The 60,948-nt window shown below is 36.2% G+C and overlaps 2 non-coding genes across 2 annotated transcripts; one reads left to right on the forward strand and one right to left on the reverse strand.

Moving 5' to 3' along the window:
• Positions 1 to 15,299: 15,299 nt before the first annotated feature.
• LOC121231200 (small nucleolar RNA R71) lies at positions 15,300 to 15,405 on the reverse strand. Its single transcript, XR_005929266.1, has one exon. It is a non-coding gene; the product is annotated as a small nucleolar RNA R71 (small nucleolar RNA).
• A 22,868-nt stretch (positions 15,406 to 38,273) lies between these two features.
• On the forward strand, positions 38,274 to 38,380 carry LOC121230994 (small nucleolar RNA R71). The gene has a single exon (XR_005929064.1). It is a non-coding gene; the product is annotated as a small nucleolar RNA R71 (small nucleolar RNA).
• The last annotated feature ends 22,568 nt before the right edge of the window (positions 38,381 to 60,948 follow it).

Below are 60,948 nucleotides of genomic sequence, written 5' to 3' on the forward strand. Positions count from 1 at the left end.
ATTTATTTAAAATATTAGATATCCTTAATTAAAAAACCAAAATCTGAATTTATTTGTTTAAAAATATTTACCTTAATTTCATCTTTCAATCAAATTAAAAGATAATTATAAATATTCATACAAATTTCCAAAACAACATGCATTTATTATATATGTATATAATCAATATATATATATATATGAATTAAGTTATGCCTATTTATTATTAATTTTTTTTAATCCATCGAAAAAAAATAAAAGAAAAGGAAAACCTTAAATTTTTTTATAAATTCAAAAAAAAAAAACTTTAATATAAGCCTTCAAAGATCAATATATATCCAAAATATAAAATCCATAAAATTTTATGCATCAATCGTTTAAAGAAGAAACTTTAATCAATTCCTAATAATTTAACATGATGAGGCTTTGATACCACTTGCTAGATTTGTAAAATAAATCTAAAATAAAACTTAATAAACCAGGATCTCTCATGTCAAATCATCAAGAATAAATCAAGAACAAATCAAGAACAAAACTAGATGCGGAAGCGTACCTGAATCCATGAATTAGAACACAATAACTTTACAGAATATCTGCTCTCTCTTTCTTAATGATGGGATATTAGAAAAGATATCTTGTGTGTAATTTGGGGACCATAATCCTAATATTTATAAACTTGGCATACTAGTTCTAATCAAATTCTAATTAGCCCGTCATTAATCAGAATTTGATTAGAATTCAATTACTAGAGTATCTACACATATTTGACCCATAATTTATTTAATAATTAAAACCCAATAAAAATTTAACCATATTAGATCACTTTTAATTTGGGCTAACCTATCATGATAGTAAATTAACATGTAATTATCCTTATTATATATGTGATGTACATATTTTCCAACAACTACTGAGTTTATACTCAACGTACGGTTTCATTTTTCTTGCACAGGTTAGGTACTTAAGTTGATCACCGATTCAACATCCATCAATGATCTCGAACTCAAAACGTGGTGATGTATATTTCTTTTTGTGTCGGCATGTACCTAGGGCATTTAAATGCTAACTATTTTGTGGATTGATTGTAAATATGATTATAAGTTAATTTTGGGTTGGTTATATATATATGCTTATGCTTGAGATCATAATATGACATGTTAAAATTGAAGTCCAAATAGATAGAATATAGGAAATTTAAGTTAAAATTGGCATGTTTACAAATTTGATTTGAATGAGGTCTTATTGATATGTTTTGATAATAAAATTGTGGTACCTATGAGGGTGCATTGGTTAGGCACCTAGGATGCCTATTTTGACATGTTTTGAACATGTTTAATTGTGTTTTGAATTGGTTGAATAAATAGTTTTTGAGATGCTTAGTGTTTAAGATTGCAGGGAATGGTAAACTTGTTGTTTAAGGTTCATTTTGAGTCCACATGGCCAGACACACGAGCGCGTGTCCTCTAATTATGTGAAAATTTTTGATATTTTCGAAAAAATTCTCTGAGTGCCCTATTTAGTCCTGATTTGTTTCTAACACTTATTTTGGATCTCGAGGGCTCATAAAAGGGGCAATATGATTAAATTATTACATGTATACTAAATGATATGAAATGTTCGTATTTGATCTAAAAAGTCCGGTAATACTCTATAGCCTTGTTTCGGCAACGGATAAGGATTAAGGGTGTTGCAAATGTTAAATAAGGTCTTTTAGTGTTTGCAAGATACATTAATGCCTCAATGATACTAAGATATGGTACTTTAATAACAAAAAGTTCTTCATCATTTTCATAAGGACTAAAGGAGTCTTTATTCACATTCATTGATCTTAAAATCATTGTAGTACTTTTGGTTTGAAAAACAGAAAGATAGTGTCTAGCATAATTTTAAAATTTTCTTTTAAAATAACTAGTTGTGATGTTTATAGTAATAAACCCTTTTACTTGAATTGTACTTGTGCTTTAGAGTAGGTGGACTAAATTGTTCTTGTCTTTCGACCACTCGACCTTCTCCGCTATCCTCGGTCTCAGTTTGCTAGAGTGTGGACTTTATTAGCAAATCAATGAAAATAAGTGTATTTGAAAATAAGTTTTCTATATTTTGACAGAATGTCGACAAAAAGAAGTGCATATTTTGACCTAGCTCTTAGACTCTATTATTAGAGAAAATAATAAAAGCCTCAGTAGAACAATAAGAAATCGAAGAATATTATTTTAATAGGAAAACAACTCTCATAGTGAGTGTATAAGGTGTGTAACACCCTATACCCAGTCTAGCCATTGGACCCGAGTTGTAAGGTGCTACAACTGTTAACGATCTTTGTAACACCCCAAACCGACCTAGACGTTATGGCCGAATCTGATGATGTCACATGGAATGGAATTTGAAATCGAATTTGTCAAATTAAAATTGTTTCCGTTTATTAGCTTTTATTTATGTTTCGTCAATTTCAAAACTATTTTCTTGTAAATTTGATTCGTTTAAAAAAATATTCTGTAGTAGAAGCTTTTAAAACAGTGATATTTAAAGAAAACCGTTCGCATTTAGGAAAAATATTACATTTAATAAAACCGAGTTTTCGTTGTGTTTTGTAGTTTAAAAGTCTATGTAAACAGTTAAAATCCAAAGTAACAACAACAGTCCAAAAGTCCAAATTACATAAAAAATACCCAAAAAATAATAGCCTTAAATGGAATTAAATCAGTTCAGTAGTCATGTTGTCACTGTTGAGTCCTCCACCGCACCGATCCATCTAGGTCTGGGGGTTACCTGTACAGATAAACAAAAAGGGGTGAGTTTATGTAATAGCCCGTTTTTGGGCCCAGTCGGAACAATAGCTTTGGAACCACTATTCTGAGGCCAGAGAAATTATTTTTAATGTTATTTTATGTGTTATAGCATGATTTTATGAGTGTATGAAAATTTTGGTGAAATAATTTTAGCGATTGCTTGTTGAATTTTGAAAAAGGACCAAATCGCACAAAGTGCAAAAATTTTGTTCTATTAGCTAAAGGTGTCAAATAGCCATAGAACATTAAATTAGGGGTCTTTATTGTGTAAATAGACCATAAATATGTTAGTGGCTGATCAAGGAGACAAAAATATTGTAGGGTCAAAGGTAGGTGAAATGTTGGTGACTAATTTGACTAGTAATATAATAAAATAAAGAAAAAAAAGATATCATCTTTCATCTTCCTTTGTCCCCACAGAAAACACTAGCAAAGGGGGGTTTTAAAAGCTCAAAAATATCAGCAACTTATATCCCTTACAAGTAAGTGATTTTGATGACCTTTCTTGATAATTTTTGTACTTTTGGGACCCTTGTAGCATAATCTAGCTAATGAAGGGACTATTTTGCAAAATGATTGAAAGTATAGGGTTTTTCCATGAGATTATTCGTGTTTTTTGCTGAATTTTTATGGAAGAAAATGAATCTTGGTTGTTAAATAAACAACTTTTGTGAAAGGATTTTCATGAAAACACCTAATATGAACCATTTTGTAAAGCTTGTTAAATGGATGGGAATTGTGTGAAATAATTGGAATTTTGAGTTGCTACAAGAGTTATAAAGGTTGGGCTAGGCTTGGCTAATGAGGAAATTTGATAAAGATCGTTTTACGAGCCTAGGGGCAAAATCATAATTTTTATGAAAGTCTAGGGGCAAAATGGTAATTTTGCCAAAGTATGAATTGTGGTCGCTTAATTTAATGTGATGATTAAATGAGTAAATTTTATTATTTTAGATCAAGAAAATTGAGATTCGGATTAAATCGAGAAAGTACGTGGTTTAGGACAAAAAGGGAATAATTAGCCGTTTTTGCATTCGAGGTAAGTTCTTGTGACTAAATAAGCATATTATCCATGTTATTGTTAATATACTTGAAATCTATCTTGCTATGATTGTATTGAATTATATGTTGATAATTGATAAACTGTAATTTATACATATTTTTACCCCATGTTTAACGCATTTTATGGATGATTTCTCATTAGAATTGGTAAATTTGATGCTCCTAATGCTTTAATTTCATGTTTTATACTTAAGAGAGCATAGGAGAGCAAAAGGAACGAGAAACGGGCCAAAAATGGAGAAAATTGGCCAAAGTATGAAATCAACACGGCCTGGACCTCCTCACATGGGCAGACTACACGGCCGTGTCAATTAGGCAGGGTCGAGCACGGCCTGAAGTAATCGCACAAGGGCGTGTCACACAGGCGTGTCCCTACTGAGCCCAAGTTGAGTCTAATTCAGAAAAGGCTAATTTTGAGGGCTCTTAGGCATTCCGAAGCCTATAAATACACCCTAGAGGAGGAAGATAGAGGACACATAGAATAGGGAGTAAGGAATTACTCCATGGAAGCCGTTTGATCTATCTTAGAAGCCGGATTAACCATCAAGACTGAAATCTCTCCTAAATTTACCCTTTAGGAGTTTTGGGTTTTCTTTATGTGACACCCCTAAAGTGACCCTAGTCAGAAAGCGGTCTCGGGACCGCTAGACCGAGTCACCAAATTATTTGAATGTGATAATTATTGCCTAAAATATGTGAATATAAATGTGTGAAAGTTTTAAGCTTCGATTTAGTTAATTGCATGTGAATTTAGTTGATAGGACTTATGTGAGAAAATTTAGAAATGTGCTAGGCAAATGCAAGTGGCCTAATAGTGCATGTAATCAAAGGGGTGGACTTGCATGTCAATTTCCCCCCATTTAAGTACTAGTGGCCGGCCATGACAAGGGATGATGGGCAAAACATGTCATGAAACATGTTGTGTTAATGGAAAAATAAAATAAGAAGCATGGGCAAAACATGTCATGAAACATGTTGTGTTAATGGAAGAATAAAATAAGAAGCATGGGCAATAAACTAATAAGAAATTGAAGGAAGAAAACAAAGAGAAAAAAATGTGTTCATCATTCTCATGCATGACCAAAAAAAAAGAAGAAGAGAAAAGCTCTCATGTTGTTCTTGGCCAAATAGGAGAAAGAAAAAGAAGGAAAAAGAGCTTTGAGGAAATCGGCTATGGTGGTTTGATAGACTAAGGTATGTTTGATGATGTTCCATGAGATGCATGCATGTTTTAGTAGTTAGCTTGAGTTCTAAATAGCCCATGGTTCAAATCTTTACTATGTCATGGAGATGATATTCGGCCAAGGTGGATTGGTGTTGATATCATTTGCATGCTAAAAGGTGGCCATATGACCTATCAAACTCCTTGTCATATTCGGCCATAAGCTAGCAAAATGAGACTTTAATGAGTTAAATTTGTTTGAATTAAGCTCAAGAGCAAAGGGGAACTAAATCCGATAAAGGGAAGGAAAAAGTGGTCGAATAGCCGCCGAAATCGTTTGACAACATCCGAGGTAAGTTTTAAGTGATTAAACGTTGAGTAAATTCAATCATAATAGGACATAATGAGTTGATTTAATAAGATATGATGTGGCCATGATATGTCTTAAACTCAAATGGTAAGTTCATATGTGTTTGGACTTGGAAAGTTAAGAGCAAATTGTAATAATTTGCTTTGGACAGCAGCAGTAACGTGATTTTAGAAAATCACTATAAATTGTTGGTGTGGAATTATAGGCTGAATAAAATATGTAATCAAGGCTTAATTAGTCTAGTTTCTTATAAAAGAGACCTTGTGAGCAAAAAAATTTCCTATAAAGAGATATTTAAAGTTGTGTGAGACGGTGTCAGAATGACTCCGAAATCCCCTGTTCTGTTTTTAGAAAATCATTATAAATTGTAAAAAAATGGTTATAAGATAAAATTTATATACTTAGACTCCTTAATGAGTCTAGTTTCAAATGAAATCAAATAAAACACATTTTGAATTCTTTAAAATGAGAAATTTGATTCGTAGTGAAGAGTGGTCAGATTAGTCAAACAGTGAAACAGAGGAAAATTTAAGAAAAATCTGGTATTGATTGGCCAAACCTAAAATTCTGAAAATTTTATGAATGGAAGATATACGAGTCTATATTCAGGGAAAATTAACGGCAAGTGATTTGGAGTTTTGTAGCTCCAGTTATAAATAATTTAGTGACTACTGCTCAGGAAAACAGCTCGTAGTGAATATTTGATTTTGTTGTAAACATGGATAAAACTTGTTTTAGTTACTCATAAGCTATTGATTAAACCCATACGTGAATTCTAAATCGTGATATTGTAAAATGATACATGAGTGTTAGATGGATCTTTGATATTAAAATTTGTGAAATTGTAAGTTTATGAGTATTCGAATATGAAATGATAGTATGGCGTGAAATTGAATTATTCATTGGGAAATGATTAATGTATATTCGGCCAAGACAAAGTGTATACGTGATAGTATATGTGATATGTGAAGTATATTTGGATAATTGTGATGTGAATGTATATATATGTGATAAGGCCTAATGGCCGATGTGATGAATGTGAAAGTGTATATATGTGATAAGGCCGAATGGCCAATGTGATGAATGTAAAAGTGTATATATATGTGATAAGGCCTAATAGCCGATGTGATGAATGTGAAATTGTATATATGTGATAAGGCCTAATAGCCGATGTGATGAATGTGAAAGTGTATATATGTGATGAGGCCTAATGGCCGATGTGATGAATGTGAAAGTGCATATATGTGACAAGGCTGAGTGGCCAACGTGATGGATGTGAAAGTGTATAAATGTGATAAGTCCCGAAGGGCAATTGTGTCAGTACTATATCCGGGTTAAAACCCCGCAGGCTTTATGAGAGAGTATTATCCTGATTAATGTCCGTAGGCTTCGTGCTCGTACTATATCCGAGCTTTAAAGACCCGACGGCTAAATGCTAGGATTCAAGTAAGACTTTGATATTGAGTATCTGCATTAAGTTACCATCAAATAAGTATTATGTATTCAAGATGTTCAGGTACGTATTACTTACTCATCGGTGGAGTGATTTCGAGGTGAATTATCAGTATCAAAGAGGTAGGTAAATGTGATTAATATTATAACTCCAAATGTGAGAATGTACTTTGGAAATATTTGACCATCTAGGTCATTATTATTTGAAAGTATATATGTGGCAGCCAAGTGTTGCGTTTAATGATATTATAGATCGAGATGAAGCTCTAGATTAACTTCATCGAACAGTTGAAATGAATGACCAATAATAGTGATTGAGAACACTTTGTCTTGCTTAAAACTTTCTAAGCATTAAATGCTTACTCCGTTCTTTGAATCTCTGTTTTATAGATTTTGGTTCGTCAACTATCGGACTCGGGATTATTGAAGTCGAAGTCGCCCACACTATCAAAGCCCTTTTGGTACACTTTTGGTTGAACTCTTAAAATGGCATGTATAGGACTACCCTTTTTGTAGTGGGTCATGGACCCTTTGGATTTGTATAATTTTGGATAGCCATGCGAAAATGGCTTATATATGTTTGAGCATAATGTTATAATCATTTGGTATGGATATGGTTATTGAGAGGTGTGGATATGCTTAACAAGGATTGGCCATGGGAATGGTTAATCACTATCATAATTTGTGCTATTTATGCTAAAAGGGCTAGTTGAATCATGGAAACTATGAAATAGGTAAAGTCTACCTTAAAGGCAGATGCTGACAGCAGCAGTGATGTAGATTTGGAAAATCACTAAAAATAGTAGGAATAGAATTAAATAGTGAATAAATTATCTAAATTAACCTTGATGAATCCACTTTCATATGGAAGAAACGAAACGGTCATATGAGTGGTATGTTAAGAGATAATTAGGTTTTCGTGAGACAGGGCCAGAACGGTTTCTGGATTCCCTGTTCCGACTTTGGAAATTAATTATAAATTAACCAGAGATAATTAGGAGTCATGCCATATATGTATAGATTCCTATCTGAGTCTAGTTTCTATAGAAATAAACAGAATCAGTATTGAAGCCCTGTACAGGGAGATATCCGAATTGTAATGCATGAAGGGCAGTGTAGTCGCACCCTGTAACAGGGGAGACTTTAACTAATAAAATGTACTAATTGGCCCGACCAAAAATTCTAGAAAAAAATATGTAGATGGAAATAGGAGTCTAGTTTCAGGGAAAAATCACGAAACTGATTTTCGAGTTGTGAAACTCAAGATATGATTTTTAAGGTGACAGCGACACAGTTAGCCAGCTGTCTGGAAAAATTTAAAATGGACTGCGATAGTAAGCGAATTTAGTCTGTGAACCCCTCGTGTCCGACTCTGGCAACAGTCTCGGGTACGGGGTGTTACAATTTTATTGGTATCAGAGCTACGATTTAGTCGATTCTAGGACTACCGTAATACGTTTGGGTCTAGCTATACATGCCATTATGTGATTATTTGATAGTGTGGCGATTTCTGACAATTGAAAATGTGTTTATTTATTGTAATGAATTCCGATCCCGATCGAGCTGTAGTAGATGGTATTGAGAGGACTGAGACATGCTTATGATGTGTCAATATTGAGAAGGGTATAACATAAGTAAGTTCTTGAGTAATAGAGCTTAAATTATGATTTGATTAGATCATGTTTTAAGCAAATCAAAATCATGCTCTTTGTGTGTGTCTATTGAGCCGAAATTGCAAGAATGATAAGTGTCTTGTGTTTGAGTTTTGCTAATGAAAATGAAATACGAATGTGTCATGATTTATTGTTAAATGTGCATGGTTATTCGAATGATGTCCGGGCTAAGTCCCGAAGAGCATTCATGCTAGTGATGTATCCGGGCTAAGTTCCGAAGAGCATTCATGCTAGTGATGTATCCGGGCTAAGTTCCGAAGAGCATTCATGCTAGTGATGTATCCGGGCTAAGTCCCGAAGAGCATTCATGCTAGTGATGTATCCGGGCTAAGTCCCGAATAGCATTCATGCTAGTGATGTATCCGAGCTAAGTTCCGAAGAGCATTCGTGCTAGTGATATATCCGTGCTAAACCCCGAAGAGCAATCATGCTGGTGATGTGTATTCGGGCCTTCGTGCCTAGTAGGCTTCGTGCCGGTAATTTGAGCAAAGTTTAAGTATTCATTACTATACGAATTCAAATTTAAATGAGATGATATGTTTAAAAGTGTACATACATGATGTTTATAGACTTGGTTAAGTCATTTCAATGTGTAATAACGAATGAATAAGAGCACTATGTGTGTGAATGATTAGAGGCACTGTGTGTGTGCGAATTCCTTTAATCGAGCACTATGAGTGCGAGATCGGTCAGTGGGTACTAAGTGTGTGAAGTGGAATTCATGTAAGACCTCGTCTGGGACGAAGGCATTGATTTGAGATAGTGTGTAAGACCATGTCTGGGACATGGCATCGGCTCAATATGTGAGCATATGTAAGACCATATCTAGGATATGGCATTGTAAGAGCTATATGTGCTTAATGAGTATCCGTAATGATTTCGAATGATTCAACGGGTATCGTTAACAGTGATTAAATGTGCTAAATGAATTCAATGTTCAGGTATGTGGAAGTTGATTTTCTTTTGGAAATGAGTTAAGTTGAATATTGAGATGTGATAAAGTTATAAAGGATATTTATTGGGATGTTTGAGTATATGTGTACTTTCGGTTAGGTTACAGCTTATACATGAATGAAAATGTGGGTTACAAATATGTGGGTTGATGATGTGAATTATACATGTTAATATGTGCTTAATATGTGTTTGAAATGCATTTGTGAATTAAATTAAGTGATTATTGCTTATGAAATCAAGAAAATGAGATATATGTGCATACTTGTAGAAATGTTTATGTATTTGTTTTAAGATAAGAAAATGATTTTATAGATCGATGAGAAATCAATAATGAATTACAATTGCTATCGATGAGCTAATGTTTATATAAATATAATTCAATAAGAGGGCGTTATCCTAAACTATGCATCGGTAGAAATTTTCGGGGACGAAAATCCCTAAAGGGGGGAAGAGTTGTGACACCCCTAAAGTGACCCTAGTCGGAAAGCGGTCTCGGGACCGCTAGACCGAGTCACCAAATTATTTGAATGTGATAATTATTGCCTAAAATATGTGAATATAAATGTGTGAAAGTTTTAAGCTTCGATTTAGTTAATTGCATGTGAATTTAGTTGATAGGACTTATGTGAGAAAATTTAGAAATGTGCTAGGCAAATGCAAGTGGCCTAATAGTGCATGTAATCAAAGGGGTGGACTTGCATGTCAATTTCCCCCCATTTAAGTACTAGTGGCCGGCCATGACAAAGGATGATGGGCAAAACATGTCATGAAACATGTTGTGTTAATGGAAAAATAAAATAAGAAGCATGGGCAAAACATGTCATGAAACATGTTGTGTTAATGGAAGAATAAAATAAGAAGCATGGGCAATAAACTAATAAGAAATTGAAGGAAGAAAACAAAGAGAAAAAAATGTGTTCATCATTCTCATGCATGACCAAAAAAAAACAAAAGAAGAGAAAAGCTCTCATGTTGTTCTTGGCCGAATAGGAGAAAGAAAAAGAAGGAAAAAGAGCTTTGAGGAAATCGACTATGGTGGTTTGATAGACTAAGGTATGTTTGATGATGTTCCATGAGATGCATGCATGTTTTAGTAGTTAGCTTGAGTTCTAAATAGCCCATGGTTCAAATCTTTACTATGTCATGGAGATGATATTCGGCCAAGGTGGATTGGTGTTGATATCATTTGCATGCTAAAAGGTGGCCATATGACCTATCAAACTCCTTGTCATATTCGGCCATAAGCTAGCAAAATGAGACTTTAATGAGTTAAATTTGTTTGAATTAAGCTCAAGAGCAAAGGGGAACTAAATCCGATAAAGGGAAGGAAAAAGTGGTCGAATAGCCGCCGAAATCGTTCGACAACATCCGAGGTAAATTTTAAGTGATTAAACGTTGAGTAAATTCAATCATAATAGGACATAATGAGTTGATTTAATAAGATATGATGTGGCCATGATATGTCTTAAACTCAAATGGTAAGTTCATATGTGTTTGGACTTGGAAAGTTAAGAGCAAATTGTAATAATTTGCTTTGGACAGCAGCAGTAACGTGATTTTAGAAAATCACTATAAATTGTTGGTGTGGAATTATAGGCTGAATAAAATATGTAATCAAGGCTTAATTAGTCTAGTTTCTTATAAAAGAGACCTTGTGAGCAAACAAATTTCCTATAAAGAGATATTTAAAGTTGTGTGAGACGGTGTCAGAATGACTCCGAAATCCCCTGTTCTGTTTTTAGAAAATCATTATAAATTGTAAAAAAATGTTTATAAGATAAAATTTATATGCTTAGACTCCTTAATGAGTCTAGTTTCAAATGAAATCAAATAAAACACATTTTGAATTCTTTAAAATGAGAAATTTGATTCGTAGTGAAGAGTGGTCAGATTAGTCAAACAGTGAAACAGGGGAAACTTTAAGAAAAATCTGGTATTGATTGGCCAAACCTAAAATTCTGAAAATTTTATGGATGGAAGATATACAAGTCTATATTCAGGGAAAATTAATGGCAAGTGATTTGGAGTTTTTTACCTCCAGTTATAAATAATTTAGTGACTACTGCTCAGGAAAACAACTCGTAGTGAATGTGATTTTGTTGTAAACATGGATAAAACTTGTTTTAGTTACTCATAAGCTATTGATTAAACCCATACGTGAATTCTAAATCGTGATATTGTAAAACGATACATGAGTGTTAGATGGATCTTTGATATTAAAATTTGTGAAATTGTAAGTTTATGAGTATTCGAATATGAAATGATAGTATGGCGTGAAATTGAATTATTCATTGGGAAATGATTAATGTAAATTCGGCCAAGACAAAGTGTATACATGATAGTATATGTGATATGTGAAGTATATTTGGATAATTGTGATGTGAATGTATATATATGTGATAAGGCCTAATGGCCGATGTGATGAATGTGAAAGTATATATATGTGATAAGGCCGAATGGCCAATGTGATGAATGTGAAAGTGTATATATATATGATAAGGCCTAATAGCCGATGTGATGAATGTGAAAGTGTATATATGTGATAAGGCCTAATAGCCGATGTGATGAATGTGAAAGTGTATATATGTGATGAGGCCTAATGGCCGATGTGATGAATGTGAAAGTGTATATATGTGACAGGGCCGAGTGGCCAACGTGATGGATGTGAAAGTGTATAAATGTGATAAGTCATGAATGTGAAAGTGTATATATGTGACAGGGCCGAGTGGCCAACGTGATGGATGTGAAAGTGTATAAATGTGATAAGTCCCGAAGGGCAATTGTGTCAGTACTATATCCGGGTTAAAACCCCGCAGGCTTTATGCGAGAGTATTATCCTGATTAATGTCCGTAGGCTTCGTGCTCATACTATATCCGAGCTTTAAAGACCCGACGGCTAAATGCTAGGATTCAAGTAAGACTTTGATATTGAGTATCTGCATTAAGTTACCATCAAATAAGTATTATGTATTCAAGATGTTCAGGTACGTATTACTTACTCATCGGTGGAGTGATTTCGAGGTGAATTATCAGTATCAAAGAGGTAGGTAAATGTGATTAATATTATAACTCCAAATGTGAGAATGTGCTTTGGAAATATTTGACCATCTAGGTCATTATTATTCGAAAGTATATATGTGGCAGCCAAGTGTTGCGTTTAATGATATTATAGATCGAGATGAAGCTCTAGATTAACTTCATCGAACAGTTGAAATGAATGACCAATAATAGTGATTGAGAACACTTTGTCTTGCTTAAAACTTACTAAGCATTAAATGCTTACTCCGTTCTTTGAATCTCTGTTTTATAGATTTTGGTTCGTCAACTATCGGACTCGAGATTATTGAAGTCGAAGTCGCCCACACTATCAAAGCCCTTTTGGTACACTTTTGGTTGAACTCTGAAAATGGCATGTATAGGACTACCCTTTTTGTAGTGGGTCATGGACCCTTTGGATTTGTATAATTTTGGATAGCCATGCGAAAATGGCTTATATATGTTTGAGCATAATGTTATAATCATTTGGTATGGATATGGTTATTGAGAGGTGTGGATATGCTTAACAAGGATTGGCCATGGGAATGGTTAATCACTATCATAATTTGTGCTATTTATGCTAAAAGGGCTAGTTGAATCATGGAAACTATGAAATAGGTAAAGTCTACCTTAAAGGCAGATGCTGACAGCAGAAGTGATGTAGATTTGGAAAATCACTAAAAATAGTAGGAATAGAATTAAATAGTGAATAAATTATCTAAATTAACCTTGAGGAATCCAATTTCATATGGAAGAAACGAAATGGTCATATGAGTGGTATGTTAAGAGATAATTAGGTTTTCGTGAGACAGGGCCAGAACGGTTTCTGGATTCCCTATTCCGACTTTGGAAATTCATTATAAATTAACCAGAGATAATTAGGAGTCATGCAATATATTTATAGATTCCTCTCTGAGTCTAGTTTCTATAGAAACAAACGGAATCAGTATTGAAGCCCTGTACAGGGAGATATCCGAATTGTAATGCATGAAGGTCAGTGTAGTCGCACCCTGTAACAGGGGATACTTTAACTAATAAACTGTACTAATTGGCCCGACTAAAAATTCTAGAAAAAAATATGTAGATGGAAATAGGAGTCTAGTTTCAGGGAAAAATCACGAAACTGATTTTCGAGTTGTGAAACTCAAGATATGATTTTTATGGTGACAGCGACACAGTTAGCCAGCTGTCTGGAAAAATTTAAAATGGACTGCGATAGTAAGCGAATTTAGTCTATGAACCCCTCGTGTCCGACTCCGGCAACGGTCTCGGGTACGGGGTGTTACACTTTATGTTTTGTATTCTTTATTATTCTGAGATGTTTTCTTATTTAGTTATGAACTAAATCCCCTAAATATCTAAGGGGAATGAAACCTAAGACGAATCTTCTTATTATTTTCTGAATTGTATGATAAATATTTAACTTGTTCTTAATTATGTGTTCTTAATTCTTGTTTTGGTATCCCAAGATACCGATTCAAGATAAGCTCTTATTCAGAGGAGGAATAGACCCTATCTAAGAGTACATTTTTCATAATCAAGCGGAGTTGTTTGCGCACCTAGACATAGGGTGACAAGATTTTGCCGGATTAGGGTGAAACCTAATAAGGGGATCCATAGATCGAGTTAATGCAACCGTAGAGTGTTAATTAGAGAAAGGTCTCAATTAGTCAATCTAGGTATTAGACATTATTAGTTTTGAATAGGGATAATAACATAACTTAGGGATCTTTACGGAACAAGTTAAATGAATAAATTGTCAGATTCGGAGCCAGAATAACAAGTACAGTCTAGGTGGATTTTTCCTTAGGTATTGCCTTAATTCAATCGATTTTCCCAAAAGCTATTCCCTAATTCTATTCTCTGTGAGTTCTTAGTTTAGATAATTAGTTAGTTAAAAACAAAACCTCTCTATTCCTAGGCTAGATAATAAAAAGACAGTCAATACTAGTACTTTTAGTTCCTTTGGGTTCGACAATTCGGTCTTGCTAAAACTTTACTACTGTTCGATAGGTACACTTGCCTATACCGCAATAATAGTTAGTTTCAAGAACGATTAATTATAAATATTTAAAACCTATCACGAAATCACACGATCAAGTTTTTGGCGCCGTTTCCGGGGAACTAAGAGATTAGGAATGCTCAATTTTTATTACTTTAGCCATTTATTTTTCTACAAATTAATTTTATTTTTTTTATTATTCACTAATTTTTTTTCTTTTTTCTGGCAGGTTTTTTTTTGTAGTTTATGGCTAGAAGAAACTTGTTAGGACCACTACTTTTTGACGAAGAAATCGATCGCACAGTTCGCAGAAACCAAAGAGAAATAAGGCGATGCCTAAGATACACAGAGAATGAGCAAGAAGACGATACTCAAACCCCAACCGAAGAGATGGCTGAAAACTAAGACAATCAGCTACCTCCTATAATTGCGACTAATCAAAATCCTGCTCCATGCACTATGTATGATTATGCTAAACCTTCTTTAATAGGAACTGAATCAAGCATAGTTAAACCTGCTGTAGCTGCAAATACTTTTGAACTGAAACCTAACACAATTCAAATGATACAACAGTTTGTTCAGTTTGATGGTTTGCAGGATAAAGATCCCAACACTCACTTAGCAAACTTTTTGGAACTATGCGATACATTTAAAATTAATGGCGTTTCTAACGATGCCATTCATTTTCGGTTATTCCCTTTCTCATTGAGGAACAAAGCTAAACAGTGGTTGAACTCGTTACCACGAGGGTCAATTACTACTTGGGAACAAATGACCGAAAATTTTTTACTAAAATATTTTCTGTCGGCTAAAACGACTAAATTACATAATGATATGTCTTCTTTTGTGCAGATGGATTTAGAAACACTCTACGATACATGAGAGAGATACAATGACCTTTTGAGAAGGTGCCCTCACCATGGGTTACCGCTTTGGGTTCAGGTTCAAACATTCCATAATGGCCTGAATCCTTCGACTCGGCAAATGGTTGACGTAGCTGCTGGTGGAACCATCAATGGTAAAACACCTGAAGATGCTTATAAGTTCATAGAGGAGATGTCATTGAATAACTATCAGTGGCAAGTCATGAGGACAAAGCCAATGAAAATGGCCAGTGTTTATAACGTCGATTCAGTTACCATGCTCTCTAATCAGGTAGAACTCTTGAATAAGAAAATTGATGGTTTTCTTAGTTCTTCACAGGTTCACCTAGTAATGCAGTGCGAAGCAATGGAGGTGGAACAAGCCATTCGGAATACCAACCTTATGGCCACAACATGGATAACGAGAAATTAATTACATGGGAAATAATCCTCGACTTCAAAATAATCCATATAGTAACACTTATAATGCAGGTTGGAGGAACCACCCAAATTTCTCATGGGAAGCCAAGGAAATTAGTGACCACCTCCAGGCTACCAACAACCACCCTCTCAACAGGAAAAGAAACCGAACCTTGAAGAGATGCTCACAAAGTTTATCTCAGTATCAGAAACCCGTTTTCAGAACACCAAAATGACACTTAAAAATCAACAAGCGTCAATCGAAGGGCTCGAGACTTTGATAGGCTAGCTTTCTAAACTAATCTCCGAATGACCACAAGATAGCTTGCCAAGTAATACTGAACCCAACCCAAGGGAATATCTCAATGCAATTAATATTCAAGATGACGAAGAAGTCGTTGAGCCTGAACCAGAACCGAGACAAGAAACTGTGGTAAGCACGGGTCAAGGTGAGGTAGGTCATAACAAAAACAAATTGGTAAATGTCGAATATAAACCTTGTGTGCCATACCCCAACGAGACGAGGAAAGACCGCTTAGATGAACAATTTGGTAAATTCCTTAAACTCTTAAAAAATTACACATTAACTTATCGTTTATTGAAGCTCTATCACAGATGCCAAACGCAATGAAATTTTTAAAGGAGCTTTTAGCAAATAAGCGGAAGTTGGACGAGGCGTCGCATGTGGAGCTAAACGTAGTCTGCTTAGCTATTCTGTAAAATAAGCCACCGAACAAATTAAAAGATCCAGAGAGTTTTACAATTCCTTGCTTAATTGGTAGTTTAGATGTTAATAATGCATTAGCTGATTTAGGGGCTAGTATTAACGTCTTGCCATACAAAATGTTTAAGCAATTAGGGCTCGGAAAACCCAAACAGACTAGGATGAGCATTCAATTAGCAGATAAAACTATAAGATTCCCTAGGGGTATTATTGAAGATGTGCTAGTTAAAATCAATAAATTTATATTTCCCGTGGACTTCATTTTTCTAGACATAGAAGAGGATAGCAACACTCCTTTAATTCTAGGAAGGCCCTTTTTAGCAACTGCTAAAACAATCATTGATGTTGGCACAGGTGAACTTACACTCCAGGTGGGAGACGAAACAATCACCCTTCCAGCTCACAATTCTGGCAACACATCAGAAATTGAATGTGATCGTTTAACCCATTCTACTAAAACTGACAATATGGTGCAACCTACTTTGCAGGAAATGAGTTTGAAGGAAGCACATGAGTCATTCTCAAGCAATAGTAGAGGACCTACTCATGAAGAACGAAGACTGCAAATAGAGGAGCCAGATGAATGGCGAACACATAAATCGACAACACACGATAAACCAAAACTACGCTAGAACGAGCTCGATAACTTTCCAAATTAACTTAAGGTTGGTGATAAAGTCTTATTAGATGCCGCAGATCCTCATATTGTCACTGCCAGACCGGATGAAGAAATCCCTTTTACGGTACTTAGTATTTTTCCATTCGGTACAGTTGAGGTAAGTCACCCCAAGTTCGGCACTTTTAAGGTAAACAACACCCGTTTAAAACCTTATTTTGATGAGATTGATAGCAAGAATGAGGAGTATAAACTCCTTAAACCACCATGATCATTCAACGGAGAGGTAAGTCGAGCTTAGACTATAAATAAGCGCTTCTCGAGAGGCAACCCGAGCACTAACAATATTAATTTCTTTAAAGTTTAGTATTTAACACCTAACTTACTAATAGAGATCTTGAATACAAGTTTTTCCACAAAGACACGGCCAAGCACACGGGCATGCTTAGGGCCGTGTGAAAATAGAGCAAAAGATTTCCCCAACACGGGCTATGATAAAACGCCACGGTCGTGTGACATGGCCGTGGGTGAACCTGTTAAAATAGTTGCACGCCCGTGTCTAGTACCCGTGGTCGAACCTGTTAAATTATCACGGGTGTGGACCTTGCATACACGGGCGTGGGAGAAGCGAACGAAGCTAGACACGGTCGTTCGACATGGCCGTGTGCACCTACACGCCCAAGGAACACGGGCATGTACTAAATGTCAGATGCGGCCAAATTCAAAATTCGCGAATCACACGGGCTGAAATTGGGGAACACGGGCATGTTACCTAGCCGTGTGCCCCAAAATCTATAAAAACCCTGAACTAGTCATTGTCTTCCCCACCCAAAAACCCTAACCCTAGTCGCTGCAAGTCCACGCAACCTCTCCGCCACGCCCGTGTGCCGCATCCAACTCCATTTTTGCCGCTCATTCTCCCTTTTCTAGCGTTTGTTTACTTTTTCCCCTTTAATTGCACTCATTTTTCATGTTAGTTATCATGGAACTATGCATTTTTCATGATTATTTTCATCTTTCTATCACTCACATTTTATTCATAGAACAAGCTATTATCTTTTTCATGTGCAAATTCTTACTCTTTATATGATTTCTCTACTTTATTTGATTAGTTAGAAGTAAATCTTCATGATTAGAACAATAGGCATACTCATGCCTTTAGTGTTAACATTTTTCATCCGTTACACATGTTGCATTCCATGAAATTTGTTGCCATTTTCATGCCATACAATTGATTGCTTTGATTAACTGGTTAGTCTTAGTAGTTGCTGAAATTATGATTGTTATTTACAATTTGTCTTCATTTTACTTTGATCATTCCTCAAGATGAATTAATGGTTTTGATTGCAGGTACCATGTCACCTTCACGAGGAAAGAAAACTGTCGTACCTGCTTTCAAGAAACAGAAGGGAGCATCATCTTCTGCGGGTCTAACCGCGGAAATTCGTCACCCTCTCCTACAATTCCCCCGTGAGCCCCAAGAAGAACTTTTCCAAATACTTCGGGCCCGGCCTTTAATTGCAGGCCATTGTATCAACTGGGCCACCGTAGAACAAGTTCAGTTAGCTGATGTGATTTGGGCCCTCTTAACCACCGACCCTTGGGAGCTATTCTTTGGGATCATCGAGCCAACATACCTCGAGCTCACGATGAAACTATGCTCAACGTTCCATCGTCAGACTGTAACGATGAACTACGATGATCTTGACATAGTCCAATTTTGCCTAAGTGGATTAATCCTCCAACTAAGCGTCCCAGAGTTCTGTGCTGCACTAGGCTTATATATGGAAGAGTTCAAGGAGGAGAATGAACTACATGCTCTCACACGCCACATACACTTTTCTCCCTCGAAGTGCTGGCACACTATGGCCCCTGGCGCGGCCTCCTACAATCCTAGCTGCTCCAAGGCATCAGTTCTCCCACCTTCCCTGAGGTACCTGCACGCACTGGCATCGTCAACACTCACGATGCCTACTTTTTATGGTATATGTCACACGGGCAGGTCATTGACCTTACCTATTTCATTGCCCTCGCCATTCAGCACCAGACAGAGCGGCATAGGAAGGGGGTCATCTCCATTGGCCCCTACGTGACTCGGTTGGCTCGACACTTCGGGTTCCTTGACACCGCGGCCCAAGAATCATTCTTGACCCTCATTGGCCAGATGTCTCCACAAGGCATCTCGAGCATGCTTAGCATGAGGATGATCGAGAGGCACTGAGAAACCCACCCTCCTCAATATCGTCTCGCCCAATCTACCGAGGAGGAGGCCTACGAGGACATTCCTGATGATGTCCCTCTGCAGCACGAGGACCCACCATCCCAGCCGCCACCACCCTTTCATCCAGTTATGCGGCGGCTTCATATGCTGACATCTCTGAACGCCTCACTCGATTCGAGCAACAATGTTTTTAACGATTAGACGACATTGATGCTACTCTACAGTAGATTTGTCAGCACCACCATATTTCATCGCCAGTCCCACCTCGCGAACCATCCAACGATGAAGATGTTTAAAAATATTTATTTATTATTTTATGTTTTTAATTTTTATTAAAACTACTTTTTATTTTTATTAGATTTTAGAATTTTATTTTTAATTATCAATTTCGATTATTTGTTTATGAGTAATTATTCTTCCTAATATCCCCTAAAAAGTTTCTGATCTTATCACAGTTATATAGAGCTCTTAAGCAAATCATCACGTAGGAACTAAAAGCTCCACCGGGAAAGGTTCTCTACGACTGCCATGTCCTGATCGACCACAACCATAGCTACCACTAGATATAATATTCTTTTGGCGCAGGATTTATGGACTAATGAACCTTTACCACCGCTGGAGTATCCTCCTCTACTCTCGCACTGATTACTCTCCAAAACTCCAGTTCAAGGAATTCATCATACAGGAAGTTTTCACTTCTCTCCCTATCTTATTTTTATATTCTAATATCTATCTTTATACATTGAGGGCAATGTACATCTTAAGTGTGGGGGGATATTTATTTCATTATCAGAAAAATCCCTGAATGACTGCCTTGTTCTCTTGGAAAGCTCTCATATCGTATTTAGGATAAATTTTGATTGATTTATGACAGTGATTGATATATCTTGAATTAAAACATAGGCATTTATGCATTGATTGTTTAAACCTCAAGACATTAGAGAATCAAACATGATATGTTGATTTTTAAGAATTTAAAATCTTAGGTTGTTTCCCCAAAGTTAGGTATTACCTTGAGTTAGAATTCACAAGTTTTAAACATCAAAAAGCCATAATTTTTGTGAAATTTTTGATCCTTTTGAGCATCTATTAATTCTTTCATGCTCACTTTTATTATTGCTTTGAGTGCGTCAATATCGAACTGTTATTCTAGAACTTGCTTGATTGTGCATGTCAAGACCACACCATTTGATTTGATATGTCAAAATGATTAAGGCACTTAGGATTAACCCACTCATGCCATGAAAATCCTACCTCCATGATTAACCCCTAGTAAACCCCCTCGAGCCTAACAAGCCATTTCTTGTATTGTCCTTAATATTAACCCTTAACCCATTATTGTTGGAATCCACTAAATTAATCTCTATTTTTGTCGAGATTTGAGTTGAAGAAATTTCTTAGCTATGTCTTGTTCTTAATAGTTAGTCTATGTTATTTAACTTGTTCTTAAAAAAATGAATACACATTAGTAATTTCATATTCTGATAAGAAGCCCTGTTGTACGCAAGTGATGATTAACCCTTTTTCTAGTTAGGCAATTTTTCAATTCAATCTCGATTCTAATCCTTTCTTTCAGCTTGCGACCACACCCCCTAACCAAGCCTCGTTACAACCCTCTAAAGACCTTTTGATTGATGTATCATCTTAATTTATAGTGGTGGAGATTTGATTTTCATGCAAGCCTATGGTAATGACTTTTCATTATTGACTATTGAGTGCTTCATTTATTATCCTTAAACACCTCGAGTGATTTGAGTGAATCTGTAGTGAAGATGTGAAACTCTGTGATATTTTGAATCAATGGTAATTACTTAGATGAGGGGAGACACCTATGTTTGCATGATTAAATACTCAACTTGGAATGTTTGAAACTTTTATGTTCTTTTAGTTGAATTCTCAATGTATGATTACCTATGGATTATTTTGAGATATTATCGATAGAAATTATAAGTTGAGAAGAATTTATTTTGATTATGAGTTGAGAATTTTGCTTGAGGACAAGCAAATGCTTAAGTGTGGGGGTATTTGATAAACCGTAATTTATACATATTTTTACCCCATGTTTAACGCATTTTATGGATGATTTCCCATTAGAATTGGTGAATTCGATGCTCCTAATGCTTTAATTTCGTGTTTTATACTTAAGAGAGCATAAGAGAGCGAAAGGAACGAGAAATGGGCCAAAAATGGAGAAAATGGGCCAAAGTATGAAATCAACACGGCCTGGACCTCCTCACATGGGTAGACCACATGGCCGTGTCAATTTGGCAGGCTTGAGCATGGCCTAAAATAATCGTACACGGGCGTGTCACACGGGCGTGTCCCTGCCGAGCCCAAGTTGAGTCCAATTAGGAAAAGGCTAATTTTGAGGGCTCTTAGGAATTCCAAAGCCTATAAATACACCATAGAGGAGGAAGATAGAGGACACACAGAATAGGGAGTAAGGAATTACTCCAAGGAAGCCGATTGATCCATCTCAGAAGCCGAATTCACCATCAAGACTGAAGATCTCTCCTCAATTTCCCCTTCAAGACTTTTGGGTTTTCTTTATGTTTTGTATTCTTTATTATTCTGAGATGTTTTCTTATTTATTTATGAACTAAATCCCCTAAATACCTAAGGAGAATGAAACCTAAGACGAATCTTGTTATTATTTTCTGAATTGTTTGATAAATATTTAACTTGTTCTTAATTATGTGTTCTTAATTCTTGTTTTGATATCCTAGGATACTGATTCAAGATAAGCTCTTATTCAGAGGAGGAATAGACCCTGTCCAAGATTACATTTTTCATAATTAAGCGGAGTTGTTTGCGCCCCTAGACATAGGGTGACAAGATTTTGCTGGATTAGGGTGAAACCTAATAAGGGGATTCATAGATCGAGTTAATGCAACCCTAGGGTGTTAATTAGAGAAAGGTCTCAATTATTCAATCTTGGGATTAGATGTTATTAGTCTTGAATAGGGATAATAACATAACTTAGGGATTTCTACAGAATAAGTTAAATGAATAAATCGTCCGATTCTGAGCCAGAATAACAAGTATAGTCTAGGTAGATTTTTCCTTAGGTATTGCCTTAATTCAATAGATTTTCCCAAAAACAATTCCCAAATTCTAGTCTCTATGAGTTCTTCGTTTAGATAATTAGTTAGTTAAAAACAAAACCTCTCTATTCCTAGGCTAGATAATAAAAAGATAGTCAATACTAGTACTTTTAGTTCTTTTGGGTTCGACAATCCGGTCTTGCTAAAACTTTACTACTGTTCAATAGGTACACTTGCCTACATCACGATAATAGTTAGTTTCAAGAATGATTAATTATAAATATTTAAAACCCATCACAAAATCACGCGATCAATGATATTGAGTATGAGTAAGTGATGTCAAATGTTAATAACATTTATGTGATGATTGGATACATTGGAAATTTGATGGAATATGATATTTCATTGAAATGAATAAATGTGCATAAATGTGCATAAATATTACAACTTTATCTTTATTATGCATTTAATAATTGATTTTTCATATAATGTTTGAATATGGCTATGAGTAATGTATAGTGAGATTAATACGGGAAACTCCCAGTTGAGCCGTAAGAATAGATCGGATATTCATGCCATGATGCTAGGGAGATATGAGAGCTAGTGTAAAACCATGTCTGGGACATGGCATCAACACCGATAGATGAGAGCCAGTGTAATACCATATCTGGGACATGACATTGGCCTCGATATATGAGAGTTAGTGTAAGACCATGCCTGGGACATGGCATTGACTTTGATGTGTGAGCCAGTGTAAGACCATGTCCCAGACATGGCATCGACACCTTACCCTATGCTTAAGGCTTATTGAATATTCTATAGTATTCTAAATGGTTCAATGGGAAATTTACAGTTTATGTCAGAATAAGAGAGGTTATGACCATGATGTGAGTGATATAGGTACTTGCATGAAATTCATGAAATGCGTGCTAAATGTATGTTGTATGATTAGTAATGAATGAAAATGAGTAAGCTATTTTTATGATCATGTTAAAAGGGTATAGGTATGTACTAAAAATTCATGAGTGATGAGCTCGATGTATATTGGACTTTTTGTAAGAATGTAAATGAGTAAGTCATACCTATGAGAATGACTTTATGACGACCTTGTAAATATTAGGTCAATACCTATGGTGTATAATTATGTGGTAAATTTGATGGATGATTGTGTGAGGCTTTTTAGGACATGATATGTTTATCCCTTCACCTTGTGGCCTAATGAATATGAAATGAGAAATTGATTGGCATGAAAGCCTATTTAAAGAAAATTATGAAAGGGTAAAATTAGCATTGAAACAGTTTTTGACAGCAGCAGTAGTCTGACTTTGAAAATCTACCAAAAATTGTGGAAATCGAATTAGAGGCTAAATAAAATATTAAATTAAAGCTTATTGAGTTTAGTATCATATAGAAGAAACTATGTTAGCAAAAGAAGTTCATATTATGAGATATTTGAATTTTTGTGAGATAGAGCCAGAAAGATTTCCCCTGTTCCAATTTGGGAAAATCATTTAAAATTGTATAAAAATAATTATGGGTTATAATTTATATGCTTAGAATCCTTAACAAGTATATTTTCAAAATAAACAAAAGAAAACATCATCTGAATCCTGTGTGAAGAGATAATTAATTTTTAGTGAAGAGGGGTCAGAACTATTGGACAGCCAAATAGGGGTGACCTTAAAGAATAAAATGTACTTATTGGCTGGACCAAAAATTTTGAAAATTTTATGGTAAGAAGATAGTGAGTCTAGCTTCAAGAAAAATTAGCGGATCTTAATTTGGAGTTCTGTAGCTCCAGATATAAATAAATTAGTGATTGTAATGTGACAAAACAACTTGACTTGAACATAAGCAAAAGCGCAAATATTGTGGTATTACCTTGAGAAACAAGTTGATAAATTGCTTATTAATTTCATACGGTCTTACTATGATATGAAGCTTACTCCCTTCCTTTCCTTTTCTTTAGTGTTGACAGGTTAGCCCGGGGTTGGAGTTCGTCAGAAGCAGCACCACACTATCAAACCATCACCTTGGGAATATTGATATATATATGCTAAGCGCCTTCAAGTGAGTGGCATGTATAGGGACTTGGTTTTTATTTTTTATTTTTTATTATATATGTTAACATGACTAGCCAAATGTATTGGCCTATATTGAGTTATTTGTATATGGTCATAAAGGATGACTCATATTGATTATGGTTTGTGAACCTATCTATCTATGCTATGTTCTAATGCTTGTGATGTGATTATGCTTGTTGGCCATATATTGTTGGTGTTATGAAATATGTTCATGATGAATGTTTTATGACCAATGTAAATGGTCATGGCCATGAATTAAATGTGTAATATGGAAATAAAGATGTGATGGATTAAGGGTAATTTAAAGCCTTGGAAAATAGCCTAAGTGTTGGCCACATGGGCTGAGACACGGCCGTCTGTCTCAACCGTGTGGGGGACACGGCCTTAGCACACGGGCGTGTGGCTTGACCATGTGGTCTAAATTATTCACTGACATCATAGTCAGAGAGTTACACGGCCTGAGGACACGGGCGTGTTCCTGTGTCCACACGGGCGTGTGACCTTGTGTCATGGAAAAGTTTTCAAAGTTTTCCCAAAACTTTCTAAGGTTCACGGTTTAGTCCCTAACTACTTTCAATGCATTTTTAGGGCTTTGTAGGCCCGTGGATGGGACATTATGCATGTGTATGAAAAGTTTTGATGCAAATGAAATTTTGTAGCCTAATTTTTGCATGTTTGTGAATGATTAAGTTTGAAAATGCCTCTTACCTTATTTTGGTGTTGGACACGAGTAAGGGGTGTTACAGTTTACGTAAAATCAGTGTAAACCCCACAGAAGACAGGCATACAGTCAAACAACAGTTATTAGTCAAATGCAGTTTGGGCCTAAGCCCATTACAGATTCAGATACAGTTTAGGCCTTAACCTATTCAGATACAGCCTCAGATATAAATTAGGGCCTTAGCCCATCGTAGATACAATATGCATACAGTAACAGAAATCAGTATCCTACCCACCAGCCTCTACACACCATCTTCGACTATCCCCACACACAATGTGGGGTTTAAAACACCCACCCAGCCCTACACACCAAGTCGTACTGAATGCGGCACATATCAGTAATATTGCAGTTGAACTACCAGATAATAGGTATGAAAGCCTTTCAGTACACTTCCTCCAATAATCAATCATCCTACCCCAATGCAGATGCAACTAAACATATCAATGCAGACATTCATAGATACATGCTTACACGCTAATATTCAGTTATCAGTCATACGTACAAATCAGTAAACATGCATAAGTTTAACATGCTCAATACATACATTGTATGTTCAGATCACACGATTTAGGGTTTAAGTAGCGCTTACCAACCCATCAGTAGGTTCACAGTTGACTTGGGCGACCCGTGCAACCCTAGGAAACATTTTAGCTAAATGGGCCCACTTGCCTATGTGGTTTGCCCGCGTGGCCCACACGTCCAGATTGGCCTTGGCTCGTGTGGATCACATAGCCTGGCCCAAATTTCCACATATCCTCGTGGACTACCCGTATGGGCCCACACGCCCAGTTCGGTTTAGCCCGTGTGGCCTACATGGCCACACTGTAACAGGCCAATTTTAGGGCTAGTCGAAATAGTGGTTTCAAAACCACTAACCCGAGGTTGAGGAAATTATTTTAAAATTTATTTTATGTATTTTAGCAAAATTAGATAAGTGCATGAAAATTTTGGTGAATCAATTTTAGCGATTGCTTGCTTAATTATGAAAAAGGACTAAATCGCATAAAGTGCAAAAGTCCTATTTTGTTAGATAAGGGTGTCAATTAGCTAAAGAACCTGAATTGGGAGCCTTTAAAGAGCAATTAGACCTCCAATGCTTAGGCTAGCCGGCCATAGGAGACAAAAGAAAGAGAAATGGTGAAAATTAGGTGGGTTGGTGACCAATTTTAACTAGAATAAGAATAAAATAAAGAGAAAAAGATATCATCTTTTCCTCTTCTTCTTCATCACCAAAAAATGCATCCATTAGAGGGTTTTTAAGCTTCAAAATTTTCAGCCACTTAGTCTCTCTACAAGTAAGTGATTTTAATGAGTTTTCTTAATGATTTTTACATTTTTGAGACCCTTGTGTCATGAGGTTTCTAATGAGGAAACTATTTTACAAAATGGTTGAAAGTATAGGATTTTTCCATGAGAGAATTTAGGTTGTTTTCTAAATTTTTTTGGAAGAATATGAGTCTTATATGAGTAATAAACAACTTTTGTGAAGGGATTTCTCATGAAAACCTTAATAGGAACTATTTTGCATAAGTTGTAAAATAGATGATAAATGTGTGAAATAGAGGAAATTTTGGATTGCTATAGGAGTAAAAAGGGTTCAGCTAGGCTTATAATAGGGAGAAATGTGATAAAAATTAACTTTCAAGCATAGGGGTAAAATGGTCATTTATTGAAAGTCTAGGGGCAAAATAGTCATTTTGCCCAATTATGAAATTTGGAGTGTTTAAATTGATGTGCTGATGTAGTAAATGAATTTTATTAATTTGGATCAATAGAAATGTGTTTCGGGTCTTGATCGGGGTAAGAACAAAGTTTACGAGGATTAAGCTCATCTTCATCATTTTGTATCGAGGTGAGTACATATGTGAATAATGTGTTATTGAAGCTTACTTTGGAATATTTTGATAATATAAATGTGTAATTAATTCATTGTTGTTATGTATCCAAATTCTATTTGTCGCCATGAATGTATAAATGACATGTTATGTGAGTAAAGTACATTGTGAGCAAGTACGAGGCTATTCGGCTAGTTATGAAACCCCGTTGGACCTTAGAAATAACATAGGATAAGAAATATGTTATAAAAATTATGTAGTCTGAACTCATGAGTTGAGTCTGAGTTCATGAGATAAATGCTATAGGTAACGTGGGTCCAGGTACTGACTTTGTGTACAAACCCGTGAGTGGCTCAATGAGCAAATGTTACATAATAGCTATGGAGTCTGGGTCTTGACTTGATAAAAGGCCCGTGAGTAGCTCAAAAGTGAGTGTTTCATAGCACGAGGTAGCTCTAACTACTTATATGACATATAAATGTAAACTCCCCGTGTATCCGTATGTATTCCGAGAGTTCAATGGGTAACTCAAAGACTTAGTTGATGGAAACCTTGATGAGGTACGTATATTGAACTCATGGTTAAGACCTGAGTAAAGAGTGTGGTGCATTAAGTATATATGAATGAAAAGAAGAGTAAGATAGATATGTTAAGTGATTTATATCTTTTGAGTGTGATAAGTCATCGTTTGACGATATGATTTTCTTTTAATTACACTTTTTTTGCATATATGTATTTACTAAGCTTCCATGCTTACCCTTCTTTCTTTTCTTTCCTTATAGTGCCACCAAGCTAACATCGAGGATCTAGTGACATATCAAAGCTTCGATCACACTATCACTTAAGACCTTGGTATAGTTAGTTTCATTGTTTTATTTTCTGGCATGTATAGGGACTCTAGTCTTTGTTTAATGTTTTGTTAGCTAGCCATAATGTGTTGGCTCATATGATAAACATGATACTTATTTTGTATAAGGCCATGGTTGATGGTCAATATTCATTTTGATTTATAAATAGAAGATGATGTTTTCATGGATGAGTAAATTGCATAAATGATATGTTGTCCCTTGTGGTTATTTTGGCTATGTGATGTGCCATTATATTAGTATAGAGTGATTTTGTACAGGTTACATAATTAAGGGTGACAAAAGGGCTTGGTAAATAGCCTTATTTTGTCCACACGGGTAGACACAAGGGCGTGTGTCTAGGCCGTGTGTGACACACGGTCAACCCCATGAGCGTGTTGTTCAGCCATGTGTCCCCTGCACGTAAAAATTTCAAGTCAGTATGCATGGTAGTAAACACACGGGTAGAGACACAGCCGTGTGTCTCAAACGTGTGAAGGGAACGGCCTAGCACCATGTGTGCCTTGGCCGTGTGACCCTTAAGGATTACTGACGTTAGAAACAGAATGTCCAAGTTTTTGCATCGGGCTAAGACACGAAAGTGTCATGGCCATGTGAAGGACACAGTTCATGGACACGGGAGTGTGTTGGGCCGTGTGAAAACCCCTGTAGGTAAGTCCACACGGGTAAGGGACACGGGCGTATCCCAATATACCTAGGACTTGTGAGCCACACGGCTATCAGCTTGACCATGCAGAAATAGTCATACGAGTGTATTGCCGCTCTAACACGGGGGCGTGCCCCTGTGTTAAGTGTTAGTTCCGAAATTCTTTGAAGTACCTGGATTAATTCCGAATGGGTCCCAATGGATGTTTTGAGCCTCGTAGGCTCTTATTATGGAGTTTATAATAAAAATCAATTTTTTTTTTAATTTAACCATGCTCTGGTGATATGAAAACATTTGTATGCATGAGTTCAAGTTGGAGTAATGCCTCATATGTTGTCCCGGTGTAGGGCACGGGTGTGGGGTGTTACACACACCCCAGCCATCACACGGCCGTGTCTTGTGCACGGCCTGCCCTTCGTCAATCACACGATCGTGTTGTCACACACGGCCTACCATACGGGTGACCACATGCCCGTGTGGCGACGACAGTGGCCTATTTCAGCTTTTGTCAAAAGCTCAATTTCTGCGTTTCGGGTACACACCTGGTACGTTTTTTATGCTATTGCAACCACGAACACTCCAAAACCTAAAAATAATTGTACCAATACTCAGAAACAGACTTATTACTCATTGAATCGAAATTCCAAGACCGATAACAACACCAAAACCACCATCAAATACTTATCATCACACCTTGAATGCTTTTGATTATGTTTTCGCGTAAGGAGAACCCCTTACGTCGTGATTTGCTGCTGCCAAAACAACGAATAAGATTACAACAGAATCAAAAATTCGAAAACCAATTAAAAAGAACCCCTATTCGAGCTGAACATTCTATGCTTAATTACTAATGAGCAATACCTTGAATCAACCCGATATTAGCACTCAATTTCGCCTAAAATGAAAGAAAGAAAAAAATGAGAGAAGCCAAAAGAAAGAAAAGAGAAGATTTGCAGAGAAAGAGATGAAAAAAACGTCAGTTTCTTTTTCCAGGAGAAATTTTGGGAAGACAAGTTTTACCCACATCCAAATATATCCACAACCAACTACCCACTACTCAAAATCCTACTACCACTGGAACTCTTACGCAGAGCTGAACAAAAATAAAACTCCTTTTCTCATGTAGGGATTCGAACACAGAACCTCCAACAAACCAACACCCTACTTAACCACCAAACCAGCAGGCCTACTCTGATATATTTCTAGAATTAATTTAATATAAGCCCGCTGAACAGGTACAAGGCTTAAGTTAGAAAAATACCAAAATTTTCCAAAGATAAGGCTTGAACTTGGGACCTCACACACACGCCCAGAACACTTAACTACTGAAGCAAATACACATTTGTGTCACATTTTAATAGAAATAAAAAGAAGAATTTTGGGGCGTTACAACTCTAACCCCTAAAAGAAAATTTCGGCCTCGAAATTTACTTGATTAAAATAGATGAGGATATTACTGACGCATCGTATCCTCAAGCTCCCATATGGCCTTCTCAGTGCTATGATTCCGCGACAACACCTTCACTAAAGGGATAGGCTTCTTCCGAAGAACCTTTACATCACGATCCAGAATCTGAACTAGCTCCTCCTCGAAGGTCAAATCTGGCCTAATCTCAATCTCCTAAACAAGGACAATATGAGTAGGATCAGAGCGGTAGCTCCTCAACATCTAAACATGGAATACGTCATGAATACAGTCTAGATCTAGAGTTAACTCCAACTGATACGTAACTAGTCCCACTCGCTTTAGAATTCGATAAGGCCCAATAAACCTAGGGCTCAACTTGCCCTTGCGACCGAACCTCAGAACCTTCTTCCATTGTGAGACCTTAAGAAACACAAAGTTCCCAAACAGAATACTCAATCTCACATCTCTTCAGATCAGCATAAGACTTCTGTCTGTTAGAAGTAGCCTGCAGATGATCTCGAATTAGTTGAACCTTATCCTCATCTCAGAAACCAACTCAAGACCCAAAACTCGACATTCGTCCAACTCAGTCCATCACAAAGGAGTATGACACTTACGACCATAAAGAGCCTCGTAAGGTGCCATCTGAATACTCGACTGGAAACTGTTATTATAGGCGAACTCGGCTAACGGCAAATAATCCTTCCAACTGCCTCGAAAATTGATAACACAACTTCTCAACATATCCTCTAGTGTCTGAATCACCCTCTCAGATTGACCATCGGTCTGAGGATAGAATGCAGTACTGAAGTCCAATCTTGAACCCAGAGCCTCATGTAACTTTTTCTAGAACTGAGACTTGAAGCGAGGATCTCTATCAGAAATGATTGAGACCGGTATCCCATGCATCAGAAATATAGAGCTTCGCCAACTTCCAAAAAGAATAGTCGGTCCTAACTGGAATGAAGTGCGCAGACTTGGTCAATCAGGTCCACGATGACCCAAACAGAATCCTTCTTTGTGGGTGTTAGAGGCAACCCCCTAACGAAGTCCATTGTTACCGCTCCCTCTTCTATAACGGAATCTTAACCAGTTGCAGTAAACCCGAAGGTAACTGATGGTCAGCCTTAACCTATTGGCATGTCAGACATCGAGCCACAAAATTAGTAACCTCCCGTTTCAATCTCGGCCACCAGTACAGTTCTCGAAGATCTCGGTATATCTTATTTCCACTGGGATGCATAGTATAAGGGCTACTATATGCCTCTCTTAGAATAGACTACCTTAGATCAGTATCTTTCGGTACACAAATCTGATCGCGAAAATAGAGTACCCCATCATTATTCAGCCCAAAGTCCGCAGTGCTACCACTTTCAACCTGACGGAACCGTAGACCCAACAATTCATCCTCAAACTGCCTATCTCGAATATGTTTTATCCAAGTCAGTTTAACCTGCAACTCAGCCAACAAACTTCCGTCATCAAACAAACTAAGTCAAGTGAACATCGATCTTGGATCAGTCATCGCCTTACGGCTCAACACATTGTGTAACACCCCTCACCCGTATCCGATGCCGAGATAGAGTTCGAGGCGTTACCGGGACTTTACATTTGTATCACACTATTTGGTATCACAAATTTTTGCTCAAATTTAAAACCTTTTAACCATGAATATCTCGTCCCTTATATAGGCCTTCGAGGCCTATAACATACTTAGAGGCAGTGCGGGACTAATTCGTGCACATTTGAAAAACCTTGGGCTCCGTAGAAAATTTTTCTTATCTTAAAGTGTCACACGCCTGTGTAGATGGGACGTGTGGTCACACACGCCCGTGTGACTTGGGACACGCCTATGCCCTTCGGCCTTGGGAAACATTAACTTATCAACACGGCCATAGCACACGCCCGTGTTGCATTCCCGTGGACAACATTGTCTTTTAGACATAGCAAGTACACACACTCGTGTGGCCTACCTGTGTGCACTATTGATTTAGAATTTTAAGTACAGGGGACACACGGCCATAGCCCAGACCCATGGGAAGGAACCGTGTGTCACACACAGCCTAGACACACGCCCGTGTGCCTAACCATGTGGACTCTAATAGGTTATTTTCCAAGCCTTTGGTCACCCTTTCTACCATCTATACTTAATGGTTATCAATTTTTGAAACCAAACATGACTACGCATTTGTAAATCTTTGATAAATATTATTGTATGGAAACCTCATATTATTTGTTTCATACATGAAAGGTCATTTCCCATTTAGTGTTTATGGGTTTCCATGTCACTTTAATTCGTCTGAAATTGGCTCGTTCATGAGACTCATTGCCAATTGGTAATAACCCATCACATGTAAATAAAATCATGCATAGATTCGTAGGTTATAGCCTACTTCAATTAAGCCAATTTCCATGGCCATATACAAAGAAGTAAACATATTTTTACATGCCTTCATTTGGAAAAGCAAATGATACATATAACAAAATACTCAAAACCCTATACATGCCATTGAACAAAAGAGAAATGTCTATATACCAAAGCTGGGCTTGTTGATAGTGTGCTGACTCTCCTATTGTCTTCTAATCTTTGCGAGTCCTTGAGATCTGAAAAATAGGGAAAAGTAAGGGGGTAATCATTTACATGCTTAGTAAGCTTGAATAACAAGAAAGTAGACTTACCAAACATTTAGCATGCATCCATGATAGATAAGGAAACCAACAATTATGAAATGGTTCCCTATTACATGCACTCAATCAATAAGTTAGTAACAAAATCAAGCATCATATAATTTAACTAGATGAGATCATCATTCAACATCTCATTTACACAAACATCTCATGTTAATCTCGTTGAGTTTCTAGGAAATCTCGATGAAATACCTATTAACCATCAATTCATACGAATGATCATTCCATATATGCACTCCCGTTGATCGTATTATTTCGTGATAGGTTTTAAATATTTATAATTAATGGTTCTTGAAACTAACTATTATCGTGATGTAGGTAAGTGTACCTATCGAACAGTAGTATAGTTTTAGTAAGACCGGATTGTCGAACCCAAAGGAACTAAAAGTACTGGTAATAACTGTCTTTTTATTATCTAGCCTAAGAATAACGGGGTTTTGTTTTTAACTAACTAATCATCTAAACTAATAACTCACAGAGAATAGAATTGGGGAATTTCTTTTGGAAAAATCGATTGAATGAAGACAATACCTAAGGAAAAATCCATCTAGACTTTACTTGTTATTCTGGCTCCGAATCGGACGATTTATTCATTCAACTTTTTTCGTAGAGATCCCTAAGTTATGTTATTATCCCTATTCAAGACTAATAACGTCTAATCCCTAGATTGAATAGCCGAGACTTTTCTCTAATTAACACTCTAGGGTTGCATTAACTCGATCTATGGATCCCCTTATTAGGTTTCACCCTAATCTGGCAAAATCTTGTCACCCTATGTTTAGGTGTGCAATTAACTCTGCTTAATTATGATAAATGTACTCTTAGCCATGGTCTGTTCCTCCTCTGAATAAGAGCTTATCTTGAATCAGTATCTTGGGATATCAAAACAAGAATTAAGAACACATAATTAAGAACAAGTTAAATATTTATCATACGATTTAGAAAATAATAACAAGTTTCGTCTTAGGTTTCATTCCCCTTAGGTATTTAGGGGATTTAGTTCATAACTAAATAAGAGAACATCTCAGAAAAATAAAGAATACAAAACATAAAGAAAACCCGAAACTCCTGAAGGGGAATTGAGGAGAGATCTTTAGTCTTGATGATGAATCCGGCTTCTGAGATGAATCAATCGGCTTTCTTGGAGTAATTTCTTACTCCCTATTCTGTGTGTCCTCTATCTTCATAATTAAAAACATAAAATAAGAAATAAATATTTCTTATTGATAATTAAAAATAAAATTCTAAAATCTAATAAAAATAAAAAATAGTTTTAATAAAAATTAAAAACATAAAATAAGAAATAAATAATTCTAAACATCTTCATCGCTGGATGGTTCGCGAGGTGGGTCTGGCGATGAGATGTGGAGGTGCTGACAAATCTACTGTAGAGTAGCATCAATATTGTCAAATCATTGAAAACATTACTGCTCAAATCAGGTGAGGTGCTCAGAGATGTCAGCATATGAAGCCGCCGCATGAACTAGACCAGAGGGTGGTGGTGGCTGAGTAGATGGGTCGTCGTGCTGCGAAGGGACATCATCAGGAATGTCCTTGTAGGCCTCCTTCTTGGTAGATTGGGCAAGACGATACTGGGAAGGGTAGGTTCCTCGGCGCATCTCAATCATCCTCATGCTAAGCATGCTCGATATACCTTGTGGAGACATCCGGCCGATGAGGGTGAGAGATGATTTTTGGGCCGCGGTGTTGAGGAGCCCGAAGTGTCGCGCCAGTCGGGTCACGTAGGGGCTAATGGAGATGATCCCCTTCCGATGCCGCTCCGTCTGGTGCTGAATCACAAGGGCGATAAAATAGGCAAGGTCGATGACGTGCCCTTGCGACATGCACCATAAGAAGTAGACGTCGTGGGTGTTGACAACGCCAGTGCTCTCTTACCTCCCTGTAATTGTGTGAGCTAAAATAACGTATAAGTACCTGAGAGATGATGGAGCACTGATGCCTTGGAGCAGCTAGGATTGTACGAGGCCGTGCTAGGGGCCGAAGTGTGCCAGCACTTCGAGGGAGAGAAATGTATGTGGCGACTGAGAGCATGTAGTTTATTCTCCTCCCTGAACTCCTCCGTATATAAGCCTAGTGCAGCACCGAACTCTGGGACACTTAGCTGGCGATTTAATCCGCTTAGGTAAAATTGGACCATGCTGGGATCATCGTACCTTGTCATTACGATCTGAAGATGGAACGTTGAGCAGAGTTCCATTGTGAGCTCGAGGTATGTTGGCTCGATAATCCTGAAGAACAACTCCCAAGGGTCGGTGGTTAGGAGAGCCCGAATCGCATCAGCCATCTGAACTTGTTCTATGGCATCCCAGTCGATGTAGCGGCCCACAATTAAGGGTCGGGCCTGTAGTATTTGAAAAAGCTCTTCTTGGGGCCCTCGGGGGAACTGCAGGAGAAGGTGACGAATTTTCGCGTTTGGACCCGCGAAAGATAACGCTCCCTTCCTCTTCTTCAAGGCTGGTATGACAATTTTCTTTCCACTTGAAGACAACTTGGTACCTGCGATCAGAATCATCAAGTCATCTTGATGAGTGGTCAAAGTAGAAGGAATACAATTTTCAATTAAAAAGCTGAATTTCAACCACAACCAAACATAACTAATATAATAATTTCGTAACTTTATCATTGTATGTAGTAATGGCATGTGTAAGACAAAAGAATGAAGTTTTCCTAACAACATGAAATGTATGATAAATAATTGAAAAAAGAAAATTACATGAGAGACATTTGCATGAAAATGTCATGAGGATGGGCATGGTAAAGTCATAGGTATGAAGTCTCCCTAATCACTTGATTTTAACATGCATTGTATAATAACTAACCTAAGAATGCAAACTAAAGGATAAAATAATGAGAAAAATGAAAAATAGTTCAAAAACAATGAAGATTATGCTAATAATAAGCATTAGTAATGAGTAAAATAGAAGTGAAAGGAGTAAAAAAACGCTAAGGGAAAGAGATTGAGCGTCAAAAAAAAGTTAAAGGTGGCACACGAGTGTGGCAGAGGGGCCGTGTGGAGTTGCAGTGGCTAGGGTTAGGGTTTTTGAATAGAGAATAAAGTGAATAGTCCAGGGTATTTATAGATTTTGGGGCACACGGCCATGTCACACGCCTGTGTCCCTCAATTTCATCCCGTGTGATTTACGAATTTCAAATTTGGGCACGTCTGACATATAGTACACACCTATGTTTCTCGGGCGTGTGGGTTCACACGACCGTGTTGTACGGCCATGTCTAGCTTTGTTCACTTCTCCTACGCCCGTGTGTTCAAGATCCATGCCCGTGTTAATTTAACAGGTTCGACCATGGGTGTTAGACACGAGTGTGTCTCACGCCCGTGCTAGTTTCTCAGTTTCAACCACGAGTCTTCCACATGGGCGTGTCGCACGCCCGTGTTGTTTTGGCAGGCTTGACCACGGCCATATTGCACGGCTGTGGCATTTAATCGTAGCCCGTGTTGGAGAAATCTTTTGCCCTGTTTTCACACGGCCTTATGCACGCCCGTGTGTTTGGCCGTGTCTCTGTGGAAACACCTGTATTCAAGATTTCTATTAGTAAGTTAGGAGTTAAATACCAACATTTAAAGAAATTAATATTGTTAGTGCTTGGGTTGCCTCTCAAGAAGTGCTTATTTATAGTCTAAGCTCGAATTACCTCTCCATTGTATGATCATGGTGGTTTGAGGAGTTTATACTCCTCATTCCTACTGTCAATCTCATGAAAATAAGGTTTTAATAAGGTGTTGTTTACCTTAAAAGTGCCGAACTTGGGATGACTCACCTCCACCGTACCGAATGGAAAAATACTGAGTACCGTAAGAGGGATTTCCTCATTCGGTGTGGTAGTGACAATATGGGAATCTGCGGCATCTAATAAGACCTTATCACCAACCTTAAGTTGATTTTGAGAGGTATCGAGCTTGTTTTGGCGTAGTTTCGGTTTGTCGGGTGTTCTTAGTTTGTGCGTCCGCCATTCATCGAGTTCCTCGATTTGTAGTCTTCGATCTTCATGAATAGGTCCTTTACTTGAGAATGACTCATGTACTTCTTTCAAACTTATCTCCTGCAAAGTGAGTTGTATCATGTGGTTAGTTTTAGTAGAATGATTTAAATGATCACCTTCAATTCCTGATGTGTTGCCAGAATTGCGAGCTTGAAGGGTGATTGTTTCGTCTTCCACTCGGAGTGTAAGTTCACCTATGCCAACATCAATGATGGTTTTAGTAGTTGCTAAAAAAGTCCTTCCTAGAATTAAGGGAGTGTTGCTATCCTCTTCTATGTCTAGAACAATAAAATCAACGGGAAATATAAATTTATTGATTTTAACTAGCACATCTTCAATAATACCTCTAGGGAATCTTATAGTTTTATCTGCTAATTGAACGCTCATCCTAGTCTCTTTGGGTTTCCTGAGACCTAGTTGCTTAAACATTTTGTAAGGCATGACGTTGATACTAGCCCCTAGATAAGCTAATGCATAATTAATATCTAAACTACCAATTAAGCAAGGAATAGTAAAGCTCCCTGGGTCTTTTAGTTTGTTGGGTAGTTTATTTTGGAGAATGGCCGAGCAACTTGCATTCAGTTCCACATGCGATGCCTCGTCCAACTTTCACTTATTTTCTAAAAGCTCCCTTAAAAATTTCATTGCGTTTGGCATCTGTGATAGAGCTTCAATAAACGATATGTTAATATGTAATTTTTTTAAGAGTTTAAGGAATTTACCGAATTGTTCATCTGAGTGATCTTTCCTTGTCGTGATGGGGTATGGCACACGAGGTTTATATTCGACAGTCACTGGTTTGTTTTTATTAGATTCTACCTCACCTTGACCTTGGCCTACCACAGTTTCTTGCCTCAGTTCTGGCCCAGGCTCAATGACTCCTTCGTTATCTTGAATATTAATTGCGTTGAGTTGTTCTCTTGGGTTGGGTTCAGTATTACTTGGCAAGCTACCTTGTGGTTGTTCAGAGATTAGTTTGGAAAGCCGGCCTATCTGAGTCTCGAGCCCTTGGATTGGCGCTTGTTGATTCTTAAGTGCTGTCTCGGTGTTCTGAAAACATGTTTCTGACACTGATATGAACTTTGAGAGCATCTCTTCAAGATTTGACTTCTTTTCTGTTGGTAGGGTTGTTGTTGGTAGCCCGGAGGATGTTGTGGTCTTTGATTTCCTTGACCGCCCCATGAGAAATTGGGGTGGTTCCTTCAACCTGCATTATAAGTGTTACTATATGGATTGTTTTGAGGTCGAGGATTATTACCCATGTAATTTAATTGCTCGTTATCCATATTGTGGCCATAAGGTTGGTATTCCGAATGGTTTGTTCCACCGCTACTTGCTTCGCACTGCGTTACTGGGTGAACCTGTGAAGAATTAAGAAAACCATCAATCTTTTTATTTAAGAGTTTTGCCTGATTAGAGAGCATGGTGACCGAATCGATGTTATAAACGCCGGCTGTTTTCGTTGGCTTTGTCCTCATGACTTGCCACTGATAGTTATTCAGTGACATCTCCTCTATAAACTCATAGGTATCTTCCGGTGTTTTATTGTTGATGGTTCCACCAGCAGCTGCGTCAACCATTTGTCGAGTCGAAGGATTCAGACCATTGTGAAATGTTTGTACTTGGAGCCAAAGCGGTAACCCATGGTGGGGGCATCTTCTCAAAAGGTCATTGTATCTCTCCCATGCATCGTAGAGTGTTTCTAAATCCATCTGCACAAAAGAAGAGATATCATTACATAATTTACCTGTTTTAGCCGACGGAAAATATTTTAGTAAAAATTTTTCGGTCGGTTGTTCCCAAGTAGTAATTGACCCTCGTGGTAATGAGTTCAACCACTGTTTAGATTTGTTCCTCAATGAAAAGGGAAACAACTGAAGACATATGGCATCATCAGAAACGTCATTAATTTTAAATGTATCGCATAGTTCTAAGAAGTTGGCTAAATGAGCGTTGGGATCCTCATCCTACAAACCATCAAACTGAACAAATTGTTGTATCATTTGAATAGTGTTAGGTTTTAATTCAAATGTATTTGTAGCTACAGCAGGTCTAACTATGCTTGATTCAATTCCTGTTAAAGAAGGTTTAGCATAATCATACAGAGTGCGTGGAGCAGGATTTTGATTAACTGCAATTGCAGGAGGTAGCTGATTGCCTTGGTTTTCAGCCATATATTCGGTTGGGGGTTGAGTATTGTCTTCTTGCTGGTTCTCCGTGTATCTTAAGCTTCGCCTTATTTCTCTTTGGTTTCTACGAACTGTGCGATCGATTTATTCGTCAAAAAGTAGTGGCCCTGACGGGTTTCTTCTAATCATAAACTGTAAAAACCTGCCAAGAGAAGGAAAAAAGTAAATAAGTAAGTAAGTATAATAATATAAAATTAAATTGCAAGAAAAATAAATGGATAAAGTAATAAAAATTGAGCGTTCCTAATATCTTAGTTCCCCGGCAACAGTGCCAAAAACTTGATCGCGTTATTTCGTGATAGGTTTTAAATATTTATAATTAATCGTTCTTGAAACTAACTATTATTGCGATGTAGGAAAGTGTACCTATCGAACAGTAGTATAGTTTTAGCAAGACCAGATTATCAAACCCAAAGGAACTAAAAGTACTAATAATGACTGTCTTTTTATTATCTAGCCTAAGAATAATAGGGTTTTGTTTTTAACTAACTAATTATCTAAACTAAGAACTCACAGAGAATAGAATTGGGGAATTGCTTTTGGGAAAATCGATTGAATGAAGACAATAAGGAAAAATCCACCTAGACTTTACTTGTTATTCTGGCTCCGAATTGGACGATTTATTCATTCAACTTGTTCCGTGGAGATCCCTAAGTTATGTTATTATCCCTATTCAAGACTAATAACGTTTAATCCCTAGATTGAATAACTGAGACCTTTCTCTAATTAACACTCTAGGGTTGCATTAACTCGATCTATGGATCCCCTTATTAGGTTCACCCTAATCCGGCAAAATCTTGTCACCCTATGTCTAGGCGCGCAATCAACTCCGCTTAATTATGATAAATGTACTCTTAGCTAGGGTCTATTCCTCCTCTGAATAAGAGCTTATCTTGAATCAGTATCCTGGGATATCAAAACAAGAATTAAGAACACATAATTAAGAACAAGTCAAATATTTATCATACGATTCAGAAAATAATAACAAGATTCAGGTTTCATTCCCCTTAGGTATTTAGGGGATTTAGTTTATTACTAAATAAGAGAAAATCTCAGAAAAATAAAGAATACAAAACATAAAGAAAACCCAAAACTCCTGAAGGGGAATTGAGGAGAGATCATTAGTCTTGATGATGAATCTGGCTTTTGAGATGAATCAATCGGCTTCCTTGGAGTAATTCCTTACTCCCTATTTTGTGTGCCCCCTTTTCTCCTCTTTTAAGGTGTATTTATAGGCTTTGGAATGCCTATGAGCCCTCAAAAGTGGCCTTTTCCGAATTAGACTTAACTTGGGCTCGGCAGGGACACGCCCGTGTGCAATTACTTTAGGCCGTGTTCGAGCTTGTTAGAATGGCACGGACGTGTGCTATACCTGTGTGAGTCGTACTTCGGTTCTTCTTGATTGACACGGCTGTGTGGTCTGCCCGTGTGAGGAAGTCCAGGCCGTGTTAAGTTCGTACTTTGGCCCATTTTCTCTGTTTTTGGCCAGTTTCTCGTCCCTTTCGCTCTTCTATGCTCTCTTAAGTATAAAACTTAGAAATTAAAGCATTAGGAGCATCGAATTCACCAATTCTAAAGAGAAATCATCCATAAAATGCATTAAACATGGGGTAAAAATCTGTATAATTTACGGTTTATCACCTGCGAACCTCACTTCTTATGGTGGGATTACTAGTCTAGGCTAAATCCCCCATTTTATGAACTCATAAGGTGATGTCAGGATTACCAGTCCAAGCTAAATCCCTTATTACGACAAACACTCTTAATGAGCTCAGATCTGAATTACCAGTCCGGCTAAATTCAGACCCTAATCAGATTACCCGTCCGGGCTAAATCCATAATGCACACATATTCTTCGAGAGGCTTTATCATTCAAAGGAACACCCGTTCGGGCTAGATCCTTAATATAATTGAGATCAACGGATTACCCGTCCGGGCTAAATCCTTACTACAACACATGCAGGATCTCAAATCACTTGTAATTACGGGTTACCCATCTAATTCCCTTTTTCACCTCAACCGAGACTTTTAACCACAATTCTTTATTAAGAATGTATTTCATGAATATTCATACTATCAAGATGTTTAGTTATCATACGTTCATAAATCATACAATTATGCATACTACAAGTTTACTTATGTTATCTGAACTTACCTGGTATTTGTTTCGGAGCTGTGTTTCAGTTATTTCGAAACCTTGCGTTTACCTCGATCGACTTTCGAAATTTGTTCCTCGAGGTCTATAACAACAAAATTATATCATTAATACCCCCACATTATACATTACAAGTCTAATTCTCACCCTCGGTCTAAATGACCGTTTTGCCCCTAACCTTTGACATTTTTACGATTTAGTCCCTAGGCTCGTATAATGAAACACATGCACTTTCTATCTTACCCAAGCCTAGCTGAACAATTTTCTCTCTTATGGCAGCCCCCATTTCCCATTATTTTCTCATTTCTGCCACACATTTTACAACTTTTGCAAAATGGTCCTTATAAGGGTTTTTCATGAAAATCACCTAGGAAAAGATGTTTAACACACATTCAACTTTCATATTCTTCCATAATTCATCAAAATAAAAGCAACTCATGCATGGGTAAATTTTTAAACATGAACCCTAGCATGAAATATGGGTAGAAATGAAGAGAACAAGCTACTGGGATTCTAAAAATACAAATAACATTAAAAACGGGGTTTGGGAGTACTTACTATTGAACTTGAAATGTTTGAAAACCCTAGCTATGGTGACAAGAGAATTTCGGCAACTATGAGGAAGAAGATGGCTGATTTTGGCTTGATTTTTCCCATTTTATTTCATTAAAAAGCCAAATGACCAAAATACCCTTATGCCCTTTCTTTAAAATTTCATCCATGCAAGCCTATTTTTGTCCAAAAATTTAGAAATTAGGCAAATTACTCTCCAAAACCTTCTAATTCATAACCCAAAGCAATTTCATACAAATTGCTTCTAGAATTCAAGTTTTGCAATTTATTCAATTCAGTCCCTAATTTCCAATTGAACAACTTACTTAAAGAATTTCTTCATGAAACTATAACACATGCATATACTCATATTCTAGGCCTTATAATAACCATAAAATAAATATTTTAATGCCAGATTTGTGGTCCTGAAACCATTATTTCGACTAGGCCCTATTTTAGGATGTTACACATCAGCCACCACATTGGCTTTCCTAGGATGGTACTCAATAGTATAGTCATAGTGCTTAAAAAGCTCAATCCATCTACACTACCTAAGATTCAACTTCTTCTGGGTCAGAAGGTACTTGAGACTTTTGTGATCAGTGTAGATAATACACCTCTCACCGTATAGATAGTGCCTCTAGATTTTCAAAGCAAATATTACGACGACCAATTCCAAATCATGTTTCGGATAGTTTGCCTCATGCATCATGAACTGACGGGACACATATGCCACAACCTTACCATCCTGCATTAGAACACAACCCAAACTCATATGCGACACATCATTGTAAACTACAAACTCCTTTCCAGGTTCAGGCTGTATCAGAACAGGATCCTGAGTCAGAACAGACTTGAGCTTCTCGAAGCTCGATTGTTGCACATCAGTTTAGAAAAATAGAACACCCTTACACAGAAGCTTAGTAAGAGGAGCTGCAATCAAAGAAAATCCCACAACAAACCGCTGATAATAGCCCGCCAAACCTAGAAAATTATGAATTTTTGACACATTCTTAGGCTGTTTCCAATCCAATACAGCCTCAATCTTTCGAGGATCGACACGGATCCCCTCAACAGAAACCACGTGTCCTAGAAATGTTACCTCTCGTAACCAAAATTTGCACGTGCTAAATTTAGCATAGAGCTGCTTTGTCCTCAAGGTCTAAAAAACCATTCTAAGGTGCTCGTCATGCTCACCTTTAGTCTTAAAGTATACTAGAATGTCATCAATGAAGACCATGATGAACTGATCCAGATAAGGCTAAAATACTCAGTTTATCAGATCCATAAATGCGGCTGGCACATTCGTCAACCCAAAAGACATAACTATGAACTCGTAATGCCCATACCGAGCCCTAAATGTAGTCTTATACACATCCACTTCATTAACCCTCAACTGGTGATACCCTAAACGGAGATCGATCTTAAAAAACACAGAAGCCCCTTGGAACTGATCAAATAAGTCATCGATCCTTGGAAGTGGATACTTGTTCTAATGGTCAACTTGTTAAACTATCAATAATCTATACACATCCTCATGGTCCCATCTTTCTTTTTAACAAACAGTATCGGTGCTCCCTATGGAGAAACACTGGGACGGATGAAACCACGGTCCAAAAGTTCCTGTAGTTGAGCCTTAAGCTCTGTAAGCTCTTTTGGTGCCATACGATAGGGGGCGATAGACACCGGAGCTGTGCCAGGAAGACGTCCAGAAAATCCCTTACAATTCTGATGTCCTTTACAGTAGAGTCCCCAGAAACAGAAACACTAATATAAGACAAGAACGCCTCACATCCTTTACGAACTAGTTTCTCAGCCACTAGTGCAGAGATCATATTAGCCAAATAATTCCGATGTTCTCCAATCATGACTACCTCAATAACCTCCTCAGTTCTCAAGAGAACCCTCTTAGTCGCGCAGTCCAGACTGACATGGTGCTTGACTAACCAGTCTCTACCCAGAATCAGGTCGAACTCCCTAAACGGAAGTTTCATCAGATTAGCCAGAAATACCGACCCTTGAACCTCTACTGGAACATCTCTATACAGTTTGCTAACCAAAACTGACTGCCCCAGTGGACTCAGTACAGTCACCTAACTAGAAGTACTCTCAACCAAAATCCCAAAGTTTCCAAACACGGTGCTAGCTGCATAGAAATGTGTGGAACCTATGTCTAGTAAAGCAAAATAAGGTACATCATAAATTAAGAACGTATTGGTAATGACGTCTGGAGCAGCTCTGTCCTCTCGACGATGAGCAGCATAAACAAGAGCAGGCTACCTTGCCTCAGTCTGTCCAGCACCTCTGCCAGGTGCTCTTTGTCCACGGCCCATACCGTTACCTCCCCTAGCCTGACCACAGCCCCTAGATGGCTACTAAACTACCCTCTGATCGGCCCTCAGCAGACACTCCCGAATGTGGTGCTCTAATGACCCACACCTTAGACACGCGCCAGTCTTCCTCCAACACTTGCCCTGATGGCATCTACCACAATCTCCACACAGCTGCAATCCAGTAGGAGTAATAGGGGGCCCATCTCTAACCGACCCATTAGTCTTGGCCTTTTTCTTAGGCCTCAATACCGAACTTGAAGGCTCCGACTCCCTCTTGTTCCTACGCCTCTCACGATCCTTGTTTTGGTCATCAGCGCGTTTAATCTCTTTGGCAATCTTCGCCTTCTTTAACAGAATAGAGAACTCTCACTCCCTCTGCTGAGCTATCAGCACACTTAGATTATCCCTAAGTCCGTCCTCAAAATGGACACATCTCTCATACTCAGACGCCACATACCTCATGCATAGCGGCTCGGTCTCAGAAATTCAGCCTCATACTCGGCCACTGATCAGTCTCATTGAGAGAAGTTCAGAAACTCACGGCTGTGAGCACTGATGTAACTTGCTCCCACAAACTTCCCTTAGAAGGCAGACTTATAGAACTCCCAAGACAGACGATTGGGCTGTGTGCCCTCCTTAATAGTCAGCCACCACTGATAAGCCTCATCGCGAAACAACGAGATTGCACCCTTCAATTTCTTCTCAGGGGTACAACCCAAATCATCCATTATCCTCTCAGTTGCCTCCATCTAGTACTCAGCCACATTAAGGGCGACCCCAATGATACCCTTAAAAAGTTTAGCTCCATTGGACCGGAGTCGTTCCGTAACCGACCCTCGGCCCCTAGATCCAGTGTTAGGCCCAACGACCCTCTCCAGATCCTTAACATAGCTTGGGACAATACGTCATCCTCAGCCATGCAATCTTGAGACCCAGTCTCAGTAGCAGGTGACACTGGCATCTCACTCGTATCTAGATTTAGCATGCTTCCCAGAGAAGATGACTCAGCTCAAGCCCCATTGCGGCCTCTACCTCGGCCTCTAGTACCACATTCACGTATAGCTCGTGCGCTCATGTCTATTCGGACTTATCTATTTTACAAATTTTATGAATCAGTTACAGTTTCAGTATTTATTAATAGATGTTTTATGTGATGCAGTAACATAAATTTAGAGTTTCTTTTTCACACGTACAGTCTCTATCAGGTTCAGTTTCACTACAGTTTCAGTATACACTAACTAGAGTGTTTTCAGGACAGACTATCTATAATATTATAACAGTTTATCAGAATACTTACAGGATCGGTGCTGGAGACTCGGTGTACCACATTCTCAGTTAAATCATTTTAAATCATTTAAAAATCAACTCTTAAAAACCAAGTTTTAAAAACATAAAATCCACAGCCGATTTTTGAAACCTGGATTTGATACCACTAAATGTAACACCCTAAACCCGGCCTAGACATTATGGCCGAATCTGGCGATACACATGGATGGAATTTGAAATCGAATTTGTCAAGTTAAAACTGTTTCTGTTTTTTAGCTTTTATTTATGTTTCTTCAATTTCAAAACTATTTTCTTGTAAATTTGATTCGTTTAAAAACATACTCTATAGCAGAAGCTTTTAAAACCGTGATATTTAAAGAAAACCGTTCGCGTTTAGGAAAGACGTTGCATTTAATAAAACTGAGTTTTCGTTGTGTTTTGTAGTTTAAAAGTCCATGTAAACAATTAAAATCTAAAGTAACGGTAACAGTCCAAAAGTCCAAATTACATAAAAAAATTCCCCAAAAATAATAGGAATTAAAAACCTTAAATGGAATTAAATCAGTTCAATAGTCATGTGGTCACCGTTGAGTCATCAGCCATACCGATCCATCTAGGTCTAGGGGTTACCTGTACAGATAAACAAAAAGGGATGAGTTTACGTAAACTTAGTGTGTAATCCCCACAGAAGATAGGCATACAGTCAAACAACAATTATCAGTCAAATGCAGTCTGGGCCTAAGCCCATTACATATTCAGATACAGTTTAGGCCTTAACCCATTCAGATACAGTCTCAGATATAAATTAGGGCCTTAGTCCATCTCAGATACAGCGTGCATACAGTAACAGAAATCAATATCCTACCCACCAGCCTCTACACACCATCTCCGACCATCCCTACACACCATGTGGGGTTTAAAACACCTACCCAGCCCTACACACCAAGTCGTACTGAATGTGACACATATCAGCAATAATGCTGCTGAGCTGCCAGATAATAGGCATGAAAGCCTTTTAGTACACTTCCTCCAATAATCAATCATCCCACCCCAATGCAGATGTATCTAAATATATCAATGCAGATATACAAAAATACATGCTTACACGCTAATATTCAGTTATCAGTCATACATACAGATCAGTAAACATGCATAAGTTTAACATGCTCAATACATACATTGTATGTTCAGATTATACGATTTAGGGTCTAAGTAGTGCTTACCGACCCCCTAGTAGGTTAACAGTTGACTTGGGTGACCCGTGCAACCTTAGGAAACATTTTAGCTAAATGGGCCCACACGCCTATATGGTTTTCCTGTATGGGCCCACATGCCCAGATTGGCCTTGGCCCGTATGGATCACACAGCCAGGCCCAAATTACCACACGTCTATGTGGACTACTCGGGTGGGCCCACACATCTAGTTCGGTTTAGCCTTTGCTGCCCACACGGCTACACCCCGACCATCACATGGCCGTGTCTTGCGCACGGCCTGACCTTCGTCTATCACACGGCCGTGTTTTCGCACACGACCTACCACACGGGTGACCACATACCCGTGTGGCATCGAAGTGACCTTTTTCGGCTTTTGTCGAAAGCTCAATTTCTGCGTTTTGGGTACACACCTGGTATATTTTTGATGCTACTACAACCATGAACACTTCAAAACCTAAAATCATCGTACCAATACTCAAAAACAGACTTATTACTCGTTGAATCAAAATTCCAAGGTCGATAAAAACAATAAAACCACCATCAAACACTTACCCTTACACCTAGAACGCTTTTGATCACGTTTGCATGCAAGGAGAACCCCTTACGTCCTAATTTACTGCTACCAAAATAACGAATAAGATTGCAACAGAAGAATCAAAAAATTACAAAACCAATTAAAAGAACCCCTATTCGAGTCGAGCATTCTATGCTTACTTACCAATGAGCAATAGCTTGAATCAACACCGAGATTAGCATTCAATTTCACCCAAAACGGAAGAAAGAAATTTTGGGAAGACAAGTTTTACCCAGATCCTAATACATCCACAACCAACTACCCACTACTCAAAATCCTACTACCACTAGAACTCTTACGTAGAGCCGAGAAAAGATAAAACTCCCTTGCTCGTGCAGAGATTCGAACACAGAACCTCCAGCAAACTAACACTCTATTTAACCACCAGACCAACAGACCCATTCTGATTTGTTTCTAGAATTAATTTAATATAAGCCCGCTGAATAGGTATAAGGCTTAAGTTAGAAAAATACCAAAATTTTCCAAAGATAGGGCTTGAACTTGGGACCTCTCACACACACGCAGAACACTTAATCACTGAAGCAGATACACACTTGTGTCACATTTTAATAGAAACAAAAATAATAATTTTAATAGAAACAAAAATAATAATCATTTAGCCTATTCAAATGCATCAAGAACCTGCCAAAATATATCATATAACATCCATCCTAAATGCCTAACCAATATGCCACAATTGACAGCTCTATTCAAACATTCTTCACAACCATTCATTACTATTCATGTCATAATGGTCATACCGAAACATTCACACATAATCATTATTTCAAATGCTAAAGTATCATCAAGTAAAGTTCACCAAGTGACCTAAAACATAAATACCAATTCATCAAGCAAGATACATTACAAGTACCAAAATATGTTTATATCAACACAAGCCATAATCAATCAAAACAACCATTATAGTTTACATCATTACACATAATTCATATTCAAGATGGCACAAAACATAATCAAACTTCTTATATACATACGTTGCCATTAACCTATTTACATGCCACTTATAAACTGGGTCAGAATGAGTAAAATTCTACCAAAAAGGATTGACAGATAGTGTAAGCTCCAAAGACAATGCAATCAACAGCACGATTTCAACAATCTTCAAGGAAGAAAAGAAACATGGTAAGCTTACTTAAAGCTTAGTAAGTTCATATAATTTAAACATAACATGTAACACCCCTAATCCATATCCGTCGCCGGAACATGGTTGCGGAGCATTACAGGAGTTTACAGATCAAGTACAAACATTCATATCATTTCTCATTTATATCAGAAATCAATTATAAACAATCATATTGTCCAAAATATGCAATAGAAATAAGTCAGGACTAATCCGGATAGTCAGAGAATTTTTTTCAAAATTTCAAAATTTTTCCTAGGTGTAGGGTACACATGCCCGTGTGGCCAGGCCATGTGGCTCACACGGCCAATAGATACGCCCATGTCACAGGCTGTGTGTGCATTCTAAATAGGGCACACGACTGTGTCCTAGCCCATGTTAGTACTGTGTAACTCTTTGACTTGGGTCACACGACCAAGTCACACGCCATTGTGTAAATCAGGGGTCACATGGCCAAGCCACACGTCCGTGTGCCAGGCTGTGTGATCAATTTTGAGCATTATGTTTTGAAGTTTTAAAGATGCAGGGGACACACTGCCAAACCACATGCCCTTGTGCTAGACCATGTGTCATACACGGCTCATACACACACCCGTGTCTCTACCCATATGAACAAAATAAGGCCATTTCTAAGCCATATCTCTTACCCATTTGGTCTTCCACCTACACTAACATTTTGACACATTCATTAACCAATCCAAGACATTTAAACTAAACCAAAACCAAGTCATAATCATGACATATACCTCATTTCTCAACATTTCAATTTACCATATTAATCAAAACATCTATTTGCTTACTTATACCAACTATACTATCTCATCTCATACATCGATATGCCTTTAAGTTATCCATCACTCAACCACATCAAACACAACAAACTTAAAGAAACCACACATATATATACATAACAAAAGTATGTACAAATCAAGCCATTCCAATGGCTATTTATAACCAAAACACATATTTTTCATCAATGACCCATTTGCACTTATACATGCCATTATGCCAAAATCTAGTTCTTTACATATACCGAAATGAGCCAAAGGATAGTTTGATGATGCTCCGACCACCTTCCAACCACTTCAAGCTTTGAATTACTATAAAATATGAAAAATAATACAGAGTAAGCATATTATACTCAGTAAGTTCGTATAACAGGAAATTAACTTACCATTCATTTACATTTAAAATAACCATGCAAAATTCATCCAAAGAAATTTGGCAATTTTCCTAAACACATATAATCTCAAGAAACATGTTAGTCACATAATTCATGTGAATATCAAGAAATAGGGATGTGCTCATCATGTAACAAATTTTCATGTAGATATGTTTTCCACATCATATATTCATATAACATGTACATTTCCATAATATTTTATCTCAAATTCAGATTATCACATTGTAGAAACTTTGCCTGTTGAATTTATTAGAAATGTCGATGGATATTCAGGTAGTCCACTTGAAGTGTACAAATTGTAATCCATCAATTCATCTTTGGGGGTTCTTTTTAGAGCACATAATCTGGAAGCCCTCTCTCGAGCCATATAACAGGAAGCTCATGTGAGCTATATAACGGGAAGCTTATCCGGGCTATATATTGGAAAGCTCATAAGAGCCATAATCAGGAAGCTCATGCGAGCCAATAATAGCTAGCTCCAAAGAGCCATTAAACAGGAAGCTCTGGATAGCCATGTATCGGGAAGTTCAAGCAAGCCATATCGGGAAGCTCCGAAGAGCCATTAATCAGGAAGGTCACAAAGAGCTTTTAATGGGGAAGCTCATGAAGAGCCATATATCGGGACACTCATAAGAGCTGCGGTGTGTCCACAACACATGCAGGATCACAACCGATTAGGATGTTCTGAAGAGCTATTAACGGGAAACTCGCAAGAACCATATAACGGGAAGCTTGAGAGGGCCAAATATCAAGATGTTCATGAGAGCTTATAACGAGGTACTCTTTCGAGCTGTGGTGTGTTCGCAACATATGTAGGACCATAACCAATTCAGGAATCTTGTATCTATTGAATTTCATTTATTCAAATGGAACTTAACATTTATCGAGCTTTTTCGGATTTGTAATCAATTTTATGTACATGGAAATTACACAATTCATATATATAGAACATTCAATTCAAACATATAAATATACACAATTTAATTACACGAACTTACCTTAACAATTGTTAGTTGATTTGTTGTCTACTAGTCCGACACTTTCTCTTTTCCTCGATCTAATTCAGTATTTTGTCTATCCGGATCTATACGAGTAAATTTAACTCAATTTAATAAAATTCATATTAAATTCAATCCAATTTACATCTTATGTAAAATTACTATTTTGCCCCTATACTTTTATTTAATTACGATTTCGTCCCTAGGCTCGGAAAATGAAAGTCATGCAATCTAACCCTTATTCCAATGCCTCTTGCAACTTTTTCCAAAACCGTGAGGTAAACCTCAAATCTGTATCCGAAATAATCGACAAGGGCACTCCATGAAGTTTCACGATCTCAAAAACATATATATCGGCCAATTTCTCAAGGGAATAGTCAATATGCACAGGTATAAAATGTGTCGACTTAGTAAGTCTATCAAAAACTACCCAAACTGAATCCTTTTTCCTTGGTGTTAAAGGCAACCCTGACACAAAATCCATGGTTACTCGATCCCACTACCACTCGAGAACCATCATAGGTTGAAGTAAACCTGTAACGCCCCTAACCCGCATACGTCACCAGAATAGAGTTAAGGAGCATTACCGGAGTTACCGATTTATTTATTAGATATTTTATTTCATTTAACGTTCATATTTGGAACCAATTAAAATCAAACATATTGTCCCTTAAACGTACTTATTTTTTTCTCGACGTGTTTTACTTAAATTTATTACTCGTCTCAATATACTTAATTTCCTTGTATTAACATATCAAAGATAATCACATATTTACATGTCATGATAAATATCATTCTCTTACCATTTCTTCATAAACATAAATCAGGTAATTCATTATATCAATATTTCATGCATTTAAAATATACAATTCAAGTTACACTAACTTACCTCGTTGTTTGTTCATGTTTATAATTTCATTAATCCGGTATCTTTTCTTTTCCACGTTCATTTCTTGTATTCGAGTCATCCAGATCTTTATAAATAAATTTGGTCGTCGTTTTCATTTATTTCAAGTTCTAATACATTCAATTAATGCTCTAAACAAAATTACCATTTTACCCCTAAACTTTTAGTTAATGACGATTTCATCCTTAGGCTCAAAAAAATAAAATTCTTGCAATTTAATCCTTATTTTTAGCCATTATTCTCATACAAATTGATAACAACTCATGAATTCTGTAAAATATCAGAATTTTCCATAATTTCAACACTTTTCAATTTAATCCTTAAAACATGTTTTTTCCCGATCTTGAACTAAATTAATAATTTCATTCAATTTTGTAGTTTCAAATAATAAAATAATCCATTTCATGCAAATTGGTCATTTCTAACATTTTTACAAAATTACCCATAAAATTTTACTTTTATTCAATTTAGTCCCTGAGCCGAAAACATGCAAATTAACCATGCTAGCTGAATATTCATACATATTTTCCTCCTCGTCCTCTCCATTCCACATCCTTTATTTATATAACATGCTATAAGTAACATTATCAATAATTTCACTATTTACTTATATGTATATTCAAAATTGTCCATTTGCATCATAGTCACTAAATTATTTATATCTTGAGCTGCAGAACTCAAAATTAAGATTCGCTAATTTTATATGAAACTAGACTTACATATATTCTTACCATAAAATTTTCAGAATTTTTGGTTTAGCCAATAAGTACAGTTTATTCTTTAAATTCACCCTTGTTCTGCTATCTGACAGTTTCGACCCTTTTTTACTAAAAATTAATTATCTCATTGTACAGGATTCGGATGATGTTCTCGTTTGTTTCTATTGAAAATAGACCCATTCAGGATTTTAAAATAATTTAAGAGCCTAATTATTTTTCTCCAATTTTTGATGATTTTCCAAAGTCAAAACAGGGGAACCCGAAATCATTCTGAACTTGTCTCACTAAATTTATTATATCTCACAATTCACGATTCCATTGCTTACACCGTTTCTTCTATAAGAAACTAGACTCAATAAGATTTAATTCCATATTTTTTTAATCCTCTAATTAGATTTTCACAATTTATGGTGATTTTTCAAATTTAACCTACTGCTGCTGTCCAAAACTGTTTTAGTGCAAGATGTTTATTTACCATGTTTATAACACCCTTATTTTCTTTCTCTACACTATTTCTCATTACTTTATCTTATTTTCTCTTCACTAATATATCAAGAACATAAGACCATATATAATAAAACTCTACATTAACATCAATTCCATGCTTTTTCAATAATATTAATCTTAAAAATGTATTGAAATCTTGATGTTCTTACCTTGTTCCATTGATTTCAATCTTTAACTTGATTTTCTCTCTCCTCCAGCTTCTATTTCTTGAATCTAACTTAATATTCTAGCTCCCCATAGTCTTCTTGTGATCTTTCTCTATTGATGGCTATGGAAATTCTTTTGATTTCTAGGTGAAAATGGTAGATTTTTGGTGAAAGGACCAAATTGTAAAAAAAGTAAAACTTTCTTTCTTTCTCTCTTCTTCTCACGTTAGTTTGCATGGGAAAGAAAACTTTCTTTCTTTCTCTCTTCTTCTCACGATAGTTTGCATGGGAAAGATAATTGATGGTGTGTGTGTGTTGTTTTTTTTTCCACACACACGCATATATATATAGACTAAATAAAATAATAAAATATCTTATTAAAATATTAAATAAATAATAATTATCTAATTAAATAACTATAAAATATCACTAACATCATCATTACTTTCTAGATTTCTCTCTCTTCCAATTGACCATTTTTCCCTTTGTGATCTTTTAAAATTCTATTCTTGAGTCATCACTTAATTTGGTAAAATTACAATTTAGTCCCTCATAATTCTTCACCTATTCAATTTGGTCCTTATTAATCAATTTTCCTTGGTTTCTAGATCATTCCACCCTTAAAATATTTGCACTATTGGTCCTTCAAATTTTCATATTTACACTTTAATCCCTCAAATTTTGAGTATTTACTTTTAGGCCACAAAATTTTTTTCACTTTTACAATTTAGTCCTTTCTTGAATCAATATGTCATAATATACTTCCCAGTGGCATAACTCAATTTTCCTCTTCTTGTCACTTTATTTCCTTATTTTATTATATTAAGGATAATATCTTACTGTAGAAATTTTCAGGGTGTTATATTTCTCTCCCCCTTAAAAGAAATTTCGTCCTCGAAATTTCCTTGTTTTCTTTTGATCATGAACTTCATTATTTCCATAGTTCTATAGCTCCTTTCTGCACATATTTATCTAGTTTATCATTTATATTCATCTCCTATTCTTTCATGTCACAATTTATTTTTAATTCAATATTGCGAACATACTTTATAACGAAAATTGTTTACCTTTTTATAAGAGGCCTAATAGACTAAACAGAACACTTTAAGATATATAGAATAGATATAGAAGTGTATTATTATGTACTATTAATCAGAGAGCACTTGGTGAGTACCAACGTGCTATTATCGGATAATGTGCTAGGGTCTCTTAATGGTATACCACTAATATCTTAGTAGATCTAATCTCATCTACTTGGGCAAATTACATTATGCACACATATCACTTTTACACTTTTAGCATAATGCTTTTACATACTTTACAATTTAATCATTGTGCCAATAACCTTTATCAAGTACTTCATATATCACTTCCTAATTCTAATTTCACTTTCAATTCATTCACAACTCAATTTAATTTCCATTCAATTAAAAAATAACACTACCTCATACTTCTCTTACCATATACATAATTTAACATTTAACATTTAATAATAATAAATCATTTGAATTATATTAATACAACCCTACGCTGATTATGTCTATACTCAATGGTATTACCATAATTCAAATTATAAAAAATATAATAAATAATAGACATAAAACATGTAACAATATAAGTCATATGTGTTAATTTATGCTTTAATTTCACATCTCAAAAATAGTCTTTTATCAAATGGCATCATATATCATCTATATTATCTTTAATCAAATCATGAACCTTTGGTTCAAGCTTTCAATCTCATATACCATGTAACACCCTTATACCATGTTTGTCTCAAGGAAATTGATATAGGAATATTACATTTGGTGCCAAAGTAATTCTTGGCCAATCACTAATATACTAGAACATAAACGGAAAAATTTAAATAATTTATAATTTAGTCCTTACCATTACTTGAAACATACTTAATTTTTCTTAAGTACATGTCAGTCTATTCAAAAAATTTAAACGTAGCCTCTTATTACCTAGAGATGTGATGAGATGGAAGCTCGTAATCTCAAATATAACTCTTCAAAATTTCTTACCTAATCTTACCACTATTTTATTTTTAGTAAATCTTTCATGTATTTAAAAATTTAAATTTTCTTAATAGTATGTATCTTAAATAGCTTTTCTTCATTTTTATTTATATGCCTTCTTACTATATCAATATTCATTTCATGCATTTTATCAATAAGCATTTTATAAAATCATTATTTCATATATTTCATTTCTATATCCCAATTCAATATCTTATTTTATTTCATATCTAAAACCTTACGACGTTAATCTTTCAATACTTATTTAAACCAACATTTTTCAATAAAAATAATTATAATTAATTCATAAGTTTATATTCAATTAACTCATACACTATTTCATTATTTCCAATTCATTTTATTTTCACTTCTTATTTTGATATCTCAATTTCAATTCACATTTCAATTCATAATTTCTTTCTTATATATATTATTCAGTACGATCAATCAAATTTATTTAATTTTCTCATTTCAGTTATTCACATTATTAACAAACCCGGACTTTGACGGATACACGGATTCCAACCCAAACACACCAGTAATATCCAACCAAAACACATCAGAATAATCATGTAATCCTCCCAAACACACCATAATCACATAGTCCTCCTACCCGTATCCGTTGTCGGAATAGGGTACAAGGCATTACTAGGATTTACATATCATTTAACAAAAATTTCAATTAAATACTTATTGTTTCTTCATAAGTATATATCGTTCATTTCATTATATCAATATTTCATGCACCATCATTTCCATATATTTTATGTATATTTATTCTAGTAATAGTTCATATCAAACTTAACCTAAATTATATTCCTTGGACTTATACTTATTTCATTTATCTATCTTCATAATTATTTCATGCAACTATTTTGTACATATATTTCCATATGACAAATTCCTGTAAACATTTCGCACAACCATTTTGTATAACCAATTCATATAACCATTTGTCATCTGGTACATATTACCTGAATATTAGTTGTTCAACAGATGTCTTGGCGTCTCTCATCCACGATCTTATTTATCTTCGACATGATGCCATAGTGTCTTTCAACTATGGTCTTACTCATTTTCTGTTAGGTTTCCATGGTATCTTCCAACCATGGTCTTATTCATTTCCCCGTCATGTTGCCATGGTATCTTTCAACCATGGTCTTATTCATTTCATGTCACGTTGCCATGGTATCTTTCAACCATGGTATTACACATTTCATATCATGTTGCCATGGTATCTTTCAACCATGGTCTTCCACATTTCATATCATGTTGCCATGGTATCTTTCAACCATGGTCTTACACATTTCATATCATGTTGCCATGGTATCTTTCAACCATGGTCTTACACATTTGAATCATGATGCCATAGCATCTTTCAGCTATGGTCTTACTCGTTTGAATCCTGATGCCATAGCTTCTTTCAGCTATGGTCTTACTCATTTCTGGTATGATGCCATAGTCCAACTATGGTCTTACACGTGTATTGCCATGGCCTAGCCATGGTCTTACACTCGTGGTGCCATATCCCAGATATGGTCTTATCAGCAGGATGCCATAGCCTAGCTATGGTCTTACACATATATTGCCATGGCCCAGCCATGGTCTTATCCGTCAATTCATCACTATCACTGAATGTTAATACTCAATTCAGCATTCTACTTCATTTGAACTTTTCATCTGATTTCCATAATTTAACAATATTCATAATTCAATAGCAAACATCTGAAATAATACATTACATCAGTCATACTTTAGCAAATAATCATGAAAGTTCAATCATATAAACTTACCTAGCTAAATTACAGAAATACCAAAATTCAGGGGCATTTTACAACTTTTTTATTTTTCTCTATTTTCCACCCGATATTTATCTAAATTGATAATGTCATTCAATTTATTAATTTAAATAATAAAACAATTCATTTCAAATTTCACTTTCCAACAACATACTATCAAATATTTATCTCAATTTTATTCAATTCGATATTGATGCTTACCTTAAAATTTTTACTTACTATACACATAAATTTAAATATAACATTTATTCATATCTTTATGAGTTCGGACTCATCATAATCATCTTTTACTCATATACTTGAGTATCTCTTTCAACATTATCGGAATTAGCTCGGTTGGAAAATATCTCTATCTTTAAGTAAAACAAATCTTATTAGAGTCAGAAGATATCATACTATTACAGGTTATGTAATGTAATTCTAGACTTCACATGTGCTACATTCAGTCTGAGAACCGACTAAACCTTAGCTCTGATACCACTAAATATAACGCCCTTAACCCGCATCCGTCACCGTAATAGAGTTAAGGAGCATTACCGGAGTTATCGATTTATTTATCAGATATTTTATTTTATTTAACGTTCATATTTGGAACCAATTAAAATCAAACATATTGTCCCTTAAACGTACTTATTTTTTTTCTCAACGTGTTTTACTTGAATTTATTACTCGTCTCAATATACTTAATTTCCTTGTATTAACGTATCAAAGATAATCACATATTTACATGTCATGATAAATATCATTCTCTTGCCATTTCTTCATAAACATAAATCAGGTAATTCATTATATTGATATTTCATGCATTTAAAATATACAATTTAAGTTACACTAACTTACCTCGTTGTTTGTTCATGTTTATAATTTCATTAATCTGGTATCTTTTCTTTTCCATGTTCAATTCTCGTATTCGAGTCATCCAAATCTTTATAAATAAATTTATCGTCATTTTCATTTATTTCATGTTCTAATACATTCAATTAATGCTCTAAACAAAATTACCATTTTACCCCTAAACTTTTAATTAATGACGATTTCATCCTTAGGCTAAAAAAAATAAAATTCTTGCAATTTAATCCTTATTTCCAGCCGTTATTCTCATACAAATTGATAACAACCCATGAATTCTATAAAATATCAGAATTTTCCATAATTTTAACACTTTTCAATTTAATCCTTAAAACATGTTTTTTTCCCGATCTTGAACTAAATTAATAATTTCATTCAATTTTGTAGTTTCAAATAATAAAATAATCCATTTCATGCAAATTGGTCATTTCTAACATTTTTACAAAATTGCCCATAAAATTTTACTTTTATTCAATTTAGTCCCTGAGCCTAAAACATGCAAATTAACCATACTAGTTGAATATTCATACATATTTTCCTCCTCGTCCTCTCCATTCCACATCCTTTATTTATATAACATGCTATAAGTAACATTATCAATAATTTCACTATTTAGTTATATGTATATTCAAAACTGTCCATTTGCATCATAGTCACTAAATTATTTATATCTTGAGATGCAGAAATAAAAATTAAGATCCACTAATTTTATATAAAACTATACTTACATATCTTATTAACATAAAATTTTCAGAATTTTTGGTTTAGCCAATAAGTACAGTTTATTCTTTAAATTCACCCTTGTTCTGCTGTCTGACAGTTTCGACCCTTCTTTACTAAAAATTAATTATCTCATTATACAGAATTTGGATGATGTTCTAATTTGTTTATATTGAAAATAGACTCATTAAGGATTTTAAAAATATAACTTTAAAAACCTAATTATTTTAATCCAATTTTTTATGATTTTCCAAAGTCAGAACAGGGGAACTCGAAATCATTCTGAACTTGTCTCACTAAATTTATTATATCTCATAATTCACAATTTCATTTCTTACACCATTTCTTCTAAAAGAAACTAGACTCAATAAGATTTAATTCCATATTTTTTTCATCCTGTAATTATATTTTCACAATTTATGGTGATTTTTCAAAATTAACCTACTGTTGCTGTCCAAAACTGTTTTAGTGTAAGATGTTTATTTACCATGTTTATAACACCCTTATTTTCTTTCTCTACATTATTTCACATTACTTTCTCTTATTTTCTCTTCACTAACATATCAAGAACATAAGATCATATATAAGAAAACTCTACATTAACATCATTTCCACGCGTTTTCAATAATATTAATCTTAAAAATGTATTGAAATCTTGATGTTCTTACCTTGTTCCATTGATTTCAATCTTTAACTTGATTTTATCTCTCCTCCAGCTTCTATTTCTTGAATCTAACTTAATATTCTAGCTCTCCATAGTCTCCTTGTGATCTTTCTCTCTTGATGGCTATGAAAATTCTTTTGATTTCTAAGTGAAAATGGCAAATTTTTGGTGAAAGGACCAAATTGTAAAGAAAGTAAAAATTTCTTTCTTTATCTCTTCTTCTCACGTTAGTTTCCATGAGAAAGATAATGGATAGTGTGTGTGTGTTGTTTTTTTTCACACACATACACACATATATATAGACTAAATAAAATAATAAAATATTTTATTAAAATATTAAATAAATAATAATTATCTAATTAAATAACTATAAAATATCACCAACATCATCATTACTTTTTAGATTTCTCTCTCTTCCAATTGACCACTTTGCCCTTTGTAATCTTTTAAAATTCCATTCTTGAGTCATCACTTAATTTGATAAAATTGCAATTTAGTCCCTCATAATTCTTCACCTATTCAATTTGGTCCTTATTAATCAATTTTCCTTGGTTTCTAGATCATTCCACCCTTAAAATATTTGCACTATTAGTCCTTCAACTTTTTATATTTACACTTTAATCCCTCAAATTTTAAGTATTTACTCTTGGGCCACAAAACTTTTCTTACTTTTACAATTTAGTCCTTTCTTGAATCAATATGTCATAATATACTTCCCAGTGACATAACTCAATTTTCCTCTTCTTGTCACTTTATTTGCTTATTTTATTGTATGAAGGATAATATCTTACTGTAGAAATTTTCAGGGTGTTACAAAACCTGCGGGTAGTTGGTGTTTGGCCTTCACTTGTTGACAAACTAGACACTTAGAAACAAACTCAGAAATGTCTCTTTTCATCCCCGACCACCAATACATTTTTTTCAAGTCGTTATACATTTTTACACTACCTAGATGGATAAACAAGCAACCACTATGTGCCTCTCGCAAAATCCTCTAAATAAGCTCATTATCCTTGTGTACACAAACTCTGTCTCAGTACAGCATACAATCGTCGGTACCAATACTAAACTCTGATTCATTTCCCGTCTCATACTGAGTCATTTTAGCTTGCAAGTCCTATCACCTTTCTGAGCCTCACAAATCTCTTGAAGGAACTTAGGTCTAGCTCTCATCTCGGCTAGAATCGAGCCATCACTAGTCATGGTCAACTGAGCATTCATAGCCTTCAAGGCGAACAATGATTTTCTACTCAAAGCGTCGGCAACTACATTCGCCTTCCCCGAGTGGTAGTCAATCACTAACTCGTAATCCTTTATCAACTCCAGCCACCTTCGTTGCCATAGATTCAACTCCTTCTGAGTCATTAAATACTTGAGACTTTTATGGTCGGTGAACACTCAACATCTCTCGCCATACAAATGGTGTCTCCAAATTTTTAATGCGAACACGATGGCTGCTAGCTCCAAATCGTGGGTCGGATAATTATTCTCATGTGGCTTTAGCTGTCTCGAGGCATAGGCTATTACCTTGCCTTCTTGGATGAGCACGCACCCTAACCCATTCAAGGATGCATCACTATACACCACAAACTCTTTTCCCGATCCGATTGCACTAAAACTGGGACTTCAGTTAACAAAGCCTTTAGTTTCTCGAAACTCTGTTGGTACTTCTCTGACCATTCGAAATTGACATCCTTTTGTAACAACCTTGTCATCGGAGTGACTATCATAGAGAATCCATTCACAAATCTTCTGTAATATCCTGCCAAACCCAAAAAGCTTCGAACCTCTGTCACATTCCTTGGCGGTTTCCACTCAACGATAGCCAAGATCTTACTTGGGTCAACTTTGATCCCGTCACCCAACACAATGTCTCCCAAAAATCTGACCTCTCGTAGCCAAAATTCGCTCTTAGTGAACTTGACGTATAATTGCTTATCTCTCAAGGTTTGTAAAACCATTCTCAGATGCTCTGCGTGTTCACTCTCATCACGTGAGTAAATAAGTATGTCATCGATAAAGACTACCACGAACTTATCCAGAAACGGTCAAAAAATATGGTTCATCAAGCCCATAAACACCACAGGGGCATTTGTTAACCCGAAGGGCATGGCGAGGAACTCATAATGGCCGTACCTCGTCCGAAAAGTATTTTTCGGTATGTCTTACTCCTTAACCCTTAACTGGTAGTAGCCAGACCTTAAGTCGATTTTAGAAAACATAGTGGCTCCCTTCAATTGATTGAACAAGTCATCGATCCTTGGCAAGGGATACTTGTTCTTCATAGTCACTTTGTTAAGTTGTCGGTAGTCTATGCACAATCTCATTGATCAAGCCTTCTTCTTTACAAAAAGTATCGGAGTACACCATGGTGA

This window comes from Gossypium hirsutum, chromosome A06 (genome assembly GCF_007990345.1).
Source record: "Gossypium hirsutum isolate 1008001.06 chromosome A06, Gossypium_hirsutum_v2.1, whole genome shotgun sequence".
NCBI lineage: Eukaryota > Viridiplantae > Streptophyta > Magnoliopsida > Malvales > Malvaceae > Gossypium > Gossypium hirsutum.